At 38.8% G+C, this 72,089-nt stretch overlaps 1 protein-coding gene and 1 pseudogene across 3 annotated transcripts; one reads left to right on the top strand and one right to left on the bottom strand.

The window, feature by feature from the left end:
• Positions 1-21,155: 21,155 nt before the first annotated feature.
• On the bottom strand, positions 21,156-55,887 carry Gnl3l (G protein nucleolar 3 like). Of its 2 annotated transcripts, XM_077107736.1 has the most exons (16): positions 55,795-55,887; positions 53,654-53,725; positions 43,695-43,735; positions 42,283-42,390; positions 40,895-41,011; positions 40,041-40,124; positions 39,736-39,871; positions 38,618-38,721; positions 36,142-36,286; positions 33,838-33,925; positions 33,172-33,346; positions 32,935-33,077; positions 32,496-32,632; positions 30,532-30,659; positions 26,920-27,142; positions 21,156-24,926 (listed from the first exon to the last, which is right to left on the bottom strand). In XM_077107736.1, exons 2-16 carry the CDS (start codon positions 53,670-53,672, stop codon positions 24,844-24,846), a joined length of 1,731 nt encoding a protein of 576 aa, XP_076963851.1. In that variant the 5' UTR covers positions 53,673-53,725; positions 55,795-55,887; the 3' UTR covers positions 21,156-24,843. The 2 variants fall into 2 exon arrangements, with proteins under 2 accessions (XP_076963851.1, XP_076963850.1); XM_077107735.1 differs by lacking the exons at positions 53,654-53,725; positions 55,795-55,887 and adding an exon at positions 53,457-53,535.
• Positions 55,888-56,590: 703 nt separating this feature from the next.
• Positions 56,591-63,012, top strand: LOC143639265 (thioredoxin domain-containing protein 17 pseudogene; annotated as a pseudogene). The gene is made up of 2 exons (XR_013154672.1): positions 56,591-56,625; positions 62,314-63,012. The product of XR_013154672.1 is annotated as a thioredoxin domain-containing protein 17 pseudogene (transcript).
• The last annotated feature ends 9,077 nt before the right edge of the window (positions 63,013-72,089 follow it).

Genomic DNA, 72,089 nt, shown 5'->3' with positions numbered 1-72,089 from the left:
CTTAAATTAATAAATAGTGACAATATCAAATGTTGATGGGGATACAGAGAAATTGTACTACTCATACATTGTTGAAGTAAATGTAAAAAGGTATACCTACTCTAGAAAGCAGTTTGGCAGATTTTTAAAAAATATTAAACTTCTGGGGCTGGGGTTGTGGCTCAGAGGCAGAGTGCTCGCCTAGCATGCATGAGGCACTGGGTTCAATCCTCAACACTACATTAAAAAAGCAATAAAATTAAAAAAAAGATACTGTGTCCACCTATAACTAAAAAATAAATATAAAAAATATTAAAGTTCTACTATATGCCCCAGAAATTGCACTCCTGGGTATTTATCCCAGAGAAAAAAGTTTACAGCAGCTATATTTATAATAGTCAAAATTGAAATCATCCCCTAATCCTTCAACAGATGAATTGTTAAACTAGTACAACCATACCATGGAAGACTATTCAATAATAAAAAGAACAAATTATTGACACATTCGACACTTTGGATGACTCTCCAAAGAAATATGCTAACTATAAAAATCCTATCCTAAAAGATCACTGTTTGAGTCTTAACTATGTAACATTTTTTGTGGTCTTGGGAATGGAACCCATGGTTTTAGTTTTGGTTTTTTCAACAGTAACTTACTTTTTTTGGTATCAGGGATTGAACTCAGGGGCACTCAACCACTGAGCCACATCCCAGCCCTATTTTGTATTTTATTTAGAGATAGGGTCTCACTGAGTTGCTTAGTTACATACCATTCCTGAGGCTGGCTTTGAACAAGATCCTCCTGTTTCTGCCTCCCGAGTTGCTGGGATTACAGGTGTGCGCCAGCACACACAGCAGTAACTTGCTTTTTATAACTTTATTTTATTTTTTATATTTTTATGTGGTGCTGAGGATAGAACACAGTGCCTTACGCATGCTAGGCAAGTGCTCTACCACTGAGCCACAACCCCAGCCCCTGGTCTTAATGTATACATGAGCCATTGAGCTATACCTCCACAAGCTAAATAAATGCTGATTGCTTTATTTACTAAAAAGTCATACACCAAATATTACCATTTTATAACTCTTCAAATCACAAAATTATAAAGATGGAAAACAGATTAGTGGTTCCCAAGGGTACGTATTGTTAGGGAAGTAGGAGAGGAGTAAAATTTTAAAGGGGCAGCATAAGGGATAACTTTATGGCAATTAATAGTCTTATAATTTGATTGTAGTAGTAATTAAACCAATCTACATGTATGATAAAATGGCATATACACAAATATCCTAAAATGGCACTTTGTACTATTTTTATAATTTATTTATTGTGATCCTATGATTATTTTAAAATACAAAGTTTAAAAAGGATGTCAGTTCATACAACAATACAGATAAATCTTAAATACTTTTTGCTAATTGAAAGGGGCAAGATCATAAGGATGTACATTTTTTAAAACAGTACTACAGTGAAAAATTGTAAATGGAAGAAAATACCATGATGTGGTAGAGCTCTTACCTAGAATGTTGTGAGGCCCTGGGTTCAATCTCCAGTACTGAAAAAAAATTGGAAATTTTAATTTTTAAAAAAATTTTTTAGTTGTAGTTGGACACAATACCTTTATTTTAGTTATCTATTTTTTATGTGGTGCTGAGGATCAAACCCAGGTGCCTCGCACATGCTAGGCGAGCGCTCTACTGCTGAGCCACAACCCAGCCCCAGAAACTAAAAAAATTTAAAAACAATTTGCAATAGCACATAAACTAGTCATTATTCTGATAAAACATTATAAAACACTGATGAAAGAAAACCAAGAGTTTTAAAAATACAACATGTTCATGGGTTAAAAGACTATGTTGTTATCATTTCTTTCTAATATGGTTTGTAGTTTCAACATAATCCTAATAAAACTTCCAGTAGGACTTTTTTGTAGATATCCTCAAGCTGATTCTAAAGCTTATGTGAAAAGGCAATTAAATAAAACAGCCAAAACAATTTTAAGTCAAAATAGCAAATTTGTAGAATTCATACTATTTGATGTCAAGAATGAAAAATAAATCATCTATACAGTGTGATACTGGTGAAAGAATATATGCACTGATTAATGAAATAAAATAAAGGGTGCAGAATACACTGGCATGAATATAGTCAATTTTTTTGAGAAAGGTACAAAGGCAATTCAATGAAGAAAGTATTGTTTTATTAAAAAAAATTCTAGAGTTGGGCACAGTGGCACACATCTGTAATCTCATCAATGGGAGAAACTAAGGCAGGAGGATTGCAAGTTTGAGGCCAGCTTCAGCAACTTAGCAAGACCCTGTCTTAAAATAAAATTTTTTAAAAGGGATAGGTATGTAGTTCACTGGTAGAGCATCCTGGGTTCAATCCCCACTACCACAATAATTAATTAATTAATTTAATTAAAATGATGAGCGGAAAAATTGGATCACAAACAAACAAAACCTTTATCTAAATCTCTCAATTTATATAAGAAATCAAGATGGGGGTAGAGCTCAATAGTAGAGAGCATGCTTAGCATGTTTTAGACTCTGGGTTCAATCAAAGAAAGAAGGAAAAAAGAAAAGGAAAGGGAAAATCAAAATGGACAATAGATACCTTTAAAACAACATTATAGAACATTTTATAGAACTTTATAAAAATAGAATAACTTTGTAACAAGGTAAAGCAATAATTTCAAAGACATCAAAAGTACAATCCATAAAAGAAAAAAAAAAATAAAGTTCAACAAAATTTAAAACTTTTCCTCTGTGAAAAACACTTTTAATAAAAAGGAAGCCAAAGACTGAGAGAGAATATATGCAAATCACATGTAGTATAAAGGACATATGTATAGAATATATAAAGAATTCATAAAATTAAATCATAAGAAAATACCTCAATTTTTAAAAACAAGCCAAATATTTGAATAGACACTTCTTTACAGAAGATGTATAGGTATCAAATAAGTTCACGAAAAGATTCCCAACAACATTAATCATCAGAGAATTGCATACTTAAACCACAATGATATAGCATTACAGAACTACTAGAATGGATTTTTTTAAAAGTTAAAAAAAAAAGTAACACTGCTGAGGCCCAGGTGCCATGGCACATGCCTATAATCTCAGCAGCTCAGGAAGCTGATGCAGGAGGATCAAGAGATTAAAGCCAGCCTCAGTAAAAGTAAGACACTAAGCAACTCAGTGAGACCCTGTCTCTAAATAAAATATAAAATAAGGCTGGGGATATGGCTTCAGTGATCGAGTGCCCCCCGCCAACCCCTGGCACTAAATAAATAAATATTTAAAAACACTACTGAATGCCAGTAAGGATATAGACTAAATAGTACTCTCCCACATTTTTTTCAGTTTCCAATAATATTAAACATTTAATATGCAACCTAGAAATATATATTCTATATATTTACCAAAAGAAATGAAAAACCTAGTTTCATACAAACATATGCTTAAAAATATTGATAGCAGCTTTCTTCACAACTGCTAAGAGTTGGAGAAAACCTGAATTTATGAATAAACTGTGATATGTTCATACAATGGAATACTAATCACAACAAAACAACATGATTCATACATGAAACAAACTAGATAAATCTCAAATGCATTATGCTGTGTGAAAGAAGCTAGATTGAAAGCCTATATACTTTATATGACATTCTAAAAAATACAAAATAATTAGCATGGGAGAACAAATCAGATTTTTGGGTAGCCAAAGATTTCACTGAAAAATGGAAGCACAAGGAAATTACGAAAGTGATGAAGTTTTTAACTTCATCCTAATTCTGGCGTTGATTAAATAACTGTATGTATTTGTCATGCAAACAGGGTGAATTTTACTATGATAATAAAAAATAAAAACAATTATTGACCCATGTTGACACATGCCTGTAATGCCAGCTGAAGACTAAAGCTGGAGGATTCAAAGTTCAAGGCCAGTCTGGGCAATTTCGTTGAGACTCTGTCTCAAAATAAAATAAAGAAAATGGCTGGGGATGTAGCTCTAGCACGTGCAAGCCCAATACCACAAGAAACAATTTTTTTTTTCTTTTGGTACTGAAGATTGAACTCAGGGGCACTCGACCACTGAGCCACATCCCAGTCCTATTTTATATTTTATTTAGAGACAGGGTCTCACTGAGCTGCTTGGCATCTCACTTTTGCAGAAGCTGACTTTGAACCACCATCCTCCTGGCCTCAGACTCCCCAGCTGCTGGGGTTACAGGCATGGGCCACTGCACCTGGCACAAATTTTCTTATAAAATAAAATCAATTGAAGAAGAAATAAAGATTTCCAAAGCAGAACTTCAGAAAGGTACTTGTATACACACACAAAAATAAAAAATACACACAACACAAGAGTACCCAGGTATTGTGTGTTCAGAGAATATGTAAAATTAAATAATACTAATATCACAATGGCATGGGGGAATAATTGGGATGATACTGTCATAAGATATTTATACTTCATGCAAATAAGATAATTTTAATGTTGACTTAAACTAAAGATGTATTATAGGGCTGAGGTTGTGGCTCATTGGTAGAGTACTTGCCTAGTATGTGTGAAGCACTGGGTTCGATCCCCAGCATTACATAAAAATAAATAAATAAAATTAAGGTATTGTGTCCATCTACAACTTAAAAAATTAAAACAAAGATGTATCATAAAGTATAAATAATAAGCCAATAGTGGAATAAAATAAAAACATGAAAAACAATCCAAAAAAGAGGACAGATGAAACAAACAGGAAATAGCTATAAGATGATTTTAATACAACCATTTCAATGATTATATAAATAAAAATTCTCTAGATATACCAAATAGAAAACAAATAATGTGAGATTAGACTAAAATGTGAAACCCAGCTGTTTAAAAGAAATCCACTTTAAATATCAAGACATAAAAAGGTTAAAAGACTAAAAGTGTGTGTGTGTGTGTGTGTGCGCACACACACACATGCGTGCATGCACGTGCATAGACATGTGTGTGGTGAAAGCAATAATCAAAAGGACACTGGAGGGACTGGAGATGTAGCTCAGTGGTAGAGCACTTGCCTGGCACATGTGAGACACTGGGTTTGATACTCAGCACCACATAAAAATAAATAAAAAGTATTGTGTCCATCTACAACTAAAAATATATTTTTAAAAAGGACACTGGATTAGTTATATTAATATGACATAAAGTAGACTATGGAACAAGAAATATTACCCAACAAACTGCGGAGGGGCACAGCTGCACCACGAGCCTGCTAGGTAGGCAGAACCCTGACTACCGACAGAACAGGCCCAGAGGCCGGCCAGACACATCGCCCCGCCCCAGTTGGGGGAGGGGCAGAGCCGCCGGGCGCCTGCAAGTTACACAGACCTGCGACTCACCAACAGATCAGGCCCAGCAACCGCGGAGCGGCAGAGCCACCCCCGGGCCTGCAAGGTAGGCGCACTTGCCACACACCAGCAGGTCAGGCCCAACAAACTGCGGAGGGGCACAGCTGCCCCACGAGCCTGCTAGGTAGGCAGTACCCTGACCACCAACAGAACAGGCTCAGAGGACGGCCAGACACATCGCCCCGCCCCGGTTGGGGGAGGGGCAGAGCCGCCAGGCGCCTGCAAGGTAGGCAAACCTGCGTCTCACCAGCATATCAGGCCCAGCAACCCGCGGAGCGGCAGAGCCACCCCCGGGCCTGCAAGGTAGGCGCACTTGCCACCCACCGGCAAGTTAGGCCCAGCAACTCTCGGAGGGACACAGCTGCTCCACGCACGTGCAAGGTAGGCGGAACCGTGACCACTGACAAAACAGGCCCAGTGGCCCGCCAGATACATCGCCCCGGTTGGGGGAGGGGCAGAGCCGCCACCAGCGCCTTTTAGGTAGACAGACCAGCAACTGACAGACAGAACAGGCCTAGTGGCCAGCGGAGGGGCAAAGCCGCTGCTCACGCCTGCAAGGTAGGCGGACCTGTGACCACCGAAAGAACAGGCCCATCGAAAGTACAGGCACAGCGGCCTCCCGGCGTGGTAGGCACATTGCCTCAATTGGAGGAGGGGCAGAACCACCCCCAAAGCCTGCGAGGGAGACTTTGCAGCTATACAAGACCAATATAAATATATAGGGGGAAAAATCAATAACACAACAGTTTCACCAAGCAGAAAGAAACGCGATCAATATGAAAAGACAAGGAAAGAAAGGACCACAAGCAATGCAGGTCAACTCAACTTTAGAAGAGGTAATATCTGCAGCAGATGGAATGTCAGATAAAGAATTCAGGATATACATGCTTCAGATGATCTGGAGTCTCAAGGAAGACATTAGACAGCAAAATCAGACAATGAAAGACCACTTCGACCACTTTGACAATAAATTACATAAACAAATCCAAGAAGCAAAAGATCAATTATACAGGGAGATAGAGGTTATAAAAAACAAACAAACAGAAATCCTGGAAATGCAGGAAACAATAAACCAACTTAAAAACTCAATTGAGAATACTACCAGCAGAGTAGATCACTTAGAAGATAGAACATCAGACAATGAAGACAAAGTATTTCAACTGGAGAAGAACATAGACAGCTCAGCAAAGCCATTAAGAAACCATGAGCAGAACATTCAAGAAATATGGGATAACATAAAGAGACCAAACTTAAGAGTCATTGGGATACAGGAAGGTACTGAGGTCCAAACCAAAGGAATGAGCAATCTATTCAACGAAATAATACGAGAAAACTTCCCAGACTTGAAGAACGAGACAGAATCCCAAATCCTAGAAGCCTACAGGACGCCGAATGTGCAAAATCATAAGAGATCCACACCTAGACACATTATAATGAAGATGCCCAACATACAGAATAAGGAGAGAATTTTAAAAGCTACAAGAGAAAGGAAGCAGATTACATTTAGGGGTAAACCAATCAGGATAACAGCTGATCTTTCAACACAGACTCTCAAAGCTAGAAGATCCTGGAATAACATATTTCAAACACTGAAAGAAAATGGGTTCCAACCAAGAATCGTGTATCCCGCGAAATTAAGCTTCAGGATGGAAGATGAAATTAAAACCTTCCATGATAAACAAAAGTTAAAAGAATTTGCAGCTAGAAAACCATCTCTTCAAAACATCCTCGGCAAAATATTACAGGAAGAGGAAATGGAAAATATCAATGAAAACCAACAGCGGGAGGTAGTACAGTAAAGGGGGGGGAATAATCAAAGAGGAAAACAAACCATGTTTAGTAACATAAATAAACAAATATGGCTGGAAGAACAACCCATATCTCAATAATAACCCTAAATGTTAATGGCTTAAACTCACCAATTAAGAGACACAGGCTAGTAGAATGGATCACAAAACAAGACCCAACAATATGCTGCCATCAGGAGACGCATTTGATAGGAAAAGACATACATAGACTGAAGGTGAAAGGTTGGGAAAAATCATATCACTCATATGGACTTCGGAAACAAGCAGGAGTGTCCATACTCATATCAAATAAAATAGATTTCAAGCCAAAGTTAATCAAAAGGGATGAAGAGGGACACTACATACTTCTCAAGGGAACCATACACCAACAAGACATAACAATCATAAATATATATGCCCCAAACAATGGTGCAGCTATGTTCATCAAACAAACTCTTCTCAAGTTCAAGAGTCTAATAGACCACCATACAATAATCATGGGAGACTTCAACACACCTCTCTCACCACTGGACAGATCTTCCAAACAAAAGTTGAATAAGGAAACTATAGAGCTCAACAACACAATTAATAACCTAGACTTAATTGACATATATAGAATATACCACCCAACATCAAGCAGTTACACTTTTTTCTCAGCAGCACATGGATCCTTCTCAAAAATAGATCATATATTATGTCACAGGGCAACTCTTAGACAATATCTTATCTGACCATAATGGAATGAAATTGAAAATTAACGATAAAAGAAGTAAGGAAAAATCCTGCATCACTTGGAGAATGAACAATAGGTTACTGAATGATCAATGAGTTATAGAAGACATCAAGGAGGAAATTAAAAAATTCTTAGAGATAAATGAAAACACAGACACAACATATCGGAATCTATGGGACACATTGAAAGCAGTTCTAAGAGGAAAATTTATTGCTTGGAGTTCATTCCTTAGAAAAAGAAAAAACCAACAAATAAATGATCTAATACTTCAACTCAAAATCCTAGAAAAAGAAGAGCAAAACAACAGCAAAAGAAGTAGAAGACAAGAAATAATTAAAATCAGAGCTGAAATTAATGAAATCGAAACGAAAGAAACAATTGAAAAAATTGACAAAACTAAAAGTTGGTTCTTTGAAAAAATAAATAAAATCGACAGACCCTTAGCCACGCTAACGAAGAGAAGAAGAGAGAGAACTCAAATTACCAGCATACGGGATGAAAAAGGCAATATCACAACAGACACTTCAGAAATACAGAAGATTATCAGAAACTATTTTGAATCCTTATACTCCAATAAAATAGAAGATAGTGAAGGCATCGATAAATTTCTTAAGTCATATGATTTGCCCAGATTGAGTCAGGAGGATATTGACAACCTAAACAGACCAATATCAATTGAGGAAATAGAAGATACCATCAAAAGACTACCAACTAAGAAAAGCCCAGGACCGGATGGGTATACAGCAGAGTTTTACAAAACCTTTAAAGAGGAACTAATACCAATACTTTTCAAGCTATTTCACGAAATAGAAAAAGAGGGAGAACTTCCAAATTCATTCTATGAGGCCAACATCACCCTGATTCCTAAACCAGACAAAGACACTTCAAAGAAAGAAAACTACAGACCAATATCTCTAATGAACCTAGATGCAAAAATCCTCAATAAACTTCTGGCGAACCGGATACAAAAACATATCAAAAAAATTGTGCACCATGATCAGGTAGGATTTATCCCTGGGATGCAAGGCTGGTTCAATATACGGAAATCAATAAATGTTATTCACCACATCAATAGGCTTAAAAATAAGAACCATATGATCATCTCGATAGATGCGGAAAAAGCATTCGACAAAGTACAGCATCCCTTTATGTTCAAAACTCTAGAAAAAATAGGGATAACAGGAACATACCTCAATATTGTAAAAGCAATCTATGCCAAGCCTCAGGCTAGCATCATTCTGAATGGAGAAAAACTGAAGGCATTCCCTCTAAAATCTGGAACAAGACAGGGATGCCCTCTCTCACCACTTCTGTTCAACATAGTTCTCAAATCACTGGCCAGAGCAATTAGACGAAAGAAATTAAAGGCATAAAAATAGGAAAAGAAGAACTCAAATTATCACTATTTGCAGATGACATGATTCTATACCTAGCAGACCCAAAAGGGTCTACAAAGAAACTATTAGAGCTAATAAATGAATTCAGCAAAGTGGCAGGCTATAAAATCAACACGCATAAATCAAAGGCATTCCTGTATATCAGCGACAAATCCTCTGAAATGGAAATGAGGACAACCACCCCATTCACAATATCCTCAAAAAAAAATAAAATACTTGGGAATCAACCTAACAAAAGAGGTGAAAGACTTATACAATGAAAACTACAGAACCCTAAAGAGAGAAATAGAAGAAGATCTTAGAAGATGGAAAAATATACCCTGTTCATGGATAGGTAGAAGTAACATCATCAAAATGGCGATATTACCAAAAGGTCTCTATAGGTTTAATGCAATGCCAATCAAAATCCCAACGGCATTTCTTGTAGAAATAGAGAAAGCAATCATGAAATTCATATGGAAAAATAAAAGACCCAGAATAGCAAAAACAATGCTAAGCAGGAAGTGTGAATCAGGCGGTATAGCTATACCAGACTTCAAACTATACTACAGAGCAATAGTAACAAAAACAGCATGGTACTGGTACCAAAACAGGCGGGTGGACCAATGGTACAGAATAGAGGACACAGAAACCAATCCACAAAACTACAACTATCTTATATTCGATAAAGGGGCTAAAAGCATGCAATGGAAGAAGGATAGCATCTTCAACAAATGGTGTTGGGAAAACTGGAAATCCATTTGCAACAAAATGAAACTGAATCCCTTTCTCTCGCCATGCACAAAAGTTAACTCAAAGTGGATCAAGGAACTTGATATCAAATCAGAGACATGGCGTCTGATAGAAGAAAAAGTTGGCTATGATCTACATACTGTGGGGTCGGGCTCCAAATTCCTCAATAGGACACCCATAGCACAACAGTTAATAACTAGAATCAACAAATGGGACTTACTCAAACTAAAAAGTTTTTTCTCAGCAAAAGAAACAATAAGAGAGGTAAATAGGGAGCCTACGTCCTGGGAACAAATCTTTACTCCTCACACTTCAGACAGAGCCCTAATATCCAGAATATACAAAGAACTAAAAAAATTAGACAATGAGTTAACGAATAACCCAATCAACAAATGGGCCAAGGACCTGAACAGAAATTTCTCAGAGGAGGACATACAATCAATCAACAAGTATATGAAAAAATGCTCACCATCTCTAGCAGTCAGAGAAATGCAAATCAAAACCACCCTAAGATACCATCTCACTCCAGTAAGATTGGCAGCCATTAGGAAGTCAAACAGCAACAAGTGCTGGCGAGGATGTGGGGAAAAGGGTACTCTTGTACATTGCTGGTGGGACTGCAAATTGGTGCGGCCAATTTGGAAAGCAGGGAATGGAACCACCATTTGATCCAGCTATTCCCCTACTCGGTCTATTCCCTAAAGACCTAAAAAGAGCACACTATAGGGACACTGCTACATCCATGTTCATAGCAGCACAATTCACAATAGCAAGACTGTGGAACCAACCTAGATGCCCTTCAATAGACGAATGGATAAAAAAAATGTGGCATTTATACACAATGGAGTATTACTCTGCATTAAGAAATGACAAAATCATAGAATTTGGAGGGAAATGGATGGCATTAGAGCAGATTATGCTAAGTGAAGCTAGCCAATCCCTTAAAAACAAATGCCAAATGTCTTCTTTGATATAAGGAGAGTAGCTAAGAACAGAGTAGGGACAAAGAGCATGAGAAGAAGATTAACATTAAACAGGGATGAGAGGTGGGAGGGAAAGGGAGAGAGAAGGGAAATTGCATGTAAATGGAAGGAGACCCTCAGGGGTATACAAAATTACATACAAGAGGAAGTGAGGGGAAAGGAGGAAAAATATAAGGGGGAGAAATGAATTACAGTAGAGGGGGTAGAGAGAGAAGAGGGGAGGGGAGGGGGGAGGGGGGATAGTAGAGGATAGGAAAGGCAGCAGAATACAACAGACACCAGAATGGCAATATGTAAATCAATGGTTGTGCAACTGATGTGATTCTGCAATCTGTATATGGGGTAAAAATGGGAGAGCATATCCCACTTGAATCAAAGTGTGAAATATGATATATCAAGAACTATGTAAGGTTTTGAACAACCTACAATAAAAATTAATTAAAAAAAAATAATAATAAAAAAAAAAGAAAGAAATATTACCACAGGTAAACAAGCTTATTTCACAATAATAATGTGGTCAATTCTCCAAAAAGCTATAACAACCTTGAATGTACCAAAAAACAGAAATTCAAAATAAATAGCAGCTAAAATTGAAGGACCAGAAAGGAAAAAATCGACAAAACCATCACTCTACTCAGATGGAGACTTCAATATTCCTACCTTAGTAATTGACAGAATGTTTAAATGTAAAATCACTAAGTATATATAAGACCTGAACAACACTATCAACCAATATGGCCTATTAATTGACATTTACAGAAGAATTTACCTAAAAACAGCAGAGTTCTGGGTAAACTCTGCTAGAGTTCACATGGAACATTCATCATGATAGACATAGTGAGAGTCATAATAAAACACTTATTGTGATGGCTAATTTTGGTTGTCAACTTGATTGGATTGGAAGAGTCCTCGAAAATTGGTTAAGAACATTTCTGGGTGTGTCTGTGAAGGTGTTTCCAAAGAAGATTGGCGTGTAGGTCAGTAGCCGGGGTGGGAAAGATCCACCTGGAATGTGGACAGCACCATACAATAGGTTAGAGACTCAGATGGAATGAAAAAGCAAGAAGGATAGATTTTCCTTCTCTCACTGTTGCCTGACCCTTCTTGAGCTGGTGCATTTTTCTGCTGCTGTCATCCATGGACATCAGATTCCAGATTTTCTAGTCTCTGAATGCAGATTTGCACTACCAGGGCACTTTCAGTCCTTCAGCTTCAAGCTGAGGCTGCATTATTGGCGTCTCTTTCATTCTAATGTTTCTGGCTTCCTGGACTGAACAGCTTCTATTTTCTGTGGGTCTCTAGCCTATAGAAAGCCATTGTGGGAATATTCAGCTTCGGATCATGTGGGCCAATCTAATAAATGTCCTCTAATATCTGTATCATTTAAGTTCTGTTTTACTAGAGAATCCTGATACACTTACCAAATTTTGAAACAAAAACTATACAAAGCATATTCTCTGACAATAATAAAATTAAACTCAAAATCAGTAACAGAAAGATACCTGGTAAACTCCCAAATAATTGAAAATTGAGTGATACACATCTAAACAGGAAAACAAGTTAACAGGAAGTTAATAGGAAAAATAAAAGGGGAATTTTAAGACACTTCAAATTGAATGAAAGTGAACAGGATAATTTATCAAAATTTATAGGAGATGGGTAAAACAGTGATTAGAGAGAAATTCATATCATTAAGTAAATATATTACACAGCTAGGGATATAGCTCAGTAGTAGAATGCTTGCCTAGCACACACAAGGTTGTGAGTTTGATACCCAGCACCAAGCACGTGCACACACATAAACACACACCCACACATGAAGACAAGTATCTCAAGTCAATGATCTAGATTTCTACTTAAGAAAAAATAAAAGGAACAAAGTGGAACAGCAGGCTAGAGACCAAGGGAAGAGATGAATCCTGCCGTCCTGAGTCTGAAAGCAGTCAGACTCAAAACAGCCACATTTTTCTCCACAAGTTAGTCATTGTTATCAAGGTAGTCTTTTTACTTAGGCCTTCCATTGACTGAATGAGACCTATCTACATTCTGAAGGGTAAGCCATTTACTCAAAGTCTACTGATTTAAAATTTTAAAATACCATTTTTGAGAACAAAGAGTGTGGCTCAATGATAGAGTGCTTTCATAGAATGTATGAGGCCTTGAGTTCAATCCCCAGCACCACCACCAACAACAAAAAGCCTTCTTGGTCTGAGGGTATAGATCAGTGGTAGAGTGATTGCTTATAATGTGTGAGGCCCTAGGTTTGATCCTAGGACTGCAAAAACAAAACAAACAACAATGAAAGATCAAGCAAGATTTATCCCTGGAATGCAATGAGGGTTTTGAGATATGCAAATCAACAAATATGATACATCCCACTGACAGAATGAAAGACAAAAATTGTAATTGTCTCAGTAAGTGTAGAAAAATTATTTGATAAAATTCAACATCCTTTCATGATAAATATTCTCAATGAATTAGGCACAGAAGAAATATGCCTCAATATAATAAGGTCTATGTATTAAGTCCCATAGCTAACGTCATGCTTAGAGGTGAAAAGCTGAAAACTTTCCCTGTAAATTCAGGAATAAGACAAGAATATCCATTCTCATCACTTCTAATCAACATAGTAATGCAAGTCCTAAACAAAGCAACTAGTCAATAGAGACTTAAAAGGCATCCAAATAAGAAAAGTTGCTAAATTCTTCTCAGATGACATGTTCTCATATATAGAACATGCTAAAGACTCCACCAAAAAACTGTTAGAATAAGAAAAGTCAGTAACATTGCTAAATTAAAAAAATCAATATTTAAAAATCAGTTGCATTTTCTATATACTAAAAATGAACTACTGAAAGAGAAATTAAGAACACAATCTTATTTTAATACATCAAAAAACTAAATACTTAGGAATAAATTTAACCAAAGAAGTAAAATATTTGTACACAGGAAACTAAAATTTCATGAAAAAAATTAAAGACACAAATCAATAAGACATCCCATATTCGTGGATCAGAAGAATTAATATTGTCCATACTACCCAAAGAGATCTACAGTTTCAATGCAATCTCTTAAAATTCCTATGGCTTTTTTTTTTTTTTTTTTTTGTAGAAACAGAGGGTAGATTTCTAAAATTCATGTGGAACCACAAAAGACCCTAATAGCTAAAACAATCTTGAGTGAGAACAAAACTAGAAATGTGGACTTCACAGTGAAGCAAATTGATTACCATGAGTGACTCCATTTTGTATTATGGCTCCATCTTGTACTTGTGGATGTTTTTCTAAAGATAGATCTTGTGAGGAAATAGGATGTTGGAAAGTACAAAACAACACGTGCTGCACACAGCTGATTAGTATCTTAGTTCTACAAACAGAACTTTTCCAAGAAAATTATGACACTCTCCAGAAAGGGAATTTAGACATTAACAGGAGAAAAACATCTTGTATTTTTGTAGTTTAAATTCCTGCTTGTTGATATGTAATTGCTGATAACTACCATCATAAAAGTATGAGGAATTCAGCTGCTTGGGAGCTCAGCTCCCCCATGGTTTAAACTACTCCATGAGTTAGTTTTCCTTTATTTCATTGTGCTTGCAATTGATGCCCCCCCATGTGAGGACCCCAGTGCAATGATCCCCTGTAAGGGATCTATCTAGTCACCTACAGACTGAGGAAACAACCCAGTGAGAGTGTATCTTGGTTGGACATCCCAGTGGTAAATCAACAACAGGTCTTGGGTTCTGTCCCATTAAGCATGGGATGGAGTCTGCTTTCTATTTCTCAAATCAAGCAAATATGGGGAATTCCATTTCTCCTGAAGTTAAAGGGCATGATTTTCAGTTAAGAGCCTTAATAAAGAAAATAGGACCAACTGTTCTTTATCATTTATTATTTAAAGCTTTTATCTGTTATTAGGAAACAATGCCCTTGGTATCCAAATGCTGGTAGCAGAAACTTGGGAGCAAATAGGAGAATGCCTCAAAATGTCTATTGGGTAAGAATTTAATTACTTGGAATCAATGCCATTTAGCTATTCAATCTATTCAAAATTTACAAATATTATGCCCCAATCTTCCCCCTCTAGATAGACTACCTCCTCAAGCTCCCAAGTAAAAAGAACTAAAGAACCATGGAATTACTTAGGATTTTTAGTAACTAATCAAGCCATTAAACCATAGAAGCTTCAACTTAATTTACCAAATTTTTACACATTAAATGATTTACAAAGATTACTAGAAAATATCAATTAAATCAACCCATATTAGACATTCCTACAAAGGTAGTGTATCATTAGATCTATAGGTTTAAGAAGTCAGCCCCCAAAGAATAAGTGTCACTTTATAGTACAAGTTGCTATGAGACATAAAAGACTGTTTTCTCTTTTCTTATACTCTGGGTTCCTGCCCCTTCAATGAGCTCCTCCCTAAATAGATTTCTCTTCTCACCAGATAGACACATAAAAAATAGATAGATAAATAGATAGACAGATAGATAGATAGATAAAAGATCCCATAGATGCAAGTTTTCTTTTTCTTAAAACACTTTTTCTGAGGACTTCATGAGTTTCCAAATTCTTTAAATATCTATGCTGACTCTAATCTGATCCAAAGTGTTCTCTGGTCTGATAAACATGCTCCATATGCTCTTTTAATAAAATAATTGCAGCCATATCATTTTTTTTTTTTTTTGCTTTTTTCAAGGTCTTTGCCTTATTCTAAACTCAAGGTTTTCTAATAAATTAATATTTGGTCCTACACCAATTAGTCTGAATTTGTCTAACTAGAATTTGTAGTCCTGTTTTTCTTTCTGCTATTTTTATTCAGGGTGAATTGTTCAGAGGTTAACTTTCAAATACACTAAAAAAAGAAAAGAGTCTTCTCCTTTAAAGAATACTAAACAAGGGCTGGGGATGTGGCTCAAGTGGTAATGCGCTCGCCTGGCATGCACGGGGCACTGGGTTTGATCCTGAGCACCACATAAAAATAAAATAAAGATGTTGTGTCCACTGAAAACTGAAAAATAAATATTAAAAAAATTTAAAAAAGAATTCTAAACAAAATAATAACAATAATAATAAACAATGGTGATGGTGGGAATGAAACTAACCCCATGAAGGATGCCACCTGAACCTCTGATTTCAGCATCTGCCATGGATGACAGACTCTACTCCTAACGTCCGCAACTGAACATGACTATACTATATCTGAGTTATATTACAAGAATCTGTGAAAACTCTAATTTAATATATAAAGGGTTAAGTCTGACAGTCTATTTAATTAAACATCTATACTCTTTTGCGTCCTACCTGTGGGCATCTAATACCTAACAAAGAGCTATAAAATCTTTTCTTCCTATTGATTTTTATGTACATGTGTGCACACCTGAGTATTGGGTGTTGTTCACTTATGTCTATAAATCATGCACATGGTACCAAAATTAGCATATAGATAAATGAGCACGCATAATTTTTTTAAGTACCCAATGTTTTTCAGGTCATGTGACTTAAATTAGTTAAGATAAAAAATAAAAGATGTCTTCAAAATTACTAATCTGCAAGTTTTTCTAGGTGATCAGCCAATCAAAAAAAAAAAACTATAAAATGTTTAAAATACAACATCCTGTATCTTTATTTTCATGGGTAACATGTTTTACAACAAATAAATTTAACATAAATGGAATTAATCTTCATAAATAAGTTTGTTTAAAATATCTGATTCATTTACAAAGTTAAATACTATAACATCAACTACTAATTTTAAATTTAAGCACTCTTGGCTTCTCAAATTCTATAATAATATATTTGGGGACTTTATTGTATTTTTATAGATTGTTAGTAAATTAAAAGCTTAAGATGACTTTGTTTCAGGATCTTCACTAAAAACAAGATAATTAAGGACTAAAATTCAACTTACTGGTATTGTTCTATATAAAAAAACAAAAAACAAAACAAAACCCTTTCTTGATTTAATCCTAACCTCCCACTCTGGAACACATTCATAAAAAATTAGATATAATTAAATGGATATTTTTACCCCATAAATAGGACATAACATTTGTCCTAGGTTTTTACAAAAGGCACATTTAATTATGAAAGACAAAATTTGCTGTTAAGCCATATATGGCAGGGATCCTGATTTTATCTACCCAGCTGTAACTAAACTCAACTTGATTTTCTGATGGCTCAAGATGATGATTAAAGAATTGCCCTAATTGGGTATGAAGGACAAATATCTTTTTACATACTCATTAATCCTTAAAGAATATATTATTTGGACTGGGGATGTGGCTCAAGCGGTAGCAGCGCGCTTGCCTGGCATGCGTGCGGCAAGCATTTGATCCTCAGCACCACATACAAAGATGTTGTGTCTGCCGGAAACTAAAAAAATAAATATTAAAATTTTAAAAAAGAATATATTATTTAAACAAAAAAGGTGAATACACATCCATCATATATCCCTCAAGAGCATTTCCTGATTTCCAATTATAAAAAATTATATTATGAAGGTATAGCCATCTAAAAAGTATAGTTCATAAAAACAGATACATCGAACAACGAGGCAATATAGAAAGCCCTGAAACAAATCTACACATTTATATCCAACTGACTTGACAAAAGTTACCTAGTACACACAATGAGAAAAGAAGTTTCTTCAAAGTAATGGTGTTACATTTGCTTTTGCTCAAGAAGCTTAAACTGTTGGGATGTATCTGCTCTCCATTTGCCTGGCACAACATTCCTTCACCCTTCAAGTCTCAGCTTAGAAACTCCCTCCTCTATGAAACCTTTCCTTAACAAATTAGGCCTTCCTTAGCCACCAAAGTTATTTGTACAAACCTCTTTCGTAGCAATGACCTTATTAAATTTTTACTGTTTGTCTCCTCTTTTAGACTATGAGCTTCCTGAAGACAAGGACTTTATATTTTCATCTTCTATGTTCCACATGTCCAGTCCACGTTTTCCATATGGAAAACAATGAAGATTCCTCAAAAAATTAGGAATAGAAGCTAGGTGCTGGCACAGGTCTGTAATACCAGTGACCAGGTAGGCTGAAGCAAGAGGATCACCGTAGGTGCTCAATAAATGTTTGCTGACTGAAGGAAAAGAAATAAAAATTTAAAAGGCAAAGTACATGAACAGTTAGTTTTACAATGAAGACATACAAATGGCTAACAGATATGAAAAAGTACTCAATATCATTAATCACAGAGAAACACAAATCCAAACCACATTGATATATCACATGTGTTAGGATGACTACTACAAAAAGTCAAAAGGGCAATTGCAGTGGTGCACAACTGTAATCCTAGCAGCTCGCTCGGGAGGCTGAGGCAGGAAGATCATAAGTTCAAAGCCAGCCTAAGCAACAGCAAGGCGCTAAGCAACTCAGTGAGACCCTGTCTCTAAATAAAATACAAAATAGGGCTGGGGATGTGGCTCAGTGGTTAAGTGCCCCTGAGTTCAATCCCCAGGTAACAAAAAAAAAAAGCCAAAAGGTAAGCATGAGACAAATGAGACAAGGTGGAGGAAAGCGAGCCTTTAGGAATATAAACTGATATACCGATTATGGAAAACAAAGAAGATTCCTCAAAAAATTAGGAATAGAAGCTAGGTGCTGGCACAGGTCTGTAATACCAGTGACCACGTAGGCTGAAGCAAGAGGATCACAAGTTTGAGGACAGCCTCAGCAACTTGGCAAGACCCTCAACAACTTAGAAACCCTGTCTCTAAATTTAAAAAAGGAAACAGGGGATGTAGCTCAGTGGGAAGGAACCACTGGATTCAATTCTCAGTACCAAAAAAAAAAAAAATTAAAAATAAGAACTAAAATAGGATTCAGCAATCCCAAATCTGGGGATGTAACCAAAGGAAAGATTTATCTCTACCTCTAAGATAGAGCTGCACTTCTGTGTTCATTACAACATTCACGATAGGGTATATATTGAAATAATCTAAGCGTTTGTAGATGGAAAGATGGATGGATGAATGGATGAAGAAAATATAGTGGGTTATGTAAATAAATATATGGGCATATATATATAAACTTATTCAGCCTTAAACAAAGAAATTCCGCCATTTGTGACAACTAGGATTCTGTGCTAAGTGAAATGGGCCATTCACAGAAAGACAAATATTACAGGATCTCACTTACATGTAGAATCTCTAAGAAAGGTAAACTCAAGCTGGGCACAGTGGTCCACACCCATCAACCCAGAGATTAGGGAGGCTGAGGCAGGAGGATTGCTAGTTCAAAGCCAGCCTCGGCAAAAACAAGGCACTAAGCAACTTAGCGTGACTCTGTCTCTAAAATACAAAATAGGGCTGGGGATGTGGTTCAATGGTCAAGTGTCCCTGAGCTCAATACCTGGTACCCTACCCCCCAAAAAATATAAACTCTTAGAAAGTAGTAGGGTAAAAATTAGGAGCTATGAGTAAGAACTAAGGGAAACTGGGAGATGTTAGCCAAAATGTACAAACTTGCAATTAAAATATGAATAACTAGCTGGGCATGGTGGCTTATACCTGTAATCCCAGAGGATCAAGTGGCTGAGGCAGGAGGATGGCCAGTTCAAAGCCAGCCTCAGCAATTTAGCAAGGCACTAAGCAATTTAGCAAGACCCTGTCCCTAAATAAAATATAAAACATGTTAGGGATATGGCTCAGTGGTTAAGCTCAAAATTTCAATTCCCAGTATACATATGTATTTCTGTGTGTGTGCACGTGTGCATGCACTGGCACATGTGTACGATTTTTGGAGACCTAATGTTGACTTTAGTTAATAATAAAATGTTATATACTTGAAATTGGCTAAGAGTAGATCTCAAGAGTTTTCACTACTCAAAAACAGATAACTCTGTGAAGTTATAAATATGTTAATTAACTTGACTGTGGCAATCATTTCACAATGTACACATATAGCAAAGCATCACATTAGGGCCAGGGGTATAGCTCAGTGGTAGAGTGCCTGGCATGCACAAGGCCCTGGGTCCATCCCCAGCACCACAAAAACAAAAAACAAAAATCATCATGTTGTAATATATACAATTTTTGTCAATTAAACCCCAAAAGCTGAAAAAGGTAGATACATGTAATAAATTAACTCTTAAAAATGAAATTATAACACATTATAACATAGATGAATCTTGAAGACATTATGCTAAACAAAATATGCCAGTCACATAAGGACAAATATTGTATTATTCTATTTATATGATGTTCTTAAGAATATTCATGGAAAGCAGAATTATATATTGTGTGCATGTACAAATATATAACGTTAATACATATTACAATGCACCAATAAAAAGGAAAATAAAAATGAAAAATGAAAAAAATTGTGGAGGAATGGCAGAACAAGGTTATCATTAGGGGTACAGAGCTTTGGTTACACAAGATAAGAAGAGTTTTGATGAAGGACTGTGGTGATGATTGCAAAATAATGTGAATGTACTTAATGGCATGAATTGTATACTTAAAAAGGAATGACAGTTGCCTGGGGTTGTGGTTCAGTGGTAGAGTGCACACCTAGCATGCATGGGGCACTGGGTTCGAGCCTCAGTATCACATAAAAATAAAATAAAGATATTGTGTCCATCTAATACTAAAAAATAAATATTTTTTTAAAATGGTTGATAGTAACTTTTATTATATATCATTTACTACAATTTTTAAATAAAATTTGTCAACAAAGCTTTCCCATAATTGGGAAAAAATTGTCAGAAAGTATATATCCAATAAAGAACATAAACCCAGAACAGAATCTTTTAAATTCAACAAATAATAAAACCATTAAAAAACATGCAAGAGATGAATATTTTGCCAAAGAGGATATTCGGATGGCAACATGAAAATGTTCAAATCATTAGTCATTAGGGAAATACAGATTGAAACCACAAAGAGATACCACTACATACCTATGAGAATAGCTAATGTCGGGTGAAAAAAAAAAAAAAAAAACTGGCAAAACCAAGTGCTAGAGAAAATGTGGGACTAAACCTTTCATGAGAATGTCAAAATGGTAGAGCCACTTCAAAAAACAGTTCAGCAGTTTCTAAGAATGTTAAACATAAACTTACCATATATCCCAACAATCCAACTCTGGGAAATTGCTCTAAAGAAATAAAAACACAAAAAGTCGCATACAAATGTTTACATAGCAGCTTTATTCATAATTGCCCAAAACTGCAAAGAATCTAAAATGTCCTACAAATGGGGAATAGATAAAACAAATGGTAGTACATCCACACAATGGCGTATGACTCAGGAACAAGAACTAATGTTAACAACCAATGACATTGGTAAATCTCAAATTTATTATTAGCAAATTGAGTCTCAAAAAGTTACATCTGTATAATTCCACTTATATAACATTCTTCAAAACATAAACCATAAGGACAAAGACAAATCAATGATTACTAGAGATTAGTTATAGGGGACTGGTTTTAACTATAAAGTAGCAGGAGTGAATTTGGTGGGGGTAGGCTAATAGGACCGTTCCATACCTTGATTGTAATGGTTATTACACACCTCAATGCATAATTTATCAAAGCTTATATAACTATAACCCAGAGTAAATCTTACTTTTTTTTTTTTTTGCAGTAATAGGGACTGAATTCAGGGCACTCTATCAACTCTATACAACCCCAGAACTTTTTATTTTATTTTTTTTTTATTTTAAGACAGTCTTGCTAAATTACCCAGGCTGGCCTCAAATTTATAATTATCCTGCCTCTGCCTCCAGAGTAACTGGGATTATAGGTGAATGTCGATATGCCTGGTTCTAATGTAAATTTTAAGAATACAAGTTTAAAACTTGATGGTGTAAAATAAGCCTATATACTGTATGATTCTATTTATATGGCATTCATGCTAAAGCAAAAACACAGGGACAGAAAACAGATCAGTGGTTGCCAGGAACTGAAGATACGGGATAAGAGTTGACAACAACAAGGCCTGCAGAGTTTTGGGGTGAAAACAAATATTCTGTATCTGGACTGTGGTGGTGGTTCACTCATATATTAATGTGTCCAAGTCCACAGAACTTAAACTAGAAAGGGTAAACTTTACACAAATTATCTTATTTTTTAAAAAAAGAAGAGGAAAAAGATTCAATAACTAGCTTTAAGTCAGAAACAGTGGTGCACATCTGTAATCCCAGATACTCAGGAGTTTTTTAAAAAACTTCAGATATGCTACAGGTGGAATATCTAGAATCTAAAATTCTTATCCCAACATGACTATTTTAATTCTTCCATTTGATTTTGGTCAAATTATGTTCCCATGTTTCTCAATCACCCAGATATTTCTATTTCTCATCCATGTTTACCAGAACCATTCAGGAATAAAAAAAAAAAAAAACTATTTTAAATATTAAATTATGAAATTCCAACTGGATGTGGTGGCACATGCCTGTAATCACAGCTACTCGGGATGCTGGGGGGGCGGGGGGGTACTGCAAGCTTGAGGCCAGCCTGGGCAACTTTCAAAACTCTGTCTCAAATAAAAAATAAAAAGGGATGAGGATGTAGTTCAGTGCTTGCCTAGTATGCCTGAGGACCTGGGTTAAATCCCCAGTACTGCAAAAAAGGGTGCATGTATATGGGTTTGTGTGTGTGTGTGTGTGTGTGTGTGTATAAATAAAATTCTATATGGTTGTAAAATGGCTTTGGCAGTCTCAGTACACAATTTTTTTTCATTTTAACACAATTATCTACCAGGAGAGCCTTATAATGTGATGTGAATTAAACTGGACCTCATTCAAGGAGACTATGAGAGCAAAATTTTAGCAAGACAATACCAGGATTTTTAAAGCAAAAAAAAAAAAGAAGAAAATGCATTTTAAGGACTTGATAACAGAGACTGGCACACAGTAGGTGCTTAATTAATGTACTTTTGTTAAGAAGGCAGTATAATGCAGAGGAAAGGGCCTGCATAGGGTTTTAATCACACTTGGCACCACCAGTTAATGTTGTCTTGGGCATAACCTGTCAACTTTCTGAGCCTATTTTTCTTATGATATTAATCCCATACCAGTATAGCCATACTGAGAATTAAGGAGGTTTAACAGATTTCCAGAGCTTGTTGCAGTTTGTGCACAATTAGTAACTAACTCCTTCCCTTGGCTGTGCCTGAATACAGTAGAAGTCCGCAATTTCCAGACAGAAGAGCCTATAGTCAGTAGCTTTCTCCTGTGTCACCTGATTCTGTTCTTAGGATCTGGGTAGGTAAACTTTGGGTGCCAGCCTGAGAGGCAGAGGCAAGAGCAAGACTAAAGGGTATATATTCATGGTCAAAGGATGGTATGGAAGTTTAGTGTAGGTAGCAAAGACTGAAGTAATGTAATGCCCACTCCTTACAAATATATCAACTCTGGAGAAATGGCTAGGAACTGAAATTCTGTACAAGAAACAAAAATTCCTAGTAAAATGAGATCGTTTCAGTTGTAATCTTCTATCCCAGTCCCTTTACAAGAGCTTGTTATAACTTGGATCCTAAATATATCCCAAAGGCCCATATGTTAAAAGACTTGATCTCAGGGTAAAGTAAAACTTTTAGGAGGTGGGGCCTGGTGGGAGATCCTTAAATCATTGGGATATTGAAAGGGATTGTGGGACTTCAGGCACTCCCACTTTTTTTTCCTTTTTTTGCTTCCTGGTCATAAGACGAAAGATTTCTGTCACCACATGTACCAGCTTATCTATGCTATCTCACCAGAAAGCCAAAGCAATAGAGCCAATCAATCATGGACGGGAACTTTTAAAACTTTAAGTCAAAATAAGCCTTTTCTCGTTATAAACTGATATCTCAAGTATTTTACAATAGTGACAGCAAGCTGACTAAGCCAGGCCCCTAGTAGTGCTTGGGCCTGATGCCCTTATATGATAGAGTAGGCCCTCCAAGAGGTGATAGTTAATTATATTTTAATGGGTAGCTTCCAGCCACTGGGAAAGAAGATAGCTGGTGCAGTCCCAAATACAGCAACTCTCTCAAGGACACACTCTGAATAACTGGTATCAGAACTCTCCAGAATTATGGAATTCAAATGCTGATGCTGGATAAGATCACACAAGGGCAGGGATCAGCCAGAGGACTTCAGTTAACGGAATTTCTCCAAATTCTCACATATGCCAAGATGGGACTTGTCCCTAAAGCACCCAGCTGCCCTACCAATAGGTACCTTGTTTTCTCCTCCTACAATATAGTCTCTAATACACTTTAACACCAGCCAGGCTTATTTGTTTTCTTCTTCCCTTTATCCTATCTCTATACCCTTGCACAGATATAAAAAGGCTCATCACTATCCCCCTGTCCCCACTGCCACCCAAGTGAGGACCTATGAACTTGGAAGAAAGATGCATGGCCAGAAGCCCATTATAGGGATACCTTGGTGGTGATACCTCTCATTGAATGGTAAAGAAATCATCTTCCCTGCAGGGGCTCTAGGTCTACTAACAGTCTAGCCTTTATTTGTACATTCATCGGTCTAAGAGGGCTTATGGGAGGTCATCCTTAATATCAGCTCAACCTATGGGGTGGGATCCTGGGATTAAGAGTGAGGGATAAATTGTTAGCACCTGGGCTCTGCTGATATTTTCTCTTATAAAACACAGCAGGGATTAAGTAAAGTTCACTGGATTTGGCAACTCCAACCTCTCTAGAGAATGGAGGGAACAGTATGGGGAGGGGACACACAGCATGGGAAGTTTTATATATATATATATATATATATGTATGTATATATATAGGTACTTCTGAGAGAACCAAACTCCATTTGTACTCCCCCATCTTATAGGAACCAGTGCTTGGAGGGGGAGGGGAGTGGGATCAGCTGATCAGTCACCAGCACTGTCATCACCGTTGCCCGAGAGGTCGAGAACAGACATCATGGAATCAGACAGCTTGCTGGCGATTTTATCTGCAAATGAAGAAACAGATGCAATCTTTTGGTGACTGGCTTCCCAAAAGAAGGCCTACCCGAGCTGGCCTAAATGAAGCTTGGTCTGCATCAAGCTCCCAAAATGTCTCACGTAATCCCCAAACATTAAACAAAACAACTGATGGACTGTTGGAAGCCACTATTAAACCTCATAAGTAGAACCATTTATCAACCTGTGAACACCAGAATATAACTTCTATCTCAGAGTTTCAACTCTCAGGGCTCCAAATATTTTTGTCTCTTCCAAGAACCAAAATAGTAATTTTTTTATACTGTGTTGAACTTAGCACTCCATCCTTACCCTCAAAACAAAGCTCTCACCAGGCATGGTCATGTACACCTGTGACCCTAATGACTAGGGAGGCTGAAGCAGGTGGATCACAAGTGGGAGGCCAGCCTGGGCAACTTGTCAAGACCCTGTCTCAAAATAAAATATTAAAAGGCTGAGGATGTAGCTGAGTGCCGCTGGGTTCAATCCCCAGTACCACAAAAACAAAACAAAAAAACAAAGCTCCCACAGCAAAAGAGCAACACAGCAATAGTAGCTTTGGGCCTGAATGCTCACAACTCACATCTCTCATTTGTCCCATTATTCTTCAGGATTCCCTGAGAATGGGTTAGATCTCCTCACAGTACTTGTTGTCTCTTCAGAGTGATCACTCTGTACTGTCAAATGTCTGTTTTGTCTCCTCCACACTCTCTAATAAAACCAGAAGTTCAAGGGCAGTTTATTTCTGGAGTCCTAGGACTCAGTGTAGAGCCAGGCCAAGAATGAATGTTTGGTTATAAAATATGGCCTAATTCAAAGAATAGGGCTGACAGGGCCAATCAACCCTACCTAGTTTACATTTTGCCTCCACTTATTACTAGCTGTCTCACCTTGAAAGTGTCACTGAATATCTCTGGGCCTCAGTTACCTCACTTACTACATGCGATATAAATCTTTTAGAATGAGTTAATGAGGGTAAGTGCAACCATCCTTCAGTCTCCATAGAGGAAGATTTGGAGGACACCAAATCCAGATTTGGTATTCTGAAGGCCCTTACATTAAAATGGTGTAGTATCTGCATATAAACTATACACATCCTCCTGAATGCTTTAAGTCATTTTTAGATAATACTTAATACAGGATAGATACTATGTAAATAGTTGTCATATCATGTTGTTTAGGAAATAATGACAAAAATATAGTCTTTGTACATTCAATACAAGTGCAATTTTTTTTCAGATATTTCTGATTTGTAGTTGGTTGAATCTGCAAATACAGAAGCCACAGATATGGAGGACCAACAATAAAGCATGAAAACCTCAATGGGCTAGCTACACAATGGACCATCATTAAAATGAAGGTAAGGTCTTTCATGTATTGATATGGAAATATCCCTAAGACTATTGAACAGAAAAGTGATGGGGCAAAACCATGGGTTCAGTAGACTAGCATTTGAGTAGAAAAAACAACAGAGAATATATAGGTATTTTCTTGTGTATCAGGAAAGAGACACAAGAAACTAACTGGTTGCCTATGAGAGACCTAGATGACTAGCAGATAGGAAAGATATTTTACCGTATATCTTTTAGGATTTTGAGTGCAATGCCAAATGATAAAGTATAAATTATATAGCCTGTTAACTACCTAACACATAGAAAGTACCTGATAAATGTGGCCATATTTATACAAAGACTAGGCCACTGGTTTTCCCAAGTGTAGTCCCCAGAGGACCAGTATCAGTTGATTTATTCAATTAGAAACTCTAAGGAAGGGCTCTATATATCTGCCTTAACAAACCCTCCAGACGATTCTGGTACACTCTAAAGTTTGAGAACAACTATTCTAGTAGTTGAGCCCCCTAACCCATGCCTGCCCCCCAACCCTAGCCTGGAGCTAGACACATGGATATGCTCATTCAGGAGCCTCTATTCCAGGCCCCAGACTGGACCTTTTCAGAGCAAAGAGGAAGCCAAGTACCCCCACCTGTACGCTTCTGCATCTTCTTCTTATTTTTCAAGGCAGATGCCAAAGCCTGACCCTGTTGCAAGGGATCTGTCTCCATGATCCTCTGCAGCATTGGACGGCGGTCCACTGGGCTGACATCCACCACACTGTTGTTCTTGGGATGGGGGTAGTCCACATTGCGTTTAGCCCACCCCATCTGATGACGGTTTGGATTGGTGCAATACCCAGTGAGGTCTCCAATCTGGAGAGAGAAAGAGGATAATGGTGAGGTCCTGACCTCCAGAGAACCTCCAGAGACTTCTACAAAGGAGGCAGGAACAGGCTTGGTAAAGAATAGGAAGCCTATATCTGGGTATGATGACACACATCTGTAATTCAAACTACTTGGAATATGAAGCAGAAGAATCTTAAATTCAAAGACAGCCTGGGAAACTCAGACCCCGTCTCAAAAATAATAAATAAAAAGGGGCTGGGTATGTAGTTCAATGGTTGAGTGCCCTTGGATTCAATCCCCAATAAAGGGAAAAAAATGGAGCCTAGAGCCATGCAAACCAGGCTCCAATTCTGGCTTCACCATATACTAGCAGGTGCTTAGTTAGCCTCACAACATCAGCTTGCTCCTTTGTCACATGGGAGTGAATAACAGGTAGCCTGTATGCCTTTTACAAGAATAAAATGAGCTGGGTGTGGTGGTGCATGCCTGTAATCCCATCGGCTCAGGAGGCTAAGGCAAGAGGATTGCAAGTTCAAAGCCAGCCTCATCAACTTAGTGAATCTCTGAACAACTTAACAAGACCCTGTCTCAAAATTTTAAATAAAGGGTTGGCGATGTGGCTCAGTGGTTAAGTGCCCCTGGGTTCAATATCCCACCAAAAAGAATAAAAGGAAAATGTAAGGTTACTTGATCAATGACAATTGTATTATAATGATACTTTGCTTAAGTTTTCTAAGGTCTAATTAAATTTAACAAATATTCTTGGAACCTATTTTGTTCCCAGCTCTGTGTGGGAACAAAGAAAAAGAGTCAAACTCATTTCTACCTTCAGGGAGCAACCAAGCTAAAGAGCATATAACAATCTATCTCATAAGCATGGCGTCTGCCCATGAGGGACTCAAGGATGAGTGACAGATGATAACAGTCAACATACTACTGATGGGGAGGGTCACTTCTTTCCCTCTCTTTTTTTTTATGATGGTGGTACTGGGGATTGAACCCTGGGGTACTTTATAAATGAGCTGTATCCCTGACCTTTTTGAGACAGGTTCTCACCAGGTTACCAAAGCTGTCCTCCTATCTCAGCATCCAGAGTCACTAGGATTACAGGCACACACAACCATGCCCAGCAGGTAGGGTCATTGCTAACTAAACACTGGAAAAGCACAGAGCATACTTGGGGGGCACCAAAAAGGGAATGGGAGTGGCAGGAGTGAAAGATATAAGTGAGTACTTCAAGCCAGTATTAACAGAAAGTTTATTATATGCCCAGTACCATTCTAAGTTCATATATGAATATACACGTGAGTGTGTGTCTTAGTTTAAGTACATTCTTGGATATTTGTACAACCACAAAAATCACCTAACAATGCATCTCTCAGAACATCTCCCCATTGTGAGGCATCATATGTGACTATATTCACCCCTTTGTATATATGTGTTAATTAACTTAATCCTTCTAACAATGCTATGATAAACAAAGCACATGAGGTCACACATCTAACATGCAGTGGAGTGAATTAGAACCTAAGCAGACTAACTCCAGAGCCCATGCATATGACCACGCACTTCCCTGTAGCAAGGAAAAGGCAAGAGATAGGACTGAGTAAAGCTATCACACGGCACCACTTGGGTTGAGGGCAGAAGCACTATTCATGATGCAGTATACCAGGGAACTCCTTGCAGGTTTCTGAGGAAAAAAAGGGTGTGTTCTGGAGCTTAGGAACTCAGTGAAAAATATTACAACTTTACACTAATTTTCCCTTTAAGCAATGGGAAACCTCTAAAACTAAGTGAAAACAAGAATAGTGTGATTCCTTCACGGCTGCAGACCACAAATTCTCTTCCAGACTAACTAAAGACTATGGTTTCCTCCTTGGACTGACTGCATGCCCTATGGTGGCCCCTTTCTTTATTATTAATGTTCTAATATACAAACCTGCCTATGTCATTTCCCTGCTTAAGAAACCCTTCCAGATATATAACCATAAAAATAAAGGACAGTTCCTGAAATTAAGCATGTGAAACAATCTCCAAGATGAATTTGTTCATGAATCAAATAAAATGCAGAACTATATGAACAGCATTAAAATAGTTATCTGTACCTGCTTGTGTGGGTACATGTGCACATATAAATATGGAATAGCTCTGAAAAGACATCCAAAAGTCTAATAGTGACTGGCTCCAAGAAAGGGACAGGGTGGCTGAGACACAGAAACAAGAGAAAGATTTACTTCTTGCTGTATAGCTTTTAGTACCTTTTAAATTTTAAAATATGATTTGCATTACCTATTTTAAAAATTTTTAAAAAGAAAAAAATTAATAAGCACAACAGAGGTGAAAATCCCTTTGAAGGCAGGTGCAGTGGTGCACACCACTAATCCCAGTGACCCAGGAGATTGAGGCAAGAATATAGTAAATTCAAGGTCAACCTCAACAACTTGGGAAGACCCTGTCTCAAAATTAAAAAAAAAATAAAAAAAGAGAACTGTGCACAACAATGGCACATCCCTGTAATCCCAGCAACCCCAGCACCTTGAGAGGCTAAGGCAGGAGGATAGCAAGTTCAAGTCCAGCCTCAGCAATTTAGCAAAGACTTAAGCAACTTTTTAAGTGGTGGTACTGGGGATTAAACCCTGGGGTACTTTATAAATGAGCTATATCCCTCTTCTCTAACCCACAAACAGTATAGATGAGGGCTCTTAGAACCATACTGTCTTCAACCTTCACCCCACCCCCATTCCCATCCCTGCCAACACTCCATGTGCCTCTCATCAGAGTGAAGATGTCTTTCTGAAATGCAGAGATGGGGGAACTGGAAGAAAAAGAGGCTGGAAAAAAACACCTAGAGTCATGCCATGCAAGTCTTGAATAACAGAACTCAGATATAAGAACCTAATTCTATAGGTACTAGGGAGCCATGAACGGCATTTAATCAGAGGAGGTTAACATGGTTGGACTAGGCCATAAAAAACAGACCTGGGGCATATGTCTAGGTGAGTTGAGGACTGGACATTTACTCTAGGGTTATGGAAATGGAAGAAACAAAGGCAAATTGACAGATTCTCAAGAGATTTTGAAGGGAAAAACCATAGGACTTGCTGACTGACAGTTATAGCATCTATTAGCAGTTATAGTACTAAGTGGGAGAAAGAAAAGTCATTTGCAGCTTAAAACAATTGAGTGACTAAATAGTGATACCTGTTCTATGGACTAGAACCAGATCTGGGAAAAAACCTTGGAAGATTATATCTCTTCTCCTTAGACCTATTATCGTTTGGCAAAAGGCATCCAGGAACCCACAGGGAGTATATGAACCACTCACACCCACCTTGTAGGAGCTAGGCAAGCCAGACTGACCCCTTTCTAGAATGTGGGTAGAGGAAAGGGTTGCCATGAAGAAAGAGGAGAGGTACCTTATATACGGTGGTTTTATTTTCAATGGCATCTGCTATTTTCACCATCGGAGAATGAAGCCACTTAATCTCCATTTCAAGCGGGTCTGTGTCGCCCAACAGCTCATCTGATTCTCCGGTGGCCAAGCCTTTAACAGAACCAAAACCATCATCAGGATCCTTGCTCCTCTCTGCTGTCAGCCCCTTGGTCAGGTGTCAGCAGAAAGGACATGTGGATGCTGCCCAGGGGAGTCAAGTGGGGGAGAAGCTTCTCAGTCCTACTAAAAGGCTACATGAAGAATGATTAAAAGCATGGGTTTTATAATACGACATTCGCCTACTGGGGGCTGGCCTCAGAGTCTTGGCTTGCTAATCTGAAAAATAGAAATTTCACAAGCCCTATACACAGAGGGCTGCTGTGAGACATGGCAGAGGAGCCCTATTATTGTTTAACCCAACCATGATGTTGCTCTATAACTGGAAGCTACCAGGATTACCTCCCTAGGACCAGGACTCTGTTTCTTCTGGCCCATTGTCTGGAGTTGGTCTCCACTGTAATCTCACATGTGCCAACTGCCTTGTGCCACACTGTCCTCATACCTCCTATAGTTCTGCTCTCATTCCCTTCTTCATAGTCCCTACTCACCCTTTAAGATCCAGTACTAGGACCAACTCATCCAAAAATGCTTCCCTACTAAACTCTCCCCCACCCTCTTCTCTATGTCCCAGATCTCAATCTTTCGCCTAAATGTACTCTCAGTGATGAAGCCCCACTTGTCCTCATACCCATCAAGATTCAAACATCGTCCTGAAAACATGATCTCCCATCCCTCTCAAGTTCCCCCGGAGAGAAGTGAAAACTAAAGTTCAGAAAGGGGGAGGGTGACCTGCCTAAAGCCACAGGGAGAATAAACAAGGAAGTAAACAAGTTCTCTTGTCCTCATTTGTAATAAAAGGAAATTAGAAAACCCAGAGAAGAAAATATCTGACCCTCCAAGAGAAACAGATACCAGAAGCTAGGTTACCAAGACATTCTCAACTACTTCACAGTGTCTACACATGGGTTCAGGGAGTCTTGGGACTGGATACAGAAAGAGGCCAGAGCCACAAAGCCAGGGCTTCAGAGGGTAGTGTCTTATGAAAAGAAACTTTCTAAAAAGTTTCTGAAAGTCACACTTCTGTATAATAATCACCTTAATAATAGCTAAAATTTACTAAGCATTTATTTACTATATGCAAATTACTGTTCTACATGTCTTTTCCTTTCTCGTGTGCTAAGCATTGAACCCAGGGCTGTGAGCACACTAAGCCACTGAGCTACACTCCCTAGCTATCTTTTACACAGTAAATAAATCCTTACAATCACTTACCATGGGTGCTGTTGTCACTATTTTACAGATGACATCATTGATACAGGGAGAAGTGAAATAACTGTTCAGCCTCATATAGCTAATAAGAAACAAAGCTTGGACTGAATGCAGGCAGTTCAACCTTTCAGCCACCTAGCTACTCAGAGCTGGGTGTCTTAGATAACAGGGCAGTAGAGCTGGTTCCAAGGCTACCTTTGCACGCCACTGTCTATGTGCCTTTTGGCAAACATTACCATTTTGTGAATTAGACACCTCACCAGCCAATGGGCATTAAGAAGGAAAGCCTGGGAATACATTTGCCATGGTGGTGGAAAAGCCTATAGCAACACTAGACAAAGGGCTTTTGAAAGGAACATCTAAACCCACTCCAAGTCAGGTCCCAAGAGATAAGAATTTGCACCTAACAAAAGCTCACAACCATCACCACCACCACCCCCCCCTGGCCCAGATTACAATTCTCTACCTTGCAGGAAAAGAAATTAGGCTGAGCTTGTTAAACTTGTACAAAACACAAGTAGGAGAACCAGGGAAGAGGAGATTGTAAGTGGGATCTGCCATCAGGTCTGTGTGGCACCATCAGGAGAAGACCAAGTACAACCAGTTATCCATACTTACATTCCATGGTGTCTTCATTGGCCTGCTCAGTATCTTCAATGTCAAAGACCTCAGTCATTTCCTTAACAATCTCAGCACTCAGGTGGGCTGGTAGAGTGTGGGTGGGTGGTGGTGGTGTATAGAAGCTGATCTTTCCACTGCATTGAGAGGTGGAAGGAAATTGATGATGGTTATTGAGAGAAATAATGATCAATCAAAAAGAGGATGAGTTCAAAAGCCAGAAACAGTAAGGGACAAGAAAACCCAGAGTGGCTTCTGAACAACAGGATGAGTTGCTGGATAATCACTGGCACAATGTCCCAAGCACAACATGCCCTCGTGCCTTGGTTTTCCCCTGCCTTGGGATAGAGGACAGGTAGTCACACCAGCTGTGATAAACACAGATGAGCTATTGTAGAGCCAGACTCCCAGCAGGCCTCATGCTCAGTCCCTTCCTCACCTCACCCAGTCAGCTAGGACAGCTTTAGCAGCCTGCTCCTGACTGTATAAGCCTCCCTTCTTCTTCTTTCCCAAGCGGTGGGCCACTGCAGTCAGAAAGTGCTCAGTGGTCTGGAACCCAGAAACTCCATAGTAGTTGGAAATCTGGTTTAGGAAGGAAGAAAAGAAGTCATTAGGAAGAAAAAATAGTTCTTGTAGTGGGTAGGGTAGGGCATCCACCGGGGGACCTGCTGTGTACCTCTTCCAGGTTGCAGCGCTGTAAAATGGTCTCCACTGGGGTCACAGGATCTGCCAGCTTCTGCACATGGATGCAGTTACGCAAAATAGTGCCCACCTCAGAGTTGGGTCCTGGGACAATGCCTGGAGCATCCAGCAGCCTGATGAACTTGTCTAGGTAGACCTCCTGCATGAATCTGGGGTGGGAGAGAAGAAAAAACTGCATGTGCTTGACATTTAGTCATAAAGGTTGAGCCTGGAGAGGTGGGGGAGGGGATAAAGGAGCAAGGAGAAGGTGTCTTACAGAAGCTGAAAAATGTAGAGCTGATGGGGTCTGGGGCCCTATAGACCTTGGGCTGATTCTAAAATTCAGTGTCTGTCATTGGGGACCAAGCTGCAGAACCATAAGTATGCTTCTGACTCTCTGGGTTTCAGTTGCTCCATCTATGCACCCGAGCAACTCATGAGTAGCCAATCTTGCATTGTTCTTATGAGGAACTAATGAGAAGGACCCAGCAGGGTGCCTGTCCCACACCTGGGGGTACTAGGAAAATGAGGGATTCCCACGCCCAGGAAAAGAATCAGAGGATTTCCTAATCAAAATTAGGAAAGGGATAAGGCTGAAGGAATAGGAGTTTGAGGGAACTTTAGTGTTAAGAAGTTGTGAAGTAGAGAAGCAGGTGCTTACTTGGTAACCCCAGGAACGGCTCCCACACTGCATGCACGGCTGCGCTTCAGGCTATTGATCAGGCTGCTCTTCCCAACATTGGGAAGGCCTGGAAAGTAGCAGCAGATGACTCAGGGTAGAAATGACCCTCAGGAACATCAAGTCAGACTCTGTGAGGGAAGCCTGGCAGGAGCAGTGATCAGGCCATGGAGAAGCCAAAAACAGAGCCTGGCCTCCTGTCTTCCCACTCTAGGCTCTGATCAAGACCCTTACAGGGCTTTTCTTCCTCTCTTCCTTTTGTGGACATGCTCACTAAATGTGTTCTTCTCTCTAGATGTGACATCCACCTCCTACCCACAACCAGCCTGGAGAGGAGCTCAATTCAAGGCCTCACAGGCCCAATGCAACAGAAGGTGGACATCAAGAAACGTCTGTAAAACACAGGGCCATCTGTTCTGCTGTGTAATTGCCCTGGGGTATAAGGGGGTCTCTCCAGATACCAGTCTCTTTGTGCAGCTGTCTTTTCTTGTGAATTTTTTTTTTTTTTTTTTTTTTTTTTTGGTATTTAGGCACCTGTGAACTGCTCTCAGCCTGTGAATAGCTTGTTTCTTCCTCCCTGGGTCTCTCATTCTCACCATTCTCTCTGCATGTGCATGAATTTACATATGTAGACTACTCTCTCATATATGTGCTTTGGTTTCTATACACCTCTCTTAGTGATTCTCATTCCAAAATATGACTGTTTTGTGCTTTTTTTTTGTCTCTTTCCCAGTCTATTTCTCTAGCATCTCTTTTTCTTTTTCTGTGTATGTTTGTATCTAAGCATCTATTTCTCATTCTGGCCATAGTTCTTTCTGATTCTCTACACCCCACCAATTCTGCCTCTCTGTAATTCCCTCTATGCTAACTTCTGTCAGCCTCCTTCTGACCATACCTAAGGTGAATCAGGTAAATGATGGTTATTAGAGACTCCCATGCCCAGAGTAAGAATCAGAGGATGGTTCAAAATTAGAAGGGGCTGAAGACATGGAAGCCTCCTCTCTATGAGTTCCTCTACATATTTTCTTCCTGAATGTGTTTCATTGTAACTCTTTTTATCTCTGCAGGTATCTCCCTAAGCCTATGTGTGTTTGTGTGTGTTTCTCTCTCTACACATACAATCTGTCTCATCGGGAGAGAGATACATGAATATATCTGTCTCATCATAGACATGTTCATGTATCTCTTTCCTGATGACTCTAATTGTGTTAGAGGGTTATAGTGTATCTAGGCACATGAGTGTTACCCTATGACTCTATTTGCTTTAAGAGAACAGAGTTGGGGTGAGTACATGTGGAAAAGGCTTGGTCTGCATGCATTGGCCCCTCTGTGTCTCCAGATGTGCATCTGCTAGGTGTATACAAGATTCCACACATGTAGGTGTGTGTGTGTGTGTGTGTGTGTTTACGGATATATATGTGTACTCAAGTCTCTGTGTGTGTGTGTGTGTGTGTGTGTGTGTGTTTCTTTGTGTCTATATATCTCTCTTTGAGTCTGCCTTCATCCCTGAATGTTCTTTCTTTGGGTATTATGTCTGCACTCTATATACATGGGGTGTCCTTATCCTTCCTATGCCTCCCTCTGTAGGTTTCTGTACACACAAATCTAACTCAATGTCCCTTTTGGTATTTCTTTTTGGTCATTATATCCCTCTCTCTCTGCATCCCTCTGTCATTTAAATTTGTCTTATTCTTTCATTCTCCACCAACCCTGCCATCTGGCCTTCCTGTTTTATTTTTCTGCATCTTCCTCTGTCTATTCAAGTATATGTATCTATACATTCTCAACTGTCCAACTCTCTCTCCATTTCTCTATCTTGGCTTTACTTTCTCTGCCTGATGATCTGTCTTCATTTGTCTCTCATGATTTCCCTAGTCCCTTCCCATGATCCTTCCCTCAGTACCCTGGGTTCCATAAAAGCTCTGGTTTAAACTTCAGCCCTGCCTTGTCTTGCACTGGGCTAACTCCACAAGTCTTTTTTTTTCCTTTTTCTGGGTCTCAGTGTCCTCATCTGTAAAAGAGAGTCAGTAACACCTCCTTCCCACAGCTCTGACGAGATGAGATGATAATAATTCCAAGCTTGGCACTACGTATGTGGTCCATGGTTCTAATACTCAATACACTGTGGTGACTATGAACGTGCTTTTTCCATGTCCACCTTTCCAAATTACAGCTCAGAAAACCCTTTCTGAACCACTCCCTTCTTCCCCCAAAAGGCATATTTTCCCCAATGAAATCCCTCTTCAAAGAAGGAACCTAGACCCCAGACTGTTCACCATGCCTTACCCACGACACCCACACGGATGTGGGTGCGTACTTCACCCAGGCGGCAATAGTTTCCCAGAACCCTCATGAGATTTTCAGCTCCAAAGCAAGCTTTGCTTTTTAGCAGCGATTCAGGGGCTTGATCCACTGGCACATTACACCGATTCTGGAAAATAAGGGCTGTTACAGAAGAGGCATCAGGTAGCAGATGAAATCTGAGTCCAGATTTTCAACTTAGAGGGAAACATTCAGGAAGTCCCTGTGATCATCAAACTCCTCAGCCTAAAACAGAGGGCTTCTCTGACAGGTACTGAACACCTACTCTTTACCACTCCCCTCCACTGTCTTTGCATCTCCAGATTTCTCTTGTCTCTGATTCTGACTTCACATGTTTCTTGCTTCCCATAGAAGGGGGCAGGGTGGCATCCTGGCTCTAGACAAGCCACGTTTTGAGTTCCAGTTCTACCTCTCATAGGCCTATTTCAAGCAAAGCCTGTTTCCCTTCTCTAGGCCTCATGTGCACAACAAGAATGCCTGCCCTCCTTGCCTCTACAGGGATGAGGAGGTGACTGAACCACAGACTACATTCCCTTGACACCTCACACAAGACAAGGCCATCCCAGCCTCCACATCTTTATTCCTAATACCACCTCCTCTGCCCAGAATGCCTTTCCTCCTTTCCTTCATCCCTTACTCACCCCAACGTTGTTTCTAGTGCCACAAAGTTAGAATTAAACTAAACATCCATCAATAAGAAATAGGTTCAAAAAGCCTATCTGGCATATCCTTAAGGTAGAATACAAATGTAACACAACAGGTTTCTTCTTTCATTTGTTTGTTTTTTGAGGTACTGGGGATTGAACCCAGGGGCATTATACCACTGAGAAGCACATTCAGTCCTATTTGTCTTTTAAAATTTTGAGATAGAGTCTTAATAAATTGCTGGCCTTGGCCTCAAACTTGCAATCTTCTTGCCTCAGCCTCCTGATTGTCTGGGATTACAAATTTGCACCACCATGCCCAGCTGGAATACAACTGTTCAAAACATCTTTGCCTTCAAAACGGCCACAAAATTGGGCTCAGTAGTAAACTGCTTATCTAGCATGCACAAGACTCTGGGTTTGATCACTAACAGCACAAACCCATGTGAAAAAAAAAAAAAAAAGGTCAAAAGACTATAAATGAGACAACATATTTCTCAAAGCCATAAAAGTTCAAAGTTATCTAAATAAATCCAACATAGATTAACCCTGTTTATATAGGGATTTCTGTTTGGGAAATGTTGATTTGAGAATCACATGTCCCTGGGAATAAAAACAGGCATGCCTACAATAGAAAAATAAAAACATGGGGCCAGGGTTGTGGCTCAGTGATAGAGCGCTTGCCTAGCAAGAATGAGGCACTGGGTTCAATTCCTGGCACCACATAAAAATAAAATCAAATCAAATAAAGGTACTGTGTCTATCTATAAAAATTTTTTTAAATAAATAAAAACATTAATACTATTAAGTATTGGCAAGGGGACAGGGAGCCAGGTGTGGTGGTGCATGCCTATAATCCCAGTGACTCAGGAGGCTAAGGAGGATTGCAAGTTTGAAGTCAGCCTCAGCAAGTTAGTAAGACCCTGTCTCAAAAAAAAAAAAAAAAAAAAATAGGAAGACTAGATAAAATAATCTTGGGTTCAAGACCCAGTATTTAAAAAAGATATAGGGGGTTCTATTCATCTACCCCACTGGTGGGAAGATAAACTGTGACAGCCATTATGAAAGCAATTCCATCTATGTTGTGAAAAATGCAAAATGCACAAAGCCTATGTATGACCCAGTGACTCCATTTCTCAGTACCTAACCCACACCAATACTTGCCTCCATGCCAAGGAGAATGTTATAATCTGTACTTCCACAAATTCCCTAACAATGAAAAATGGTAAACTAGGGGCCTGGAATGTAGCTCAATAGTAAAGTGCTTGCCTAGCATTCTTAAGGCCTTGGGTGCCATTCCCAGCACTACAAAAAATACTAAGTTTAATGCCTGGGTTGGGTTTGTGGCTCAGTGGTAGAGTATTTGCCTAGCATGTGTGGGGTACTGGGTTTAAGACTCAGCACCACACAAAAATAAAAAATAAATAAAATAAAGGTATTAAAAAACTAAGTTTAATGCTTGGTGCAAAACTGGGGAAAAAAAAGTTCCCCTAGCACCCAAATTCTCTCTCTAGAAGCAACCAATGTTTCTGTAACTTTTTCATAATAAAAAATGTATTTCTATATTAATGATATGATTAACAGAAAAATATAACTTTCTTATATTCATATATGAATACACAACCAATGAAACTCCACATCATGTATAAACACAAAAATGGGATCCTAATTAAGGCTCAACATTGAAGGCACAGTTCAATTACTAAAGGGATAAAGGACCCATTCCACATCATAACTCCCTAACCCTGGTCCTAGGCTACCCTGAAAAAGGACAGATACCCTGATCCCAGACTTACCAGGTTTTTGACCTGATGTTGGGTGCTGGCCTTAAAAGCCACCGTTGGCAGCTCATTACGAAGGTAATCCAACCACTTCTCCACAATCTCCTTAGGAACCAGGTCTGGGGAAAATAGGAACAGATGGGGTTGGCAAGGAGAACATCACCTCCATGACTCACTCCAAAGACATATCCGAAGGGTAGGTCCACCTCCTGCCAATAGGTCTCTCCACTGGCTCTGTCAGTCCCTGCCCAGTCTCCAGATGGGAGTCACAAAGGACAGTCTGGTCTACAGGACCAGTTGGCCCTCCCTGAAGGCAACTGTTCGCTCAGGGAAAAAATGTGCAAACTAGTTGTTTGGTCCCAAATGGCCTCCTTCCAAGTCAAGGTGCCCAAGGTGCCAGAGGCCTGCCAAAGGCTGTTTTCCTTCTCAAAGGGTTGGAGATATAGCTCAGTGGTAGAGTACCCTTAAAAAATAAGTTTAGTGCCTGGTACAAAAATTAATAAAGTGTTCCCCTAGCACAAAAATTCTCTCTCTAGAAGTATTAAGGATGTAGTCAGTGGTAGAGCACTCCTGGATTCAAACTCCAGTACTGTAAAAAGAAAAATAACAACTATCACAAGAAAGACTATCATTTGTGAAGTACTGACCATGTACCAAACATTAACCCTCAAACAAACCTGTCAGGTTGGGACATTCATGACCCGTTTTATAAACAGAGAAATAGGAGATCTCAGAAGTGACATGACTTGTCTAATAACTCAAGAGAAAATAACACAGGTAGGATGAGACACAAACCTGAATGATTTCTCAGTCCATATGCTCTTTTACTCCAATCTGAGTTCCAGTTTGGGGAAGAGAAGAGCTCTCCAGGATTGTCAAGTCATAAAAATGGCTCAAAAATGGCAAGAATGGTGACCTTTGACTTCACGTCCACCTTGCATTACACTCATTTGTGTGTGTATGTATTTGTGTACCTTCAGACAATATTCCTGGCTTTGAATACTGAATAAGAATTTCTACCTGGCATGACAGTTATGAGTACCAATGTGTTGCTTGATCTATATCTGGTATGAGCTAGTCTTTCAAGAAGGCTGACCCCTTCCCTGCCTTACTCAATCCAGCCAAACACCTACCAATCTTGTTCAAGACCAGGACCAGCTTCTTGTTGCCCTCTGCCCGCAAAACAGCCTCCTCCATTTGGAAACACCGACAGCCCAATGGGTCTCTGGCATCCAGGACTTCCAGAATCACATCAGAGTATTGTACTACCTGTACAGCAGAGGACAGAGGGATGAAGGCAGGGAATAGAATGGACAGTAGTCATGTAGGCTCATGAAAGAAAAGGTCTCCGTTTCAGTCAGGAAAAATCAGAAATGGAAAAGAAATGAAAATGGATTGGGACCCCCCCAAAAAGGTCTTAAGAAATGGATCCCTGCACCTTACGGAACTCCTTGTAATAAGCCTTCCTTGTAGCCTCATCATCCAGCTGAGGAAACATATTTAATTCCTGCAAAACCTCCTCCTAAAAGAGAAAATAAAGAGAATGGATTGGGGAAAGAAGGAAGGAGAAGGGGGAAAAGACACAGAGTACAGAAGTGTATATGCTCAAGGGCTTTGGAAATCACAGGAGGCTGGGGAAGCCATGTCAGTCTCAGTCCACCTAAAAGTAACTTTGACCAACCCACACAGTTGAAAACTGGAAAAAGAATGAACAGAACCACATGGTGCATGTGTTTAGCTATGTGTATGCATATACTTGAGCACCAGTCAGACGCCTGAGCATGCACAGTGGAGTGTAAGGGAGGGATGTGAGGAAAACAATCTATGGTAGATATAGAATTGGGAAGCCAAAATCTGCACTATATATCAGGAGTTGGTAATTGCATATTCTGTGTTTGAATCAAGAACAGATGCCAGAAAAGCGGTGAGAAGGCCCAGAAGGAAAATGAAATCCCCCCATATGCTTCTCTCTCTCAACCCTCCCCCTTATACTCTTACTCCCTCTTTTGTACCCCCTCCACTCATCACACCTTTCCAAGCCCCCAACCCTACCATCACTGGCAGTTTGGGGCTCAAGTTTGGGAGAGAGATGCTCTCCAGAGATACCTAGTCAGAAATAAGGTTCAAAATGGCCCCTTATCTCCCTTTTACCCTCCCTCCCTGTCCCTAATATTTCCTCTCTGTACTTATTCCTTTCTTCCTCTCCAACAACCTCACACCCTTCCTGTCCCTTTTGCAGTGTGACAGCAAACCCACACTAATCCCACCCAGGGGCACAGGCTGCTCTCTTACCTTGCGTTCAAACTCCTCCTGGCGTCTCAGGACATCCTGACAGTAGCTCTCAATGGTCCTGCGTCTGTGTCTCTCTTGCTCCCGGGCAGCCTGCTGCTTCTCCCTCATCTCCTCAACCTACCAAGTGAACAGATTGCTAGGACTAGAGCTGACTAGATCTACATACTAAGAGAGAAATGGATGACAGAGTAAATAGTGCTACATGGCAGAGGTAAGAGAAACTGGGCAGAGTGAGGGCAGACAGAACAGCAGGAAGTAGAGTACCTGAGAGGAAGAAATTGGAGAAATGAAGGGAAGGAGACAGTGGTAGAGAAAAATAAAAAGAGAGTGGACACAGTGGCACACACATGTAATCCCAGAGACTCGTGAGGCTGACAGGAGGATCAGAAGTATTGAACCCAACCTAGGTGACTTAGAAAGACCTTGTCTCAAAAATAAAAAGGGTTAAGGCTGGGACTGTAGCTCAGTGGTAGAGTGCCTGCCTAGCATGCGTGAGACACTAGGCTCAATCCCCAAGCACCATATAAAAATAAATAAAATAAAGGTATTATGCCCATTTACAACTAGAAAAATACTTTTAAAAATAAATAAAAAGGGCTGAGGATGTAGCTCATTGCATAGAATACCCCTAGGTTCAATCCCCAGTATCACAAAAAAATAAATAAATAAATAAGAAAAAGAAAAGGAGGGTATGCGAAGCTAAGAGACTGCATTATAAGCAGAGAAGAATCACTTAAGACCAGACAAGAAAAAAGGACAAGGTCCTGGGATATAACCTCATTTTAAAAGTTGGAAGAAAAAGCTGGATGCAATGGTGCTGGTCTGTATTCCCAGCTATTCAGGAGGATAAAGGAGGTAGATCCCTTCAGCCCAGGATTTCAAGGATACTCTGGGCAACATAGATATCCAGTCTCAAAAATCACACAAGCAAGCAAGCAAACAAAAAAGCAGGAAGAAGAGCAGCAAGAGAGAAATGCAAAAGGTTGGTCGAGAGGAAGGAAACATTCAGGTGAGTGGGATGTCAAAGTCAAAATCGGGAATGCTTCAAGGAAAGCATGGTCTCAAATGCTGAGAATTCTACTAAGATGAGAGAAAAAAGCTATCCATGAATATGGCGTGAAGGTTGGCACTGGGGAAGCCAACAGGGGTGGTTTCCATGGAAAAGTGGGAATATAAGCCAGAGAGTAATGGATCGGGACATGAGGGGGAAGTCAGCAAACAGAAACACTAAATCCTATATCAAGGTAACCTCCCTCCCTCACTTTCCCCATCCACAAACAGCCTCAAGAATCCTAACATCTCTCACCTCTACCCTTCCACTCAATACTTCTGCAGATCCAGCATTTAAACCAGGCCCTCTCACTCCCCCAAGGTAAAGAAGGGCTCACCCTCTTCTTCTTTAATTCTGCCTCCCGGCTGGCATGATCATTGCAATGAACAAACTGGGGAGCGGAGGGTACTTTGGAAGTTGCTTTCTTTCCATTTTGCTTTATAGGCTGGTCGCCACACAAGAAGAAAAAAAAAAAAATCAAACAGAAAATAAACCCAAAGAAATCACCCACAGAGGTTAAAACTGTTCAGAGGACTATAGCTCTGGAGGGAAAGAAAGGAGGGAAAGAAAGGGGCAGGGGCAGCTGGAAAGGTTTACCAAGGCCAAGGGAAAAGCTTTCTAGACAAGTAGTTCCCAAAATGTGGTCCCTGGGCCAACCACAGCAGCACCAGGGGACTTGGTAGAAATATAAATTATTAAATGCCATACCAGACCTACTAAATAAGAAGCTTTGGGGCAGCACCCAGCATTCTGTTTAAAGCCACCCTAAATATGATTCTGGAGGGTGGTTTAAAGTTTGTAGTCAGGCATGGTGGCTCAGGTCTGTAATCCCAGTTACTCAGATAGCCAAAGCAAGAAGATAACAAGTTTGAGGCCAACAACTTATAGAAACCCTCAGCAATTTAGCAAGATCCTGTCTCAAAATTAAAAAAAAAAAAAATAGAAAGGGCTGGGATGGGGGCTGAGGTTGTGGCTCAGAGGTAGAGCGCTAGCCTATCATGCTTGAGGCACTGAGTTTGGTCCCCAGCACCACATAAAAATAAAATAAAGATATTGTGTTTGCCTACAACTAAAAAATATTAAAAAAAGAAAGGGCTGGGATGTGGCTCAGTTATATAGTGTCCCTGGGTTTCAATCCCCAGTACCACAAAAAATACATTAAAAGTTTTTTTAAATGGAACTGGGGTAGCAATATAGCTCAGTGGTAGAACTCTTGCCTATCATGGCACAAGGTCCTGGGTTCTATCCCCAACACCATAAAATATAAATAAAGAAAGCAGATATGAGGGCTGGGGATAACAGCTTAGCAACACAGCTCTTTCCCAGCATGAACTGATGCCCGGAGTTAAATCCTCAGCACTTTTAAAAAATGGGGAGTGAGATGGAGTTGTAGCTCAGTGGTAGAGCATTTGCCTAGCACATGTGAGGCACTGGGTGAGACCCTCAGCACCACACAATAATACATAAATAAAATAAAGGTATTCTGCCTATCTACAACTAAAAATATATTTTAAAAAATGGGAATGACAATAATCCCAACCAACGTAAATCAAGCATAAAAAGCAATGTATAGCTTATAGTGGGAACTTACTATATGCTGCTGAATCTCTGCTGCGGCCACCAAAAGCCAGGTCAACTAATTCCAATGTGGTGCTCTGTCCAGAGTCAGCCAATATCTACTGACCTGATCTCCAATAATGGGCATACCTTAAGTGTGAGCCACCCTATATGATTGTGGAGCCAACTTACCTTCTTACAGCCTTTGGAACCTTTACCTGGCTTTTTATTTTCTGCAAAAAAAGGAAAAAAGAACAAAGGAAGGAATCATCATACATCTATCCAAATTTGGTCACACCTTAATCAAGGTCAGGCCACACTGAAACCTAAAAACCCTCATACACTGTATCTATCTAGATTCAGCATAAGACAGAGATGCAGATAGTAACAACAGTATCAAAAAAATATAGGATATAATGTTTTTTGAGAGTTATTTCAATGTAAACTCAAACAAATTTTCAGAGAATTCTGTAGTTACCTAAATGTGTGCTTGTGACTACAAGCCTCCAGTGCCAATCTCCTTGTTTGGGGCACCTCAATAATTTCAGAGTCAGGGTGAGATCAGGGAGCAAGAAGCAAGGTAAGGTGATCTGAGGATGCCCAGCAGGCTAATCCTGCAAAAATGCCCTCAGCATGAGAGGAGAGAACTATCCCTTCCTGCTGGCTCTGCTCTGGCCATTGCCTCTAAGAGACTTGACCTACTCACTAAACTGCTGCCTCCCTTGGATCGAAGAAAGAGAGAGCTACCACTTCTCCAACCATGCCTTAGGAACTTAAGAGGCCTTTCCCCAACTTCAAAGAGAAGTCCCATCTGTCATCCCCTTCACAGCTGGCCTCCTGGGGAAAAATGATTTCCCTTAATTCTCACCACTTTCAAGGGGGTCAAAGGAATTCCTAGAGAGGGAGGAGGTTCTGGAAGGTCAAGATATATACAAATGTATGAGCAGTTCGAGATTACCACACACACAAAAAAACAGGCTCCACTATCATATGGGGTGGTTCACACTGAAGCAGAGTTAATACAGGAAACAGAACTTAAATATTACTGCAAATCTCTAAGGAAGTTCAAGAAGATACTTCAAAGGAACTGTGTGAGAAAGATTCCTAAAACTTAAGGGATCATTTCTATAGTTACTGGAGAACTTCTGTTACTAGAGAAGTTTCTTGAATGTGTAGGACTAAGTCTTGGGGGAAAAAAAGATTCCCAAAAGTTGATATTGAATAGAAATGTAATAGATGTAGTAGAAAACAGAATGGACATCAATAACCATCAAATTAATATTAACCTAGAATACTCTTCTGACAGACAATTAATACCTATAATATATAAAGAATACAAAAACTTTACAACAAAAAATCAAATAACCCAATTAATAAATGGGCAAATGAATTAAACAGACTTCTCAAAAGAAGAAATAGAGATGGCCAATAAATATATGAAAAAACATTCAAAATCATTAGCAATTAGGGAAATGAAAATCAAAACTACACTGAGAGGCTCAAGTTGTGGCTCAATGGTAGGGCATTTGTCTAGCATGTGTAAGGCACTGAGTTCGATCCTCCATACCACATAAATAAATAAATAAATAAAGTTATTTTTTAAAAACCACAGAGATTTTATGTCACACCTATCAGAATGGCAGTCATCAAGAATACAAATAATGATAAATGCTGGAAAGGATGTGGAGAAAAAGGAACACTTTTATACTGTTAGTGGGATTATAAATTATTATAACCACTATGGAAATCAGTATGAGGTTCCTTCAAAAGCTAGGCATTGAACCACCTATGACCCATCTATACCACTCCTCAGTATTTATCCTGAAGAATTAAATTCATCATACTAGTGATGCAAGCATACCCATGATTACAGCAGCACAACTCACAATAGCCAAACTATGGAACCAACCTAGGTTTCCATCAATGGATGAACAGATAAAGAAAACATGGTATATATACACAATGGGATTTTATTCAGCCATAAAGAAAAATGAAATCATTACATCTGCAGGAAAATAGATGGAACTAGAGAACATTATGTTAGGTGAAATAAATCAAACTCATAAAATTAAGGGTCATATTTTCTCTCATATGTGGAAGCTAGAGAGGAAAAGGAAAAGAAAGATGTGGGTGGATCCCATGAAAATCAAAGGGAGATCAATAGAGGAAAGGGTCCAAGGGGTGGGGAATGGGGAGGAAGGGAGAAGTGCTGGGGGTGATATTGGCCAAATTATGTAGTTATATTGTATATTGTGTGCATGCACAAATATGTAACAACAAATACCATCAGTATATATAACACCAATAAGAAATGGGGGAGAAAAAAATATTAAGCTAGAGGACTAAAGGAGAGAGCTTACTTTAAACAAAAAATCCAAAAGAAATGGAAATTATAATGAAAAAAAGGAGATAGAAGAGAAAAAGGTACAAATGGAGACACAATACCTTTCTTAAATAATATATGAAAGTTCCTTAAATCAAAAACAGGCTTGAGGATCCAGATTGAAAAGGCACACGGAGGATCAAGATTAAAAAGCATCCTGAGGCTGGGGTTGTGGCTCAGTGGCAAAGCACTTGCCTAGCATTTGTGAGGCACTGGATTCGATACTCAGCACCACATATAAATAATAAATAATAAAGGTATATCAACAACTAAAAAATATTTTAAAAAAGCATCCAAGTGTGGTAGTGCATGCCTGTAATCTAAGTGGGACCCAAATCTAAACATGAAATCACACTAAAAGCTTCACTCTGTAAGATAGTATCAAAACAGCTATTATTGTTGGGCACAGTGGCACATGCCTATAATCCCAATGGCTGGGGAGGATGAGGCAGGAGGACCATGAGTTCAAAGCCAGCCTCAGCAATGGCAAGATGCCTAGGCAACTCAGTGAGACCCTGTCTCTAAATAAAATACAAAATAGGGATGAGGATGTGGCTCAGTGGTTGAGTGCCTCTGAGTTCAATCCTCAATACCCCAAAAAAAGCTATTATTTAACTTTGTAACATGATAGAGAAATACAGTTTTAATTATGCTTTTGTCTTTTTTTCAATACTGGGAACTGAACACAGTGCCTTATGCATGCTACATAAGCACTCTACCAGTGACCCACATCCCAGCCCTAATTATGTTTTCTAATTCCTAATATAACTTTAATTACTCGGGTAGGATTATTTATTTTTTTCCCACCTCTCATCCTTTAATCCCTTTCCTCTACTGATCTCCTTTTGATTTTCATGAGATTTGCCACTATTTTTCTGAGCTTCCACATATGAAAGAAAACATTCAACACTTAACCTTCTCAGTTTGACTTATTTTGCTTCCATTGTGTGTATATATCACATTTTCTTTATTCATTCAACCACTGGACACCTGAGTTGGTTCCACAGTTTGGCTATTGTGAATTATGCTATTTAAACATGAATATGCATGTACCACTATAGTATGATAAGTTTAATTACTCAAGATAAATATTGAGGAGTGGTATAGCTGGGTCATATGGCAGTTCTATACCTAGCCTTTGAAGGAACCTCATACTGATTTCCATAGTGGCTATAATTTACAATTCCACCAACAACATAAAAGTATTCCTTTTTCTCCACATTCTCTCCAGCATTTATTATTATTTGTATTCTTGATGACTGCCATTCTGACAGGTATGACATGAAATCTCAAGTATAGTTTTGATTTTCATTTCCTTAATTGCTAATGATGTTGAACATTTTTTTCATATATAGTTGGCCATCACTATTTCTCTTGAGAAGTATCTGTTTAATTCATCTGCTCATTTTTAGTTATTTGATTTTTTGTTGTAAAGCTCTTTGAGTTCTTTATATATTATAGACGTTAATCCTCTGTCAGAAGAGTAGTTATCAAAAATGTTTCCCATTCTGTAGGTTCTCTCTTCACATTCCTAATCATTTCCATTATTGGGCAAAAGCTGTATAATTTGATGGTGAAGGATTATTTTAAAACTTTATCAATTGAGCAAAACACAAACAAGTGTAGCAATAAGAGGAAATCAACAATAAAAATAAAATAGTAGAAATTTGATCAAATATACGTAGAAATTCGACCAGATAATTTAGTTACCATAATGAATATATGTTGAATTTCCCTATTAAAAAAAATATACAACAAAAACAGAAACCATGTCTCCTTTTCTTACAAAGTACTCATGTTGCAACAAAAAAGAATGTGAGGATTGGAATGAACCAGGTCTGGCCATTTTACTCAATAATTTCCATCTGTCTAACTTCCCTGGAAACTGAGTGCCTGTGCTGGCTGGATACAGGCACACAGCAAAAGAAAATACATCACACTGAAAAGAGAAAAGCATCTGCTTCGGAGGGAAGAAGTGAAGGAGGGAACAGTGAAGAGAAAAGGGGAGGGGTGCCATCTCATCACTCCCACCACTGCAGCACTCTCAGGAGCCTCTGTATATTGGTTTATCAACAGCTTCAGAAAGAAAATAGCTACAATATTGCAGCTGGCAGATGGCAGTACTTATTCTGGCTCACCAACTGCATAGCTATATGACCCTAAACAATTTTGTTTCTATTTGCTTGTTTTTGAGATGAAGTGTCTGCTATCTTGCCCAGGATGGTCTCAAACCCCTGAACTGAAGCAATCTTCCCAAGGAGCTGGGACTATAAATGTACACCAATGCACCAGGCTGAAGATTTTTTTTTTTAAAAAAAAGCTCTGAGCCTCAATGTCTATATCCAACATCTAGGCCAAAAACCACCAACTCTTACATGGATATTCTAAAACTGATCTCTCCATTCATTCATCTCTCATCCCTCATTTCCCACGCTCTAGGTGCCTATACTTCCCCTATACCCTGTACACCCACCTTTGCACTGACTTCATCTATCCCATTCTCCCTCTACCCTGTCATCAAACGCCACATGATTCAATATAAAAACATCATTATGTACCACTATAATAAAAATAAACCAATATACAGAGGCTCATGAGTGCTGCAGTACTGGGAGTGATGAGACAGCACGGCTCCCTTTTCATCTTCACTGTTCCCCCCTTTACTTTTTCCCTCTGAAGCAGATGCTTTTCTCTTTTCAGTGTGATGTATTTTCTTTCATTGTGTGCCTGTATCCAGCCAGCACAGGCACTCAGTTTCCAGGGAAGTTAGACAGATGGAAATTATTGAGTAAAAATCCCATGGAGGTGATCAACACTACCCTAATTCTTCAACCTGTCCTTGGGAACATTCCTCAACCTCCTGCCTTGAGACTTCACTTTCTCAATAACAATGCTTCACTTGCAGGCCTCTCAAAAAGTGGTGCTTCTGTCTGGAACACTGTTATTTTGTGGCCAGTAGGTAAAAGACCTGTCCTCCAGACTTACAATTGTCAGTCTGTAACTATTACTTCTTGTTAAAAAGAAAAAGAAAAAAGTAGGATTAAACCCTGCTCTTTGAGGACCCCACATTGCTACAGTATCTGTCACCTAATTGTCACTTTTCCTGATTTATTTAAAGTACCTGGATCACTGCTTTACTTTCAACCCAGTTTGTGTCACCATCAACCTGGATAACTTTGAAGATGACTGAGTAACTATTCCAATAACCTGGGTTTTCCCATTTCCTTGACATCCTCACCTCTAGGTATCTCCACTCCATCTCAGTCACTCACCCACCCATCCATTTGGTTATACCTATAGAGACATCACCTATAATTGCTCAGACTTCTACAAGCAGTCACAGATATCCCTCTCTCCTATCTTCAAATTCATATAACTTTCTACAGAAATGAACCATCTGTTTAGCTCTTTATTCTTCAGTCACCCCCACCTCTGTCCAACTAACATTCCACATTCTATCAGTATAATCATGCTCTCACACAAAGCCTCAATTCCCTTGCCCTTCCATCACCTCACTGGGATATATTTGCCAGTGTTTGTTGAACAACCTGTCAACATTATACACCTGTACCAATAAAACTGATGGTCGTAAGCATTTAACATAATGAAACACTCCCCTTTTGCCAGGCACAGTGGTGTACAACTGTAATCTCGGTGCATGGGGGCAGGGTTTAGGTAGGAAGATCTCAAGCTTGTGGCCAGTATCGGCAACTTGGTGAGGCCCTCAGCAACATATTAAAAACCTGTCTCAAAATCGGAAACTTGGGGGCTGGGGATGTGGCTCAAGCGGTAGTGTGCTTGCCTGGCATGCATGTGGCCCGGGTTCGATACTCAACACCACATACAAACAGATGTTGTGTCCGCCAAATACTAAAAAATAAATATTAAAATTCTCTCTCTCTCCCTCTCTCTTTAAAAAAAAAAAAATCGTAAATTTGGAATGCAGTTCAGTGTGCAAAAAGCATCCCAGGTTCAATGCCGTGTGTGTGTGTGTGTGTGTGTGTGTGTGTGTGTGTGTGTGTGTTTATACTTCCCCTTTAAATAACCACTCAAACATGTACCTATAATTGTATTGGGAGGGGCTGGGGTTGTGGCTCAGCAGTAGAGCGCTTGGCTAGCACATGCAACAAGGCCCTGGGTTCGATCCTCAGCCCCACATAAAAATAAATAAATAGATAGATAGATAGATAGATAGACAGACAGACAGATGGATGGATGGATGTGAAAAAAAATTGCACTGGGAGGGGAGCAAGGGTCTCATGAAAATCTAAGGGATATCAGTAGAGGAAAGGGACCAGGGGGATAGGAGGAGGGGAGGGAGGGGAGCGAGGAGGGGAGGGAAGGGAGCAAGGAGAGGAGGGAGGAGGGGAGCTTGTTCTGAGTCATTGTTACATTGTGTCAAAGTATAAATTTGTAAAAACATTATGTACCCCTATAATAAAATAAATGTAGATAGAAAAAATAAAATAAAAATGATTTTATTTCATGGTGTATGGTGGTACATGCCAGTAATCCCAACTACTCCAGAGGCTGAGGCAGGAGGATTGTTCAAGGCCAGACGGGGCAACTTAGTGAGATCCTGTCTCAAAATTTAAAAAGAAAAAAAAAAAAAAAAGGCTGGGATGTGGCTCAGTGGTATAGACTCTCTGGGTTCAATTTCAAGTATTACAAAAAAAATTATATTTGAGTTAGGGATGTAGCTAAGCAGGAGCACACTTGCTTACCAAACATAAGACCCTGGATTTGATATGTAATTCCACCAAAAGAATGTAATGCCAGTCACTCAGGCTGCTCAAGCAGGGGATCACAAGTTTTAGGCCAGCCTTGACATGACAACTTAGCAAGACCCTATCTCAAAATAAAAAATAAAAATGGCCAGGGATGTAGCTAATTGGCAGAGTACCCCTGGGTTCAATCCCAAGTACCAGAGGGGAAAAAATGTATTTGAACATTCCTTATAGGATTCCTCAATTACCTTTCCAGATTTAATCATTATTATTATTATTATTTGGGTCCTAACTATGTAAGCCCAGTTCAGAACACAGCACCACCCCCTCATCTTTCCCAGTAATCATCCCAGTTAGTCTGCTAATTTTAGTTGCAATTTACCAATGAAAGTCCTGTTTTGTGTGCGCTATAAAGTTTTTATACTCAATTTAACTTTTACCATTTAATGTAGTTGTATAGCTTTATTTTTCTTCTTTCTTTCTTTCTCTCTGGAGCTGGGAAATCAAACCCAGGGAATCATGAATGTTAGGCAAGCATTCTATCACCATGCTATATCCCAGCCCATCATTCTTTATTTTTAACAATAGTCACACAGCTCCAAAATCAAAAGTATATTTTCAGATAAGGGGTATGTCTCAGTGGTAGAGCATTTGCTTAGCATATATGAAGTCCTGGGTTCAATCCCCAGCAACACAAAAATAAAAATGTAAGACTTCTCTCCCACATTTGCTCCTATCCATTACAGTCCCTTCACTGTCTCAAGAAACCATCTTACTGGGCATTATTCAGTTTCTTTATGCAAATATACACATATATTCTTATTTCTATTTTCTCCCATAAAAGGTAACACTGTGGGGCTGGGATTATAGCTCAGCAACAGAGTGCTTGCCTCACATGTGTGAGGCAGTGGGTTCAATTCTCAGCACCACACAGAAATAAATAAAATAAAGACCCATTGACAATTTAAAAACTTTTTAAAAAAAAGAATTTAACAGTGGTTATTTTTTTTTAAAAAAAAGTTATAACTCTATTCTATCAATAAGTTGCTTTTTTTTTCACTTAACAAATCTTGAAAATCTTTCCATCTAATGGTCTTTCCATACAACATTCTTGTTCCAAATAATTTTTCCATACAATATTTCCTCATTTTTTAAACTGTCTAGATTTCTACATGTACATATTTTATAAGATATGACTTTATTGTAACCACCTAATTATTGTCTTTTTCATCATTATCAGTATTTTAATTATATGGTAGTAGATGTTGCTAAATAAAGAATAATTAATTTTGTTCACTGTTCTTGTGCTACTTATAAATATTAGTTCTTGATATTAACAGTTTGATTTTTGATAAAATTTTTATTATCTTATAAAGAAAATATATTGAAATTTGTTTTTTCCACCAAGCTCTACATAGGCAGGGCCATGATTCACACAGAATAGAGAACCACCGGTGCATAGGATCAATAGACTGTACAATGGTTGCACGATTCTTGTCCAGTCCACCAAGTGTGTTATCCAAATGTTGTCATTTTCTTTGTGGACCATGGCAAGATAAAGGCAGCGAAGCCCAGAAGTGCACTTCTCTTTTATGCAGGAGTCTGTGTGACATATTTGTCTTCTCTTTCTAGGCTTCATACATCATGGTAGGAGAGGGAACTGAATGAGCACTACAAACTGAGTCACTCTACTTCCTGGCATACATTATGTTATACAAATTATGCCTCATCATGCCAGGCCCCTGGGACACAATGATGAATCAGACAAGGATGAGAAGTCAACAGTACAGTGGTGGAGACAACCCTGGTCAATAGGCCCAGTTTCTTTGGGTGCACAGAGTGGAAATCAAGGAAGGAAGTTAACAAGAGAGGGATTCCCAGAGGAAGTGATGCATAAGCTGAAATCTGAAAAGCAATAGTTACTCAGTTGAAGAGTGAGGGGAGGGGAGGCAGAAAGTCCTAAGGCACAAAGAATAATAATTTGTACACATGACTTATTTTAGAGTTAAGAAAAACCCTAGCCAGGCGTGGTGGCACACAACTATAATCCCATCAGCTGGGGAGGCTGAGGCAGGAAGACTGCAAATTCAAGGTCAATCTCAGCAATTTAGCAAAACTCCTATCTCAAAATAAAAAATACAAAAAAGGATTGGGGATATAGCTCAGTGTTTAAGTGCCCCTGAGTTCAATCCCCAGTACCAAAAAAAGAAAAAGAAAAATCCAAAGGTCAGGAGAAGCCAGACAACAATTTGTGGGTAACACAGTATATGCATCCTCTGAAAGGCCAAATTCCAAAGAGAAACAAAAAGACTAAATTTTATTTATCTATTTGCTTATTTATTTATTTATATTTGGTACTAGGGATTGAACCCAAGGGCACTTAACCATTGAGTCACCTCCTGAGTCACTGGGATTACAAGCATATGCCACTATGCTAAGCTTCCAGCTACTTGGGAGGATGAGACAGGAGGATCACTTGAGCCCAGAAGTTTGAGGCGAGCTAGGTAACATGGCAAGATCTCATCTCAAAAAAAAAAAAAATAAATCCTCACAATAATTGCAATTAGGTAGATGCCATAATTAATTACTTCTATTTTGTAGATAAGGAGAATATAGTTAAGTAACTTGCCCACAGTCACAGAATTAGTAAGTGAGAAAGCTGAGATTCAAACCCAGTCTAGCTCCAGAGTCTATGCTCTTAACCACTGGTACAACTTATGATACCAACTTAAAGGTATAACTCATAAAGAAAAATATTAGGCATATTAGGCAGTGCCATATAGTATTTACTGCCATTCACCTAAGATCAAGTCACTTAACCTTGCTGAACCTCAGTTTTCTCACCTGTAAAAAGGGAATGGTGGATAAGGGAAGCATTTCTTACAAGGAAGTCAGGAGGGCAGCCATTATACCACATTTTACACACATTCTGAATGATCTGGAAAATACTGAGCAATTTTTAAAAGTCACTATGAAATTCTATGAATATTCACTAAAAGCATAAGATTGGGAGGGGTTAATTAAAAAAAAAAAAAACTCACTGTGTCTGTGCTTCATCATGATGTATCAGTCCAGCTTGAAAATGGGTAATTCCAAATATGCCCACTTTTTTCCTATCAGAATGGGAGAAGAAGCAATTTATACAGACCTGGGAACCACAATGCCCCAAGCCCCCTAAAAGTAAAATGAAATGTCAGAGAATGTGATTAAAAAGCCCTAACAACTATAGATGCTGGGAGAAGAGGCTCTCCTAGAACTAGGTTCTAATATGGCTGAGTACACACAGTGTCACATTATCCAAAGGGAGGGGTATATCTGAGACCCTTTTCCTGAGTGGAGCTGGTATCTCAATGGATTGAATGGGGTCCTCGATCCTTATTCCTCCATTTTGTAATATTATACCCTAAATAAGGGACTAGAGTAAACCCCTTCACACTGAGGGGAGAGGAGAAGGCATGTCTGTTTTTTTCATGAATTGGGGTGATATTTCTTTTTCCCAAGAAGGAAGCCCCGTCCCTCATCTACTACCCTGGGAGAAGTAATGGTGAGGATAGATTCCAGGAGTCTACTCTGAGGAAAAGGGGCCTCTTATCTATGTGTCCATGAGAATGAGGTCAGTGCAAAATTTTAGAGCAGGGAAATCTGTGCCTGCATGTGTGACTAGGGTGTACACCTTATCAATTCAGGGGAGCTGTCATCTGTCCCTCTACTCTGGGGTGCAGAGAAATATGAAACCATCAGTGGCTGAATGCACTTCTGCTACATGGGAGAGAAGTACAATTGAATGTATCTCCAAATTATTAGGAAGAGAGGGGAGGGGTTCTAGGTCTTTCTACCCTGGAAAGGGCTGTGCGGCAGCACTGATATGCCTGATTTCACCATGAGATGACATTAGTACCAAACTAATAGAGGGAAAATGTGCAGCTTTGAACAAGTAGGATATACACCTTGCCTGCAGGGGGCTGTTCTGAAACCTTTCATGGATGGTGGAACTTTTATGGGCATCTATCTCTTCATATATTGACAGATAGGGGGTGTCTTGTTATTTTACCCTGGGTGAGAAGAAATGAATCTGAGTTCCTGAACCTTGGGTAAGGAGGAGGAAGCCTATGTGCACTGCACTATAGGGTGATTGGTGATTTCACTACCTCTTACCATTACAGGGTGGGGGAACTGCACCTCTGCTCTAGTGAGGTCTCTCCCTTGGCTACATTTAATTATAAGTCCTTGGAAGGAGGTCTCTGTGTCTATTTTACAAGGAGGGGATAAAAATCTGAGTCTTCCTAGCTGGGGATTCCTCGAGGGGCTCCACTGACGACCTCCTCATATATTAACATCTGTTCATATTTGCTGTGAGGCACTTTGGGGTAGGCCTTTACAAATACAGTAAATCAGCGCTACTATATGGTGCAGAGGTTGGGTTTAATTCTCCACAATTAGGACTCCCTCTAGCACAGGAAGGAGGAGTAATTTGCAAGGTTCTCCTTTTGCTGAGGCCTGTGCCTCTAACCACTCCAGTAAGGGGTGATCTTATCAGCTCTGCAGCAGTGCAGTGGGGGCGGGGCTTTTGTTACTCAGCAGAAGTGGAGACTTGCGTGGGTCACTGGGTCTACATCAGGGAAAGAGATTCCTTAACTCTTCACGTTTCTCAGCTCAGAAATAATGGTTCGGAGATACATCAAAGCCTGTCCTTTGGGATGAGGTGCCTCAATTAGGATGTGTGTCTTAAACCAGGAGAGGTCTATGCCACTCAGCCCTGTATTGGCCACTGTGTCCCTATATGGTGGGGACGATGTCGCCACACCTTTGGCGGGTTGATGTCCACCTAACACCGAAGGGAGTAATGTGAAACGGAGTCTCACTATCGCGAGGGGCGGAGGGCCATCAACGATTTTCCACACAAGTGAGGTCTGTGCCTCTCCGCAGCGCGTCCGGGGTCTACACCTTTCTAGATGGGGTGGAGCAAAGCCTCAACCCCGCGAGAATTCAGTTTGGCTCATGTCCACGTGCGGAACTATCCCTGTCCTCCTTCCGGGCCTTTCTACTCTGGAAGAGAGCCAGCCGTTTACCTCTCTATTCCAAATTGGCAGACATCTCTGGTTTCACCTCAAATAGTCGATCCTTATGGCGCTGCCGGCTGGGTGAGCGCTCACCAAGAGAAAAGAGGAGAATAGTCTCTTACCTACACTTCCGGCGGGGATCACAGAGGAGAGGGTAGCACAACTACCAGGACGGAGGACATGCGCTTGTACGGCTAGGTTCCGACTTCCGGATCTCAGCCTCGCGAGGCGTGATTCCGTAGCCAAGCTCGGCTCCGCCCGCTCCGCGTCCTCTTCAGAGGCGGGGTCTCAAATTATCTACTCTCACCTTCCGGTGCCTTCCCCGCCCCCACGCCGGCCCCGCCTCCTGACTGCCTCTTAGGTTAAGAAATAGCGGGGGTGGGGACGGAGGCGGGGAAATGGTAAGGGGAATCATCGGATTTCCTCCTACGGTCATGTAACCTACTTGTAAGACAGAATCTTGTATACCGGACTCTCTCTAGGATTAAATCAGCATGTTCCCAAATCTTAGTGGTCAGGAAATAACTCAGCCTGCCTCGGATGTAGGCAGGGGAGGGGGTTGTCTTTGTCTGCCTGGAAGATGGCGACCGGCAGGGTGTGAGAAAATGGCCGCCTGGGTCACATGTCTAGCCGAGAATTTCCCACCTGAAATGAATTGGGTTAGCAATTCCCAACAACCTTCCCAGTTCACAGGGCTCCAGATGAACCCAGAGGCAGCCACTCCCAGGACTTTCTGCAGAAGCTCATATCCGTGGCCAGGCTCTGCCTGAGAAGGAGCCAGGAATAACTTGGAAGCTTCTCCCACCCATATGCTGACCCTCCTCCCTCCTTCCCTGAATTGCGGAGCAGCATTTGCGGAAGGAATGAATTTGTGTCTCTGAAGTGGGACCAAGTAAGGTTTTGTTTTGTTTTTTTCAGAAACCATTTCGAGGAGCACCTGACGTGGTTGGAGAGTGGGTATACCACCTAAAAACAGTAAATAGTCTGAAAATGGCTTTTCCTTGGTAATCTAATTCCAGCCCCTCCTCTTCCTCTAATCTAGGCCTCCGGAGGGGGCAGAGGGTAGGTGGGGCTTTACCCGGAGGGTATGTTCCTACGCTTTAAGCACATCTGCTGAGAATGGCTTCCTCAGCCCTCCTACCCCTTAGCACATGCTAATCTCACTCACTAGCCCTATATCCATGAAAGACTTCTAACCTCTCCCCATAGAGGCATAAAAATTCCTTTGGACACCAAACTAGCCCTGGCCACCTTCACATTTCTCCCGCATTTGCAAATTCAGTTTTTTGAAAGACCTAACTCCTATCACTTCTGTGAAGTTGCTATGAACTTTCACAGTTGAGTAAAAACCCAGAGCACTTTGTATATAACTGTTAACCTAACACCTCACTGAATATTGTACTGTAGTTGTTTATGTGACTATATCTCCACAGTAGAGTGAACTCCCTGAGATTAGGGACCATATGTCTTCTGGTTCTCAATCATACCTAGCACAAAATGGGTACAAGGTTGGTTTCAGCAAATTTGACAAAACGGGTGAGTTTAAAGCCTATATCTCTAATCATTGGAAAATGAACAGTTTAATAGATAGCATTGGGAAATTTAACTCACCAAAAAAAAACCTAGATCTCTACTTATTCTACATAAGAAGGTGGACTGCAAATAAGAAGGTAAAACTATAAAGCTAATATAAAATGTGCAGGAAAATACCTTTGTGGCCTATAACTGGGGAAGTGTTTTTTGAGGGGAGTGGTACTAGAAATGGAACCCAGGGGCACTCTACTACTGAGCAATACCACCAACCCTTTTTATTTTTATTTTGACCCAAGTTCTCACCAAGTTGCCTAAGCTGACCTCAGATTTATAGGTCCTCCTGCTTCAGCCTTCTGAGTAGCTGTGATTATAGGCCTGCACTACTGTACCTGGTTTGGGGAAGGACTTTTTAAACAAAATCCTTAGTACACAGAAAATGCAGTAGAGAACAAATGTAATCAAATCTTTGATAGGAGTAAAAATTGGTACTATTGCTTCAGAAAACAATTACAAATTGCCGTGAATAGTTGAAGATGGCTCTGGGATCCAACAGTTCTCCTGTTGGAGATAGGTAGACGTTAAATCCTGAAGAAATTCTTATACATATGCTCAAGAAGGCATGTGCAAGCGTAATCTTTGCAGAACTGTTGTAGTGGAGAAAAAAAAATTTGAATGTCACCAATAGGAGAATGAATAAAGAAATTTTACTATAGCCATACAACACAATACTATACAACACTGAAAATGAATGAATCAGGTTGAGGCAGGAGGATCACCAGTTCCAGGCCAACATAGGCAACAGAGAAAGAATCTGTCTCAAAAAAATACATACACAACGAATGAGTAAGAGTTGCATGCATGAACCCAGATAAATTTCAAAAATAATGCCAAGATAAATACAAGTTGCAGAAGAATACACAAAGTATGAAACTACTTTGCATAGAGTTTTAAATCTCAAATAATGTACTATGCTGTTTATAGATTATGTAGACACATATTTGGGGGGGGGGGAGTACAGGGGATTGAACAAGGGGTACTCCACCACTGAACTACATCCCTAGACCTTATTTTCTGTTTTGAGGCAAGGTCTCACTAAGTTGCCCCGGCTGACCTCAAACTTGTAGTTCTGATGCCTCAGTCTCCCAAGTTGTTGAAACAGTATTTTTAAAATAGAAATACCAAAAACAGAATGGTGATTACTTCTGGAGAAGAAAATAGGAACAGAAAGAGAGAAATGCACAGGAGACTTCAACTGTTTTGTCTAATATTTTATCTTCTGAGCTGAGTAGTAGGTACATGGGTGTGTGTTGCATTATTCTCTATACTTATTTGAATGCCTCAAATAATATTTTTTTCAAATGACTCAAAGGATCTACAACAAAGTGTTAATAATAGTTTGAATCTAGATCACTATTTCTCTAACTTTGGCTAGAATCAGAATCACTGGAAGGTCTTGTTAAAATACTGATTACTGGGCCCAGAGTTTTGGTTCAGTAAGTCTGGTTTAGGGGGTTTAGGACCCAGGAATTTGCGTTTCTAACAAGTTCCCAAGCATGGTGGTAGTGATGATGATGAGGAGGAGGAGGAGGAGGACGACAACGGCGATGAAGAAGAAGCTGTTATTGTTGCTAGTCGAGGTACCACATTTTGAGAACTACTGATGGAGAAAATGAGATTATCAGTGAATTTAATTTTCTTCCTTGTGCATTTCGGTGTTTTCCATTTATTTGATGAATATGTATTATTTTAATGAAAGATTTCTGTTTTTACTTAAAATCACTTTCATCTCTACTTCCCACTTTCATTTCCCTCCTATACACAGTCATTCTAAGGTATTTTATGCATATCTTTACATTTGCCACCTTGCAATAGATGTATTGTTTTAGATGCATATATTTCCTCAAATTTTTAATTTTTCAAAATTCAGGACAGTTAGAAGAAAAGTATAATGAAAGCCCATGTGCCCTTACTATTTTGCCAAATATTCTACATAATCACAATACCACTATCACACTTAAGAAAATTTAGCAGTTATTTAGTAATATCAAATATAGCCAAGGGCTCTGAGTTTAGCTCAGACCCCTATATCTTTGTGGGGTTTTTATTGTACACCACCCCCCCTATTTCAGGGAGTATACTGGGGATTGAACTCATGGGCATTTTACTATTGAGCTACATCTTCAGCCCTTTTTATTTTTTATTTTGAGACAAGGTCTCACCAAGTTGCTGAGAATCTTGCTAAAGCTGTTGAGGCTGACCTCAAATTTGTGATCCTCCTGCCTCAGCCTCATAAATTGCTGGGATTACAGGCATGTGCTACCACACCTGGCTTTCTCCTCCCTATATTTTTTGTGTGTTTCAAATGACATTGATATTTTTGAGGAGTCCAGGATAGTTGTACTTTTCCTTTCCTTTTTCTTCAATATGGGAATTGAACCCAGGGCCTTACACACTCTATGCAAGTGCTCTACCACAAACTACATCCCCAATCCTTTTTATTGCACTGTGAAACAGGGTCTCACTGAGTTGCTCAAGCTGGCCTCAAATTGAGATTATCTTGCAGGCTCATTGTTATGTATAATGTCCCACATTCTGGGATCATGCTTTCTTTCAATATGGTTAGATTCAGATTAAATGTTTTCAGCAAGAGGAATACATAGAAAATATCCTTTATTTCATATTGTATCACCTCAGGAGGCACATAATATCAAGTTGTTCCTTGATGATGCTTTGTGTTTGTATATTTTATTTTAAGTAATGATATCTCATTCTGTTGCTTTTTTCATCCATTCTTCTGTTTTTATGTATACTTCTAATCCCTTGCTTCTACCTCCTCATGGTAACTAGTGCGCTTTTGCTGCATTTCCCCTAAATATTCAATGGACAGCATGATTGTCTCTAGCTCCCCAATGGTACAAATAATACTTCAATGAACATCCTTGTACATGTCCCCTTATTGACCTGTATGAGGATTTGTTTTGCAATAAGGGTTTTTTTCTTTTGTCTGTTTGCTTACTTGAGCCTAGGACCTAATACATACTAGACAAACACTCTACCACTAAGCTGCATCCCAAATCCCCTCTCCTTTTTTTTTTTTTTCATTTTGTTTTGAGACAGGGACTCACTGTGACAAGGGTGGCCTTGAACTTGGAATACTCCTGCCTCACCCTCATAAGTAGCTGGGATTATAGGTGAATGTCACTGTGCCAAGAGAGAATTTGTTTTGGAACATACACCCAAGAGCAGAATGATTGTATCCTAAAGTGTACATATATATTTAGTTTCACATTGGACACCAATTCTTCTAAATGGTTCTCCAGGATGGCTGTACCAGTCCCATACTTTGACCACATATAAGGATTTCTGTATGCCTGCATCCTCATTAAGATTTGATGTTTTCCAGCTTTCTAGTATTTGCCAGGCTAACAGGTGTGACTCAGTATTTTGGTTTAGCTTATATTTCTTTGTATACTAATGCATTTTTAGCATCCTTTCATATGTGTGTTAAACACCTGTTCTGTAAATTGCTTGCTTAATAGCTCATATTTTATGTTGAAGTTCCTATCTTTCCTATGGATTTCCTTTTGATTTACTAGAGTTTCTAACAGAGTCTAGCTATTAATCAGATTCAGACATTGTAAATATTCTGTTGTAACTTTGAAAATGTTAGACTTCTTTGAACAGAAATTGTTAATTTTGATGAAATAAAATTCATCAGATTTTATTCCCTTTGTGGGCTTTTTCTTTTGTTTTGTTTGGCTGTTTGCTTACTTGTTTTTACAGTACTGGGCATTGACTCCAGGGGTGTTTAACCACTGAGCTATGTCTCCAGTGCTTTTTTAATTTTTTGTTTGAGACAGGTCTCACTAAGTTGTCTAGTCTGGCCTTGAATTTACAGTCTTTCTGTTGAGCTTCCTTAGTAGTTGGGATTACAAGTTTCACTTTGTAGTTTGAGGTTTAGAGAATTTATTTATTTATTTATTTATTTGGTGCTGGAGATTGAACCTAGTGCCTTGCACATGCTAGGCAAGCACTCTACTACTGAGCCATATCACCAGCCCTGGGGATTTTATTTTTAAAGTGCTTACCCTTCCTAACTCAAAAAGATATTCTCCTCCTTTTTTCCATTAATTTCATAGTATCACCTTTCAAATATAGGCCTTAATCCATCTAGAATCCATAATCCATTCTTTTTTACTTATTTATTTTTTGTACCAGGGATTGAACACAGGGGCACTGAACCACTGAGCCACATCCCCATCCCTATTTTTGTATTTTATTTAGATACAAGGTATCACTGAGTTTCTTAGTGCCTAGCCATTGCTGAGGCTGGCTTTGAACTCTTGATCCTACTGCCTCAGCCTTCGAAGCCACTGGGTTTACAGGCATGCACCACCACACCCAGCTAGAATTCATTCTTACAAGTGGTGATAGGTGAAGATAGTTTTTTTTTTTTTTCACACAGTAAGCCAAATTTTCCATCATCAAATACTAAAAATTCCTCCTTTTCCCATTGATTTGCCATGCCAACTTTATCATATCCATATTTTGATATGTATAAGTGTGTCTATGTCTAGTCTTGCACTAATGCCACATTGGTTTTAATGTTTTATAATGTATCTTAACATCTGATAGGGTGTTTTTTTTTCTCTTTAGTCTTTTTTTAAGATTATCTTCATTATATCATCACATAAGTTTTAAATCAAATCTATCAAGGTCTTAAAAAATGCAAGTGAGATTTTGATGGGGATCACACTGAATTTATAAATTAATTTGGGGAAGTTGACAGCATTGTAATATTAACTGATTCCATCCAAGAGCATGGAATATCTCCTAATTTGTTCAGCATGTCTTCTTCTGTATTCTTTAAGTTTAAGGTTTTCTCTTTAGAATTATTTTATATTAATTTATATTTTCTTTAGAGTTTTGGTTACTATTGTGTTTTGTTTTTATATATTTTCTATAGCTAATATACATATAGTTTCAATATCAAAACTATTCAATATTTATTTATTTAGGTACTGAAGTTTGAACTCAGGAGCACTTTACTACTAAGCTACATCCCCATTCCTGTTTTTTTTTTAATTTTTTTGTTTTTTAATTTTGAGACAGGTCTTGCTAAACTGCCCAGGCTGACCTCAAACTTGTGAACTTTCTGCCTCACCCTCCTGAGTAACTGGACTGAATATCAAAGTATTTTAAAATTATGCTTTGAAAGAAGGCTCTTCCAGCACCATGCAATGCACAGTATTCATGTCTACCTACAAGGAAGTGAGCATGTTGTGTTTTGAGGAATTCAATCAGGCTGTGAAGCAGCACAACAGACAAGACCATTTTCTCCTACTTTACCATTTTCCCCTAAGGACCCTGAAGGGAAAAGCTAGTATCCCTACTGTGTGCAGGCTGAACCAGTTGTTCAAGAGGGGCTGAAGCATATTAGTGAAGGATGTATTTTCACCCACTGCCAAGAGAAAAATCTTACTGGAGAGATCCAAATGATGATTTCAGAAAACAATTGAAAGTACCTGCAGTGCCTACACTAATTAAATATGAAATGCCTCAAAAACTGGTAGAATCTGAGTTTCTTCAGGCCAAACTTATGGACATGTTGTTGTCTAGAAGATGATGGTAGAGATGGAAGATGATGGGAGAGCCAGGTATGGTGACACATGCCTATAATCCCAGTGGCTCAGGAGGTTGAGGCAGGAGGATTGTAAATTCAAGACCTGTATCAGCAAATTAGTGAAGCCCTAGGTATTTAGCGAGACTGCCTTTCAAAATAAAAGATCAAAAGGAAGGATTGGGGATGTGGCTCAATGCTTAAGCCACCCTAGGTTCATTCCCCAGTATCAAAAAAAAAAAATATTTGATGATGGCAATTGTGTCTTGATTTCCTGGTTTGCTCTAGTATAAAAGAGACTACATACTTGCTTTGAATTTATTTTAGCAATAAATAAATGGTGAAGCCAAAATTAGCTTTTGTCTAAACAATAAAGAATGCTATTAAAATAAAGTTGTGCTTTGAAACATTTCACTTACCCCTGTCCACTCAGTTGACACCCCCCCAATATAAAAACATCCTTTGGTATCAGTTTTGTTCATTTGTTTTCTCTTTCCAATGTTTCTGTAGTTACAAACACTATAAATGTATATAGCTATTCTACCACCCCCTTACACAAAGTACCATACTCTCCATATGGTTATATATGTTGCCTTTTCACTTAATAATACACCTGGAGGTTTTTCCACATCAGAGCATTAGAGCATTTTCACTATTTTGAAAGCCACTTATAACAGTACATAGATGACTGTCTTAGAGTCTTAAATTATGTGGATGTACACTCTTATTTAATGACTGTGGTCCCTGACTGATACATGGTTGGGGTGCTTTTAGTTTTTGGTATTACAGTGAATAGATATTGCATACATATGCAGATATTTCCATAGGATAAATCCCCAAAATTACATTTATAATTTTAGTAGATATTGCTAAATTTGAACTCCATAGGTGGTGTATCCTTTTGCATTTCTACCAGCAATGTGTGGGTGTATCTGTTTCACCACAGCCTTACAAGCAAGGAGGTATATTGTTAGACTGAGGTTTTTGACAATGTGATAAGTGAGAAATGGTATCTCAGTGTAGTTTTAACTTGTATTTCTCTTATTATGAGTAAAGTTGAATATATTTTCATTTGTTTAAGGATTATCTTTATATCTTTTACTATGAATTAACTTTTTATCATCTCTCTTTTTTCTGTTGGATTGTTGGCCTTTCTTTGATGTCTAGAACCTTGTTGTATAATTAAAGATATCACATCTTTGTCAGTAGTATCAGTTTTTGGAATTTTTTCCAGTTTGTCATTATTTTGACTTTGCTAATAGATTTTTTTCCAAGTAAATTATATCTAAACAAATGTAAATCTTTTCTTTCTTTTGCCCTTTCCAATTTTTCTTTCTCTTTTAGTTTATTTCTTCCTTTCTATTGTCCTTTCTTAATTATTTTTCTCTGTCTCTTTCTTAGTCTTTCCTTCCTTTTATCCTTCTTTCCTTCTTCCTTCATTCCTTCCTTTCTCCCTTCAAAATTAGGTCTTACTATGTTGTCCAGGCTGACCTTGAACTCCTGGGCTCAAGCAGCAACCCTCCTTCCTCATCCTCCCAAGTAGATTAGGCTACAGGCATATACCACCTCCAGATTTTTAGTCACAGTGATTTCACAGAATCATTTATCTCTGTATCCACAACCTTTCATGGTACCCTTGCACACTGTCTGGCCATGTGACTTGCTTTAACTAACAGGATAGTAGAAAACTTGCTATAAGCACAGACTTAGAAAAAAACTTCTTACATGTTCTGCTTCTTCTCTTGGACCTCCACCACAGCCATATATACCCACGCTAGCCTACTGGAGGACTCTGAGAGACTTGTAAAAATGAACTTGGGGGCTGGGGTAGAGCAGTGGTAGAGTACTCACCTAGCATGCATGAGGCACTGGGTTCAATCCTCAGTACCACATAAAAATAAAGATATTGTGTCCACCTAAAACTAAAATAAATAAATAAAATGAACTTGGTCATCCCAGCTGATGCATCCTATAGCAATCTACTTCTGGCCAAGCCACCAACCAAGTGCAGGCACATGCCAGCTAACCCAGTTGAAATCAACAAAGACAGGTTTATTTTTTTTAATGAATCATTATTATGGATGGCAGGAATCCCCTATCATTGTTCTTCCTTTCAGAGATATCCTGACCATGCTTGCTTTGTGTGTGTGTTATGTATTACTGGAGTAATGTATTTCTAAGTAAGCAGTCCACCACTGAGCTACATCCCCAGCCCCTTATTATTTTCCCTTATCAACATTAAAATTAGCTTTTCTAATTTCAGAAAAAGTAAATATTTTTAATGGGCTTACACTGAATTTATAAATTAATTTGAACAGGCACAGTGATGTACCTGTAGTCCCAGCTACTTGGAAGGCTGAGTTAGGAGCATCACTTGAGCCCAGGAGTTTGAGACTAGCCTGGGCAACATAGTAAGATCCCATCTCAAAAAAAAAAAAAAAGCAACTAATTTGACATCTTTATGATTTTGAATTTTTATAAGAACATGGAGTACCTCTACATTTTTCTTTAGGGTGATATAAATATTTCTCACAAAGATTTGAGACATTATTTTTTTCTTTTGACAGTGCTGGGGATTGAACCTAGGACCTTGCACATACTAGGCAAGCACTCCTACCATTGAGCCACATCCCCATCCCTTTTTATTTTGGACAGGGTGTCACTGAGTTGCCTAGGCTGGTCTCAAACTTGTAATCCTCCTGCTTCATCGTCCTAAGAGTCTTGGATTACAGGTGTGTTCTACCACACCCAGCTAGACATTTCTTTTTAAGGTTTCTAGTTTTTATATCTTTCTTCTTTAATAAATATAGCCTTTCCTTTTATACATCTTCTAAATAGATGATTTCTATATATTAATTTTATATCTTGCTACCTTATTGATTTTTTTCTCATTTGTAGTAGTTTTTCTATTGGTTCATTTGAGTTTTCTGGCTCTATAATCTTATCATATAAATAGTAATAGCTTTGTCTCCTCCATTCCAATTATATACTTTTAATTTATTCTTTTTCTAATTGCAATGATTACTACCTCCAATACAATGTTAAATTTATAGTAGAGAAAGTAAGTAAATACCATTACCTGAATTCTGATTTTAACATATAAATGCTGGGAGTATTTCCTGCTTAAGTTAAATGCTGAATTTGGGAAATCTATGAATCTATCAACAGAAAGAAAGAGATAAAACATCATATGAAGAAGAAGCGATATATTTCTTTTATTGAAAGTTCCTTTAAAAGAATAATATTGAGTTTTGTCAAACAAATCTTTGACATCTCTAGAGATGCTGATATTATTTTTCTACTTAGATTTAATAATATGTATTAATGGATTTCCTAATATTGAGTGATTCTTACATTCTTGGAATAAACTCCACATAGTCCTTAGTCCTTACATCAGGATTCATAAGTAAGGATTAATTTATATAGTTTTCTTTTTCTGATATATTCTATTTTTTCCTCTTGGTAGTGGTAATTTAAACCAAGAGCACTATATCACTGAGCTACATACCCAGTCCTTTTTACTTTTTATTTTGAGACAGGTTTTTGCTAAGTTGCTGAGGGTCTTTTTTTTTTCAGCTGTAATTGGACACAATACCTCTATTTCAATTATTTTTATGTGGTGCTGAGGATCGAACCCAGGGCCCCACATGTGCAAGGCAAGCGCTCTACCGCTGAGCCACAACCCCAGCCCCAGCTTAGGGTCTTGCTAAATTGCTGAAGCTGGCCTTGAACCTGTGATTCAGCCTCCCAAGTTACTGGGATCTCAGGCATGTACCATTGTACCTGGCTTCTTGTAGAATCTGTGTCAGATCTTGGCATCAGTATTATACTCACTTCATAAAAAGATTTTAATGTGTTTAGATTGCTTTCCTAGCATGCATGAGGTCCTGGGTTTGGTCCCCAGCACTACACAAAATGTTCCTTTAGGCTCAGAAAATAAAAATAGCATTGAGATCTAAAAATTTAAAAATAGCATTGGGATTATCTGTTGTTTGATATTAATGAACTTCCCCTTGTGAAAAGATCTTGGTCTAATACTTTTAGGAGGTGCATAGCTCCTTAAATCTTTCTCTATTTCTTCCAAGGAAATGGTTCTGTTTGGAATTTTCTCTTTTAGGGTCAGTTATATTTTCTACTACATTATCCATTTCTCCTAGGTCTTTAAAACCATTTGTGTAGAGTTGTGTGAAGTCTTTTTTGATGTTTAAAAGTCCTCTTGCTATAGTTCTGTTCATCTATTAATTTCTTATTTTGTATATTGGTGCTTTTCTTTTTCTTTTCTGGACCTCATTATCTAAGAGCTTATATATTTCTTTTTCACAGAATCAGTACATTTATTCATTCATCCTCTGTTATCTAGATGTTCTCTTACTCTTTGATTCAAGTTTTTATCTTGGTTAATTCTTTCCTTCTGCTCTCTTTGAATTAATTAATTAATTTTGGGTACAGGGATTGAATTCAGGGCCAATCAAGCACTGAGCCACATCCCCAGCCCTATTTTGTATTTTATTTAGGGACAGGGTCTCACTGAGTTGCTTAGCACCTCTCTTTTGCTGAGGCTGGCTTTGAACTCATGATCCTCCTGCCTCAGCCTCCCAAGCTGCTAGAATTTTTTTTTTTTTGTCTAACTCTTTGAGTCTAATGTTTATTCATTTACTTTTTTCCATGTTTTTCATATAAGTATTTTAAGGCTATAAACTTTCCTCTGATCACTGCTTTCACTGTACCATAGATTCTGGATATGTAGTTTTTCAATACCACTATTGTCTGAAAATTGAGCAATTTTGGCTTGAGTTTCTTCTTTGATCCAATAGTTGTTTGAGTTTTTGCAAAGTCAAAAAAAGATCCATGGGCTGGGGATGTGGCTCAAGTGGTAGCGCGCTCGCCTGGCATGCGTCTGGCCCGGGTTCGATCCTCAGCACCACATACAAACAAAGATGTTATGTCTGTCGAAAACTAAAATAAATATTAAAAATTCTCTCTCTCTCTCTCTCTCTCTCTCTCTCTCTCTCTCTCTCTCAAAAAAAAAAAAAAAGATCCATTTATATCAACTTCTATTTTTTCCAGTAGTGATTAGAGAAAAATATCTTCTGTTTACTTTTTGGAATTTATTGAGATTTTTTATTCTTGGCCTAATATTGACTTTGTTGTTTAAGTTTTCTATGTTGTTACTGGATTTTCTATTCCTTTAATCTGTCCTGGAATGAAAAAGGTGAGTTAAATTTCTCTTGGTTTTAGTGTGTTTCAATTTACTATCTGTGGTCCTCTGTATCTCATCATTTTAATTTCGTTGACAGTTGCTATGTTATTTGGTTCAAGACTATTCAAAATTTTATATCTTCATTGTAAATTTTGCCCTTCTTTGTCACAATTAATGTGTTTTTGAAACAACCTTTTATTTTAAAAAATATATTCATAAGAAACTTACAGAGGTAATACAGAATTTCCATATACCCTTCACCTAGTTTTCCCTTCTGTTAACATCATGTATAACTACATTTGTCAAAACTAAGATATTGACACTGGTATATTGCTATTAACTAAAATGTCCACATTTTTTCAGATTTCATCAGTTATTCCACTGCATTCTTTTTCTATCCCAGGCTCAAATTCAAGATACCATATTGCATTTAATGATCATGTCTGCTTCAATAAGTGACAGTTTCCCAGTCTTTCCTTGTTTTTTTGTGAGTTTCACAATAAATCAGTGCTTTTTCTTCTGAGTTCCTAACTTGTCTGATATTAAGATTGCATTATTTGCTTTCTTCATTTACATTTGTCTTGTACATCTTTGCCCATTATTTTTTTTTCCTTTTTAAAACCAGGGACTGAACCCAGGGGCACTTAACCACTAAGCCACATCCCCAGCCCTTTTTATATTTTATTTAGAGACAGGGTCTCACTGAATTGCTTAGGGCTTCACTAAGTAGCTGAGGCTGGCTTTGAACTAGCAATTCTCCTGCTTCAGCCTCCATTGCTGCTGGTACTTGCCCCATGGTACCTGGTACCCATTCTTTTTTCTTTTTTTTTTCTGATATGGAGGATTGAACCAAGAGGTGTTATATCACTGAGCCACATCTCCAGCCTTTTTTTTTTAATTTTGAGACAGCATCTTGCTAACTTGTCCAGAACTCAAATTTTCAATCTTCCTGCCTCAGCCTCCCAAGTAACCGGGATTACAGTGCACCATTGTATCAACCCATTCTTCTATTTTTAACCTTTTGGAATCAATTTATTTTAGTTGATTATCTCTATATAGATAGATAGATATTGATATATTGCTAGAGATTAAATCCTGAGCCTTGCATATGCTAGGCAAGTGGTCTACTATTGAGCCACATCCTCGGCCCTAGTTAACATGCTTGAATATAGCAGTTGGGTTTTGCTTGGTGATCCAATGAGAAAATATTTTTAAACATGAGCTAAGACCATTTGTATTTATTGATAGGAAAGATTTGTCATATTATTTTTAAAATTTTCTTTATATATACATATTACATATTAAAAGCTTTTTGCTGTGTAGCCTCTTCTCACATTTGTTTTTATAGTTATCCTGACATCCAGAAAAGTTAAGGACTAGGATTATAGCTCAGTGGTAAAGTAAGAGGCCTGGATTTGATCCCCAGGACAACAAAAAAAAAAAAGGTCATATTTTGAACTAGTGATCAATCTTTTTTTTTGTACCAGGGATTGAACTCAGGGGCACTCAACCACTGAGCCACATCCCCAGCCCTACTTTGTATTTTATTTAGAGACAGGGTCTCACTGACTTGTTTAGTACCTTGCCATTGCTGAGGCTGCCTTTGAACTCAGGATCCTCCTGTCTCAGCTTCCCAAGCCACTAGGATTACAGGCATGCGCCACCATGCCAGCGTGATTAATCTTAAGTGTCTTTTTCTTTCCTTTGGCAGTACTGGGGATTGAATTGGGGCCTCTCTATCACTGAGCTATATCACTATGCCTTTTTTTTTTCATTTTGAAACAGTTGGCTGTGAGTTTGCCATCATCCTGCCTCAGTCTCCCAAGTAGCTGAGATTACAGGCATGTACCACCACTCCCTACTTAAGTGTATTATTTTTTATTACATTTTCCTAATTGTTTTTTACTAAAGTAAAAAAATGTTATTGATTTTTTTTTTGGTGGTGGTGGTGCTAGAGATTAAATCAAGGGGTGCTCTACAACTGAACTATACCTCCAGACCTTTTTATTTTATTTTGAGATAGGATCTCACTAAGCTACCAAAGCTTGCCTCAAACTTGCAATTCTCCTGCTTTTGCCTCCTGAGTAGCTGGGATTACAGGCATGTGACACCATGCTGGCTCATATTATTGATTTTTATAAGTTGATTTTATATCTGGCAACCTTCTAATAATGTCTGTTGAATCATTTTTAATATATTTTCTTCTAGCCCTCACATCTCTCATTTCTTTTTCTCCCCATATAGTCTTTTTTTTTTTTGAGAGAGAGAGAGAGAGAGAGAATTTTAAAAAAATATATTTATTTTTCAGTTTTCGGTGGACACAACATCTTTATTTAATTTTTATGTGGTGCTGAGGATCGAACCCAGTGCCCTGGGCATGCCAGGCAAGCACGTTATCGCTTGAGCCACATCCCCAGCCCTTCTCTCCATATAGTCTTTTTTTTTTGAGAGAGAGAGAATTTTAATATTTATTTCTTAGTGTTTGGCGGATACAACATCTTTGTCTGTATGTGGTGCTGAGGATCGAACCCGGGCCGCACGCATGCCAGGCGAGCGTGCTACCGCTTGAGCCACATCCCCAGCCCTCCCCATATAGTCTTGACCAAAACTTTCAGTTCTATATTAAACAGTTATTGGTGAAAGTAAATATCTAGTTTTTTTCTTGATCTTCAAGGAAATACATCTAACATTTCTTCATTTAATATGAAGTATGATGTAAATTTCGAGTACATAACCTTAACCAATTTATGAAATTGGCCTCCTAATTTACTAATGATTTATTGTTTATAGGTGTATGATGATTTTTCTACATTAATTGAGATAACCAAAAATGTGATGAATTACACTGATAGATTTTCTAAGATTGAACTAATTCTCCTTTAATTTTTGAACTAAATTCCATTTGATCATCTTATATTTTTAACATACTGTTGGGTTCTATAATTTAATATTTCATTTGAGATTTTCACATTTATATTTATAAGAGAAATGAACCTATAATTTTATTTTCTTTTATTGTCCTGATCTGGTTTTAGAATCAACATTCCAAGATTGTACTAGACTAATAAAATGAGCCAGGCAGCTTTCTCTCCTCTTCTATTTTCTGGAATAACTTCCATAAGAAGGAAGTTGGCTAAGGATGTAGCTTAGTGCTTGCCTAGCATACATGAGGTACTAGGTTTGATCCCCAGCATCCTATAAAATAAATAAAAAATAAAAGAGCTTCTTGGAGAGTCTGGCACAATGCACCTATAAAACCATCTGGGCTTGGATTGGAGGTGGGATGGGAGTTCCTTGACTACCATTTCAATTTCATTAATACTTAGTGGTCTTTTCAATTTCTGTATTTTTTCTATATCATTTTTGTCATTTTCTATTTCTCAAGGGAAAAATTCTTATCTGATTTTTCAGATTATTTCTGTCTAGTTCCTAGCAGTCAGGTTTCTGGCTCAAGTCCTTGGCAGTGCCTTCACAGAGAGGGGAGCGCCAGAGGAGCAGCATGCCTGTCATTTGGGGGCCAGTGGAAGTTTGGCTCCTTTTGCACTTTGAGCAAAAAGAAAAAAATGGTTATGTGTGATTCTCTGACTTTGAATATTTGGGACTGTATATGATTGTGTACTCTTCTATGAATGTGTGTGTTTATACATGATGCTCTGCTGTGCTTCTGTTTATACAAAAATATAAGACTGAAAGAGAACAGTTTTTCAACGGGAAATTGGCTGGATGATTCGCTCTGTAACTATTCTTCAGTATCTACATGGATCCCTGAGCTGTAAGGGGGTAATTTCGTGGGTCCTTCAATGTCCTGGTGTACATCTGTATCTCTGCAAGTGGATGATTCATTCTGTGTGCTATTCCATGCCTCTGACTGCATCTGTGAGAATCTGTGATCATATGTGTATCTGTATGTCTCTGCATGTGCCTGGGTCTCTAACAGTGGTAGATGGTGTATGCATCTCTGTTTCACTGTTGAAGTATATATATGGAGTGCACATGCTACGTGGCAAGTACAGACTCTCTAAGTCTGGAAGAAACATTACAACAGGAAATGCTCTGGATTCCAG

This window comes from Callospermophilus lateralis, chromosome X (assembly GCF_048772815.1).
Source record: "Callospermophilus lateralis isolate mCalLat2 chromosome X, mCalLat2.hap1, whole genome shotgun sequence".
In the NCBI taxonomy this organism is placed as follows: Eukaryota; Metazoa; Chordata; class Mammalia; order Rodentia; family Sciuridae; genus Callospermophilus; species Callospermophilus lateralis.
Note: the sequence above shows the minus strand (reverse complement) of the source record. Positions and strands in the feature narration are given on the sequence as shown.

What these genes read in the sequence shown, in the direction of transcription:
- Gnl3l (XM_077107735.1), bottom strand. Translation starts at nt 53,529, where the DNA reads ATGTGGTATAATGGCTGCCCTCCTGACTTCCTTGTAAGAAATGCTTCC. An exon ending in AGGAGGAGTTTGAACGCAAG is followed by an intron (nt 40,125 to 40,894) that starts GTAAGAGAGCAG and finishes TTTCTCTTTTAG; the next exon opens with GAGGAGGTTTTGCAGGAATT. An exon ending in GCCGTTCCTGGGGTTACCAA is followed by an intron (nt 33,347 to 33,837) that starts GTAAGCACCTGC and finishes CTCCCACCCCAG; the next exon opens with ATTCATGCAGGAGGTCTACC.